We start from the raw sequence: 72,089 nt of genomic DNA, 5'->3' as shown, positions 1-72,089 counted from the left end.
CAAAAATGTTTCAGTTTTTATTAGCTTTTAGGTGGTGCGTGGACTGGAATGCACCAAATGTTTGCGGTGGGTTTTTGTTTGATTTTGTTTGTTTATAATAAAGGAGGGATGCTGTGTGGGGGTCTAGTGTTTTGTCGACGTGAGCGCCGTGACTGTGTCATGACGCTCACGTGCTTATTTAATAAAACGGGTCTCTGCTGGCGCTGCGAGGGCAGAGCAGCAGAGCCCAGGAAGTGGCAACTTGTGTCTGTGTGTGTGTGCTTGTGTACAGGTTGTGGGCCTGCCACATGGTTGTGGCCTTGGGTGCGGCACGGCCCGAGTGCCCTCAGAGCCGCGACCGCTGAAGTCTGGGGGTGACACCCCTGCACTGTGGAGCCTGCGTCCGGTGGCACCGGGCGCCGTAGGGTGCCTCCCTACACGAGACACGCTGGTTGTCCACCGACATGTCTACGCCATCGAGTGATCCCGACGGCATCAGTGGGCTGCCCAGGAGACCGGAGGCAGCCCACAACAGAGCCCATCCACAGGGCGAATGTGTTTACTGGGAATGTGGTGCAGCTGCAGGCACCCAAGAGGAGCAGGCAAAGGACGGAGCCCATCCACAGGGCGAATGTGTTTACTGGGAATGTGGTGCAGTGGCAGGCACCCAAGAGGAGCAGGCAAAGGACGGAGCCCATCCACAGGGCGAATGTGTTTACTGGGAATGTGGTGCAGTGGCAGGCACCCAAGAGGAGCAGGTAAAGGACGGAGCCCATCCACAGGGCAAATGTGTTTACTGGGAATGTGGTGCAGCGGCAGGCACCCAAGAGGAACAAGCAAAGGAAGGAGCCCATGCACAGTATGAGTGTGTTCTCAGAAGTGCACTCTAAGTGCAGACACGCAGACTGGCAGCGGCTGTGGGTGAAGCATCTTTTAATGTTGGCAAGTCATTTACTTCTATCCATCATGCCTGGTAAAGGCAACGGGTATCAATTAGGCGCAATTCCCAATACGCCCCCCTGCTAAATGACATCATTGTAACGCTGCTCATGAAAGGCGGGAATGCTGAGACTGAGCCAATACCCGCAGCAGCGACTGATAAAGTCAAACAGTCTAATGGCTGCTCCTCAAGAGGCAGAGGAAGAAAGGCAGGGCTTGTTAGATGGAGATATGAATTCCGCTGAGGCCCTGAGGCTTCTGAGAGTACTCCATTACTGCTCATTGACCATCACTCCTTCCTTAACTCATGTTCTAGTCCACAGCGTGAGCCTATTGGCTTTCTGACACAGTGCTCCTATACAGCAATCTGCTGCCATGAGTAATGGCATCGGGTTTCATCTGTGAACATCTCCAGATTTAGAGGAAATTGTAAATAACTTCCATGATTATACAGATGGCTTTGTCTCTTCATCTAGTTCTGATTCTGATGCAAAACGTGCGGGCGTTTTAACTCTTTCGTCTCTGCATGAATGTATCTAACACACAGGAAGAGTTATGCCAGGTGCTGGGTCTAGCTGTAGATATAATTCTCGATAATAGTGCAGCAGATAAGAAGCCGAATGATATAGGCCCTCATTACGACCCTGGCGGAAATCGAAAAACGATGGCGGAAATGCAATACCGCCATCGAATAGCGCTCGGTGCGACTATGACCCGTCACCGCAAAGTACGAAGCCATTAGCGACACCGTAGTGAACGCCAACGCTAACTGCACCAAGCACGCGCGCGCGCGCCATGCCAAACCGCAAACACCACCATGGTGCAACGGTACGCCAATTCCGACCCTAGCGGACATGCACCTAACGCCATCAGGCATGGCGTAATGTACCATTCCGCCATGGCGAGAAGTACGGCATCGCGAATCAACCGTAAACGGCCCCACTGAGTGCCTGTACACCGCTCCCTGCCCACAAAGTACAACTCCCCGTAGGTGCAATGAAGCCACAATGCAACCATTGAAATGTACAAGTCACCCATGCATGCCAGCGAACAAAAGAAACACAACAGGGGCCAATGGGAGCTGCAGGGCACAGATGGCACGAATACAGAAGCCATCCCAATGGACATGACCACAGTCCCCCACCAAGAAACGCACGCAAACACAGGCACCTGTGACCAGCAATATTCCGAAAATCACATCATTCCACCAGTCCACCTGGCTGACCGGCATCTGTTACACAAAACCCAATCCCCCGCCCCTGAGCATGACAACATTCAAACTGTCATATTGGCAGCCCCCATCCCTGACCTCACTGGGCTTCGTAGGCAAACGCGGCCAGTACAGTACCACGCAACTAAACCCCGAAGCCGGAACCCGATGCAGATCTCCTCACAATACATCGCCCCCCAAATTGGCATATGCCACATCACTTGCAAAGAAAAACGCTACACGGGCCAAATCCGAATAGAAATTTAATGCACATCAAAATCACCAAGCCCATACAGCCATCAGGCCATGAACTCCAAAACACCAATCACCATTGTGGGCTGCTTCCGCAAGAAATGACCAGCCACCACCTGTGTGTCGCCCTGTTCCCCCATGGTACACAGAGCCACAATCACGTACGAAAAGGCAACATGGAAGCGCACAGAACCGCAGGCCCGTCCCAATGGGGAGGCACTAGTCCAGCTGAAAGGCCGAAATGTTGCTCCGAGCCACCAGTACTGCGTAAGGGCATGTGGCCCATTGGCGATCGTCCCATAAGATCATAATGCTGCTCCACTGATTAACACGAAGCAGCAGGTGTCGGGAGTAAAATCCATCTGCAGGAGTGGCATACAGATGGCAGTGGCAAAAGGGGAGGAGATACCTGTCAACCAAAAGAAAAGAAAAAGAACAGAATGGCCATCAGAACTACATTCCAACTACTCACTTCAATGATCACACGAAATCCACAGCCATATGCATGCTAGCCCAACCAAAAGGATCATCACCACCCCAAAACCACTTGCGACTCATAACCATCTATATCGAGGTGCAAACACCATCACAAACGAGTGTACCTGTGCATGCGTCTGTCAAAACAGATTCCATCAGATGGGAATGTTAACGTGCATGGACACAAGTGTCTGAGGGCGCCTCGAGACAGGGAGGGCTCAACAAGGCCAGATGGACGATGGTCCCACAATGGCAGCCCTGCATCACATAGCGTAGGGGAGGCGGATAGATCCCAAGAAGCCCTGTACATGGCAAACTCTGTATCAAATCACCTGCCCATGCATCCATCCATCATTCCCTCATCCCGGGATCAAAATGCCTGAATAATTACTCACATAACATTAGAAACATCCATTGAGTCCGTGCGTTATGCAGCCTGCTAAATCCACAGTGCCCCAGCCCGTAATTCCAGTGTTGTGAAGTAACATGTTTTTGGGAACGGACGGCCTCATCGCCCACGTAGCTATTGCGCATCCCAAACTATTCATATCAATCATTGCTCCCTCGCCATGGGCCCTGTCTCAAGGACATTGAACAATAGAACGTTACATTTGCAGTCAGACCTGTGGGCATCTCCTCGCCGCTAGCTGGAAACCGAAAGCGCCGCCCCTCGAATTCCTCATTTGCAACATCACGTCGAAAAGGCATCTGTGGCCGTTTGAAATCACTAATTATTCCATCGAGTGCGGCTGTGTGTGAAAATGGCAACTGCCTTCACCCACGAATGGGACGCCCCGCCCGTCGTTGAACCTCGGTGCAGTGATGCATGAGGGTCCACCGTTACTCGAGTACTACGTTCCACTGACCCCTCACAAGTCAGTTCGCGACTGCACAGATAGTATGTGAAACAATGGGACCACAGCAGAATGAACATATCAACCAATCTTACACGGCCATCGGGTACAAATACATGATTGCAATAGCAAGATACAATTCCCCGAATTGCAGCGTTGTGCGCGGGACGTGCTCGGCCAAAGGGGAGAGCAGTTTGCACAGGTGGAATCAATCACCACAGGTGGAGGCCATACAGCCTGAAAACACATAAATTGCACAGCCAGTCTCCTCCCACAACCACACCGAAATGCTACCGGCAGGACTCGCGATGTTGGCCCTGGGGGACCTGATAGCACTGCAAGCGCTCCGACTCCAAGAAGAAGACGAACACCAACTACAACCAGCCGCACGGAGGAGACGCAGGAGGAGGAGGAGGCCAAGGCAGGGCCAGCAAGGGCTGCCAGCACAGCCACTACCACCACGCAGGCAGCCCGCAATCCCACGCCTCCGAGCACATCCGTTCAACCTCACTGATGAGCAGATCCACACCCTCTACTGTCTGGACCGGGACACCATAACCGCCATTGTGGACATGACACAGGCTGACCTTGTCAGCATGATAGATAGCCTAACCGCCATCCCACCCCTACTGAAGGTGGTGTCTGTACTACACTTCCTGGCCACAGGCACCTACCAGCACACAGTCGGACAGTTGCATGGCATTTCTCAGCCACTGTTCTCACGGACACTATTGCAAGTGCTCGATGCCCTCCTGAAGCACGCAGACGACTACATCTCTCTACCACGCTCGGAGCCGGAAATAACCAACACAAAAGTGGGATTCCATGCACTTGCCGGCATACCGGGTTGCATTGGTGCCATCGACTGCACCCATGTTGAATTGGTCGTCCCACATGCCATGGAGGCCCAGTACCGCAACCGAAAACAATTTCATTCCCTGAATGTACAGATGGTGTGTGACTCCAACAGGATCATTACACATTGTTGTGCCCGATTCCCTGGATCAACCCATGATTCGATGGTCTTGAGGAACTCTACAATACCACGCTACATGGAGCGACACGCAGGGAACAGATCCTGGCTACTCGGTGAGTCTCATTACATGCATGATGATGTGGGGTATGTGAATTGGCATTGACCTGCCAGGAAGGGGGGGGGGGTGTGCGTACGTATCAATGGCATTCCACATCATACGTTTCTCGTCCACATACAGGTGATGCTGGATATCCACTGAAGAGATGGCTCCTCACACCAGTCCGGAACCCACGGGACCAGCATGAGGAGGACTACAACCATGCCCACTCACGTACCCGTGTAGTCATTGAACAGGCATTCGGCCTACTGAAGACCCGTTTCCGCTGCCTCAGCAGGTCTGGCGGGGCACTCCTGTACCGCCATGAGAAGGTTGCAAAGATGGTCATGGCATGTGTCATGCTCCACAACATGTGCGTACGTAGAAATGTGCCCATGCCCCCTGACGCAGAACTGCAAGCACCTGATGATGGTCATGATGAGGGTGGGGATGTGGCAGCACCTCATGGAGTCTGCGAGGCACCGGAGGCCCGTGACATTCGTCAGCATCTCATTGATGTATGCTTCTAGCACTCACGCCTGGTGGCTGATACATGGACACGGGACTCGTGGCACTGCGTGTGTCTGGGACATGCACAATATGGACTGTACGCCTATGATGGCCTAGTACACGAAGATCAATGTCCACACTTCTCATTGGTTGATCGTGCACTTTTTATGGCATATGTGATATCATGTTGAACACCCTATCGACCCGCCACCCAAGTGAGCCCAACACACCCCCTCCACCCTCCTACCTCCCCCCCGAACACCAGTGTCCAAAGATGCTCATTGTAAGTGGGCTGTCGCTATTGCATGCCCCCTCTGCGGGTATCAGGGGCACCCCTGCCTGTGGAGCGCAGGTTCCTCCCAGATCTACGTTGGGGGCTGCCCTGGACGGAACTTGCAACGGATGATGTGTCTGCCTGCTCACGTCCATGCATGTCCCTAAGGTTTTGCGAGAGCTCAGTGAGCACACGGCGCACTGCGGCAAGTTCGGCACATACGTCTTTGGACGTCGCATGCAGTTCCCCCCTCAGGCTCTCGGTGCTTCTCTCAATTTGTGCCCTTAGCGTCTCTGTACCTCTCTCCATTTCTGCCCTAAGTGTCTCAGTTGATGTTTCTATGTCTGCCTTAGTGCCCCCACATTCATCGGCATGGTCCTTGAGGAGTGTGGCCAGTTGCTGCTGTTGTTCGATCAACTGGTCGAGGGACTGTTGCCTCTGCTGGGCCATGGCCATTTGCGGGGGTGTCACAGAGGGGCTGTTGTCCTCATGTTGCCTTGCCACAGGGCTTGTGGGGGATGGCCAGTCGTCGTCTGGTGGGTGCCCCTGCGTGGTATCCTCATGTTGTACGGGATGGAACAGACAGGGGGATTGGGACAGGTCATGGATGGATCTGACTTCGGCATCCCCGTTTTCTGTGTCCGAGCATGCTGCCATCAATGGGGTGTCACCTATGGTGCTGCTGCCACCAGAGGCAGTGCCTTCTGTGGCATCCATTGGGGGGACCTGTGGTGGTGGTGTTGTGGGCATGCTGGCTGCTGGGGTGCCTGTTGATGTTCCCTCCTCTGTGCTGCCACCTGATTTGTGCTGCTGCCGTGTCTTGATGCGTGCAGCTGAGGTGGAGGGTCTCTGGCCGTTGGTCTTGGCCCTCTTTGCAGGTGTGCTGGTAGGGGTGTCCTGTAGCTCGTCGTTTGGATCGGACCCTGTGGTGGAGTAAAGGAGGGCGAGGGTTATTGATGGGTCTGTGGGAATTGGAATGGCATTGTATCACATGCATTGTGGTGGTACCTGAGGGTGATTTGGGTCGGGGCCTTGGAGGTGCTTTGATTTGTGTGTGGAGTGAGGGTGCAGTTGTCTGGCAGCCTGCAGTTAGGGTGTGCCTGCTGCACGTGTAGTGCGTGTATTAGGGGTTTTTAATTATTTATGTATTTATTGTGGGTTTTAACGTGCGCTTGCAGGCCGATGTGTGTGGACGTTCTCCTGGACATGTGTTTCTGTTGCACTATGTGGACGCATGGTACTTCACATGGATGGACTGTGTGGATTTGGCATTGTTTTATCTGGCCCACCTACCTGAATCTTCGGATGTCTGCACTCCTTTCTCCATCCCTCCGACTCCCTCTATGCTCTCCATTCCGATGGTGGAGGCACAGATTTCTTCCCAGGGGGTCAACTTGATGGGTGATTCAGGACCTCCCCCGGTGGCTGTGGCAATGTTGCGGTTGGCAGAGAGTATGCTGCGGACGCGTATCCGCAGGTCGTCCCATCGCTTGCGGCATTGCTGTGGGGTGCGGGGTGCGGTCCCCACCGCACTTACCCGCTGTGCCACCAGAGCCCATATGGCCTTCTTGTTTGCAAGTGCCGTTCTGGTCATTTGCGTGGAGAAGACGTCAGCAGCATTCTCCTGGAGGGTCTCTGTTAGCACGGTGAGTTCCTCACGGGAGAAGTGGACCTGCCGCTTGCGGTCGCACGCTTTCTTCGCTGCTTTTCCCATTTTTCTTGGTTTCGCTAGGGTGGTTGACGGGTTGGGGTGTGTTTCAGGGTAGTGATTTTAGTGGTTGTGTGGTTTTAGTGTATTTATAGGTGTACGCCGGGATGTTTCCCGTTCCGGGCCCATGTTTTAACTTCCGTTTCCGTATATTTCCGGCCACCGTACTTTCCGGTAGGCGCACACTGCGGTGACCGCTAAGAGGGGTGGCGGTATTGCACCTAGGGCGCCGTACGGCGGCGGTGTGGGCCGTTTTGGGGTCATTTCCGCCATCGCGGACTTTGCACTTCCGCCATGCCGTGGTGCTCGTGCCCGATGGGTCGGAATGGGCCGCACTTTGCTCCTTCGTGCAATGGCGGAAACGCTATTTACGCTGTGGCGCTCCGGTCAGTCGCTTTCCGCCAGGGTCGTAATGAGGGCCATAGTCTCTATGCCACCTGGAAATGAAGAACCTTTGGGTTCTAAGGATCAGCAGTCGGTGTACCCAGAACTATCGAAGTTCATATCCAGCGAGGAGTATCGATTGTGTCTTTCAACTTTGTTAGTCTAATCAAGATTCACAGGATAGATGGAAAAAGAAAAGGAGGAGGAAACGAGGGAAACAAGGCCATCCCAGTGCTCCTATTCACAAGCCTAAGTCTAATGAGGAAGGAACGCTGCTGCTTTAGCCATTTGCTCGTCTGATTATCTAGAATGTGGACCCACCTCCAATAGTTATGAACTGGCTACACCTCATGAAATGAATGGCCGTATAACATCTGCACTCCTGATGCTTGGGTACTGTGAAGGAATCGTAAAGCAAGACACAGACAACAGACTTATATTTCAAACTGAAGCACTTTATTAAATCAAATGTCAAGATGGTTGAAGGTTTATCTGAGTCAAATAGTTCCACATGTAAGTCTGTCTGTGTCCACGGCCTATCCTTGCCCTCACCATGTACACTGACAATGTGCAGGGATGTTAATAACCACAGAAGCAAAGTTCAATGCAAAGTTTGCTGCTTCTGCTAGCGCTCAGCCTTCACCCCCTCCGCCCCCAAGTATGATATAGTCGCACAAAACGTCTCAAGATCACCTCTCTCGAGCTCAAAGCGACATAGTTCAAGATAATCCTCTGGGTTCCTTTCCACTAGTCTCATGCAACACAATTCCAAAAACAGGGTTTGGGGGGGTCTTGAGACCTCACTCTCAAGACAAACCAAACAAGCTTTTCAGTCTCAGCCCCCCTTCCCCACGACTTCAACTTTACCGTTTGTACTTATTGTGGTTTGTTTTATCAGATGGTTTCCCCAATATACTGGGCCTTCAGTATTCAGGGTTCATTGCTCTAGGCGCAGTTGTCAGACCACACGGTCCACCCATTACAGGTCATGCAACTATCATCCCTGGGCTGGGCTATTCAGCCCCTTGCCGATTCCTTGGCAGTCGCTCCTGTGTGCCAAGGCTTTCCTGCGTGTTTGTTCCTGGCCCACATGCTGTTCCTTGGCATATATTCAGTGCACTAAAGTGGTTCTTGTCTTTTACTCCTGTGCAACAAAGTCTTTCTGCTTAATGTTTTTAGGTGGACCTACTGGCCTAGAATACAAACTCACACTCGTTTTGGCTTCCCCTTTTGTTCGCCTCTGAGGTTGTACTTCAATGTTCTTAATGTGCGTCACATGTAAGTTGTTTAATGGTTTGTATGTGCTTTGAAGATTAATTGCTCTCAATTCAATAGTTACTTGTGTTGCTTAGGGTTTAAGTTTCATTCTGGAAAGAAAACACTCTTGTGTACTTGAAATGCACTCTTGTACTTGAAGTTCAAATATATGTTTGAAATGCACTCTTGTGAGTTGAATATAAGTTTGCTTTCTCTTCGGTATCCAAAATGCACTTTTGTGCTTTAAATATAAGTTGACTTTCAAATCAGAATTAAAGATACATAGACCTGCACTTGCCTGCAGTCCGTTTCCAAGCTCCCCAGTGTCTGCGTGCTCTTCCGACACTCACCAGTGGTCTGCGCCTTTTCCCGGTGGCTCCTGCTGTTTCCGCTCTGCTTCAGCAAATGGGAAACACCATAGTCGCAAGCCCTACTTGCCTGCCAGATACGCCTTGCTCAGGTTCTCCTTCTGATTTGCTGTGGACGCAGACGGCATCCTCTGTGATCCTGGTCTGCCGGCATCCTGGTTTGGCGTCCCGTTCCTCCACGGCGGCTCCCACAAAGAGAGGGTCCCCTGCTGCTAATTAGTGAATCTGGGTCTGGTCCATGGACGAATTTACTGATTCAGAGTCCGTGGATGCCTCTGGACCAATCAGAGAGCAGCGTGATGTTTGCAGACATCATACGCGCCCGCTGATTGGTCAATTAAAAACTTGAGGTGCGTGAAAACTTTTGGAAACAGACGCCATGTTGGATTCTGCACTGCACCCGTAGTCCGCGGACATTGCGGTCAAAACTTGTTAAAAAATACAACATTGCACTTGTCAAACAAATTAAACTATCTCTGGGCAGTTGCGGGTTGATGAGGCTGCGATGGGATATGGCCATAAAAAGCCAACAATCGGGAGTTTTTTCATCGCCGAAGTCCGCAAACATCTCCCATGTTCGGGGACATTCATGCATATTTCAGTATTACATGGTCAGTAAAAAATAGTTTTTGCATGGCTTATAACTTTGGTGCTACTCAATGAAACTGCATGAAATTATTTTGCAACATCATTTTAGATCTGTCCCTGAATGGTGCTGCAATGTTTGGTGCTGTTTCGCCTAGAGGGGTCCCAACATATTTGTAAGGCTTACATATTTGGTGCCGTTTGATGAATCAACACAAATGTTTGCAAAAAGATTTTAGGTCCAGATTTGAATGTTTTTGCAAAGTTTAGTGGGAATTTATCAAGAGGGGGCAAAATTAGAGAGGGTCTCAACATTTTTAGATGCCTTATAACTTTGTTGCCATCTGAAAAATCTGCACAAAGGTTTTCAGAAAGATTATAGACCCGCCCTTGAATTTTTGTGCAAAGTCTGAATGGATTTTGTCAAGTGGGGGCCAAGTTATATGACTATTTTTTGTACGTACTTTTTGACACTTTTCAAAAAATAAAACATGGACGGAATTGCAGCAAACCCGTGCAAGGAGCATTGGCAAGGACCTGAAAGCAATGGTTCTGCAAATGTGTCTGTCTTACTTTTTGAAAAGTCTCAATATAGGTAGAAAAAAGTGTGATCTAGGTTTGGTGACTGAGGTACTGCCTGTGGCCGTGGGCTCTGGGCAGATTGTCCGGGTCATGAGCCAGACAATCTCGCTCCTGGCCATGACCACGAGGGACCAGCAACAGGGTTAAAGTGGACATGGCCTCCAGGGACCAGCTATGTGGCAAAGATTTTCGAAATCAGGATAAGTTTCAATGGGAAAAAATATTCTGCTCGTGCTACAGCCCAAAGTGCTGGACAGGATTGCAGCAAATATTTGCGAGGAGCCTCAGCAAGGACCTCACAGCATGGTTCTGCAAATCTCTCCGGTGTTCTATTTTTTTCTAAAGTGTCAAAATGTAAGTACATTAAATTGTGATATAACTTTGCTGCCTGGGCAGTGGGCCTGGCCCTCAGCAAGGACAAATGTCTACTCCGATTTGCTTATTTGGGTCTGTGGCTGAAGCCCATGCCCCATGGATTGTGGAGACTGGCCATGGCTGCAAGCCATAAACGCTGGCCACTGATCACATTATGAGAGTATAGTAGACACTAAGCTAGGATGCAGGTGCAGTGGATAACGGGGGTGGTTTGGTGGGGCTGGGGTCATGGTTGACCCTCATGCTCTAGGCAATTCAACCGTGGTTTGCATCCCCAGCATGCGCTGATGATAACGACACACATCAGAATAAGTTGCAAAATATATGCTTCTTAAAGGAGGTTTACAGTTCCTTGATAAATGTTAAAAGAGGAAGTTTTAATAACTTATATACAGTGATGCAACATCATGACACATGTTCATTCATAATGAACCTTTGACATTCAAAGGAAGAACTTTGTTAAAAAAAAAAAAAAAGGGATGTTAGGGTTAAGTTACACTAATAAAAACCTATGAAATTCAGTTAAAAATCATTGTTAAAGGGACGTTATGGTTACAAGTTCAACCGAAAACCCTCAGAAATTTGCCAGTTATGGTAGAGTAAGCAATCATGACCCGCGCCACCAACATACACTGCTAAGACTAACACCCAGGACATCAAAGATGACATCACAAATGTCATTGATCACATCACTGATGACATCACATGTGAAATACATTTTGATGAAAAGTAGCTACAAGGGGTTGTGTTTATAATGTTGCTAACAAGATGTCAGGGGTGATCGGGAGACCTATCATGTACTACTTAATGTATTAAATAATGTCATCTAAAAAAAACATTATATTGGAGCATTATTGTTAATACAGGAACGTAATCGTACAGAAACATAGGCAATGGCTGCAGCATGAACCATAGAAGTGCAATATTTGTAATCTTGCAATTTTGGATAATAAAATAATGAATGCTACCTTAGAATTTTAGTGATGTTAAACATGGAATAAATAGCTAATAATTCAAGACGTACTACATGCTCGTGTTAGTACAAACAATACATATGGAGACCCACAATGCATACAAATCAGAGGCACATACAGGGAAACTAAAGTAAGGAGGAAAGAAAGAACATCACCAGAAAATGACAATAACATTAAAGTTCAAACTCATGTACACAAATGAATTGTGTGTTTGATGCCTGCTCATTTCCACATGTATGTGCACCATGAGCTGAGACCAAACCCTAAGGAAAGTACTTTAAAAACATGCGACAAGGTTAACGTCTAGATATATAGCACCTTTTGAATTTTAATATTCTGACTGTCAGTGAACAAAACCGCCTGGCTTAGATATGTCAGGGAACAAAAGCACGTAGCCCAGGTATGTGATGTCATCTTTGATGTCCGGGGTGTTAGTCTTAGCAGTGCACGGTGGTGGCACGAGTTATGGTTGCTTAGCCTACCATAACTGGCAAATATCTGGGGGTTTTCAGTTTTTTTGACTGGATATTATGTTTTTATTATTGCAACTTACCCTTAACGCCCCTTTAACAAAGTTTCTTCACTGAAAATCTCTCTCATATTATTACATGGCCACGGTAGTGGTAGTTAAGTTATGGTAGTTATGGTTAAGTTGCTGTTTCCATAGGTAGAGCACTTTTTGGGCAGCTTATAACTTTGCTCCCCCTGGATGAATCATCACCAAACTTTGCAAAAAATGTATATGGCCCACTCTGAATTCTTTTGCAATGTATGGTGAGGATTCGTCCAGGGGGGGAAAAGTTGTAGGGGGGTCCCAAAACTTTTTTTTTTCCCATAGACTGAATGGGAAAAGACTTTGCGCACGGCTACAGCCCGAACCGCTGGACGGATTTACACCAAATTTGCAGCAGGAGTGGCGGCATGGTCCCGAAAGCGTGCTTTTGCAAATTTGGTGTAAATCCGTCCAGTAGTTTTTTAAAAAATGACCAAAATGTAAGGCAAAGAAATTAGTGATATCTGTGTTCGCTTTGCGGACGGACATCCCTGTTCACTCCGCGGACAGCACCCCGATTGGCCCATGGCCTTGCGTCATGTCCGCGGACATGCGACGTGTTCGCTGATTGGGCGGCGAGGGGCGTGGAGCGCGTCAGATTTTCTGTGGCGCCCGCCATCTTGCATTCGTACAGCGCGGTGAAACGTGGATAAAAAATTGTATTTCGTGCCGTTTGTTGGTGTGTAAGAGTGTTTGGGGGGTGGGGGAGTATGATATAGGTTCAATGTTTTGTTTTTTTATGTGCTAGATGTTTTTGTTCCGTTCGATTTGTCCGCGGAGAACACGGCTGTTCTGACATTTTGTAAATAAACTAAATGGTGGGGTGTTTAGAGGACAGAGTATGTGTCATTATTGTTCACAAGGAAGGTAAAAATGAGCTATGAACACTCGCGGTGTACTTAATTGTTCGTAAGTACACAAACTGGGGGTGTCCGTATTGTAATCTGTCTAGTTGAATGTGTTCTAAGAACGCTTGCGGTGTCCCGAAATGGTTGCAATAACACAAAATGGGGGTGTTCTGAGAACGTTGTTTGTATTGTTCGTTGTCAGGGTGAAAGTGTTTTAAGACAACTCCTTTTGTCCGCTAATAGTACAATTTCCTATGGGCGTCAACCGACTTTGTTTCCAATAAAGAAACGATAAATCCGGTTGGTGTGCGCCGACATTATGTGATAATCCTATGACTGGCGCTATTGACCTGGCTGACTTGCTTTTGCGACACTAAATCATATCTCCCGCCCCTAAGCCTGATATTATCAAAGCATTCATATTCCCCGCCTGTGACATTACAGGGTGCGTCATCAGAACCCGGAAGACAGCACATATTATGTCACAACACAGCGCGCCACAATTCGGAATATGAGACAGTGATTTAAAAGCAAACAGCAAGATTGTAAATTTTGTAAAGTACATTTATTTGACATCAAATGTTTAGAGAATATTCAGCAATTTGCATTTGTCTTTGTTGTCGATCCGCAAAAGTTCATGTTGAGGCACGCAATGTTCCTTTGCAGTACAGAGGGTGTTAGATCAGCTTACAACTCAGTGCGCCACAATTCGGAATATGAAACTGTGGTTTAAAAGTAAACAGCAGGATTGTACATTTGGTAAAGTACATTTATTTCACATGACATGTTTAGTGAATATTCAGCGATTTGCTTTTGTCTCTGCTGTCGATCAGCAAAAGTTTATTTGGAGCCACGCGTTGTTCCTTTGCGGTAGATAGGCTGTTGGTTTATGATAAAAGCAGTAAATGGTCGCTCTGATAATCGGAAGGTTGCTCCAACAACGAGCCATTAGACCACCTTATTGGTTGGTATGTTGTTTGTAGCCGCTAGTACTGCGTAAGGGCATATTGGTCCTTGGCGATTGTCCCATAAAATGGTGAGGGTCATGAAGTTGCATATTTGGACCTGCACCTGACAGTTGAAGACCCCATCCGTTGGAGACTGTAAATCGTAACATAGGCAAAATGGGGCCACATACCTGTTTTAAAAAACATAAATTAGTCTCACCAGCCGATCTTCATTAAAAATCATCATTTTATTTATTAGGGCGTGAAACTATTTGCTATCGAAGATAGTGCAACGGAGTATGTTAATAATAAAATAATAATATTTTCCCATTCATATAGCGCCAAGAACCGTGAGGTTTCTAAGCAGTGCTTATTATTACCCACGGTGTGTGGTGCTCATTTATCGACCATGGAAGGATGAAAGGCTGAGTTTGGCCTTGTCGGGATTTGAACTTGCGTTAGCAAGCTGTGCACGGATGTCAAAGCGAGCGTTGTACTCGCTGTGCCACTTGACAGGCTAAAGTGAAGTGGCACAGCGAGTCGAGCGCTTGACCGCCTATAGACCGGTTAAATTATTTCTATTAACCCACCCTGTGTTGTCTGCCTTTTTCAGAGCCCTCTAAATGACAGGGGATCAATTCGGCGGTGATAGTGTGCGGTCGAAAACATTATGCCACTTTCAACGAACAAGTTCAACTTGAGCGGTCTTTAATGCTGCGCTATTGTAATTATATTTGGTATAAAATAATCTAAAGGGTTACTTACAGTACAATTGCAATTTCCATTGTCTACGAGTGGTACAGTCCCAAAATACGACTCTGTGTGTGCCAACGATCTTTCGCATAGTGATATAATATATAAAAGTGGTTTCGTTTCAGAAATTTCATCTTTATCTTCTCTTACGTTTTAGCAACACTCCTTCAAGAGAAGTCTTTCATCACAATCTCTGTCTGTCAAGGTCAAAACACAATAGAACCTTATAGTCCGCTTCGGAAGCAGCTGACCTTCACTGTGAACGAGCATAAATTCTTACTTTGCAACATTCTGTGTAAAGCCATCTGTAGAAGTTGGTTTTTGCACGCCATGTTTGTATATTGTTTGTGTGATATTAAAAAAAAGTTTGTTTAAGGGACGTTATGGTTCTAAGTACAGCTGAAAGACCCCTGAAAATCGCAAGTTATGGTAAGCTATGAAAAATAACTCGCGCCACCACCGTGCACTGCTAAGACTAACACCCAGGACATCAAAGATGACATCGCAAATGTCATTTATGAAATCACTGATGACATCACATGTGTATGTACTTTTTATGGAATTTGTGTACTAGGGATTTTTATTATAATGTTGCGAAAAAAGTGTCAAGGATATTGCAATAAATATCATACAGTTATTAGTGCTTTGAACGATGCATTGATATAAATAGCATTGTATTATGGGATTCTATCTAGTATACTGAGCTACTAATGGAGAAACATAGCATTGTGTGCAGAGTACAAGATGAAAGTATAATATTTGTAATGTTAATATGTTGAATAATGAAATGATAATTGTCCTGAAATGTTCGAAAATTCACAAAATGGGAGTGTTCTGAGGACGTTATTCGTATTGTGTGATTGCTTAGCTGTATGCAATGAGGGAATGGTACAGAGAGTAAAGTGGACGCCGTCCGCGGACACCGCGACTGTTCGTTGACACGGCGTGCTACATCCGGGTTTTTCCAGGAAATCCAACATGGAAAGAAGACTGTACGGATCAGCCAATCAGATGTCGAGGTTGTGGATTTGTGTTGAAAAAGACTGTGTGTGGTGAAGATGGCAGAAGTGGAGAAAGTCAGGGTGTTGGTGCTCGGAGATATGTTTGTGCATGGTTTACAGCAGTATGCTGAATGCAGGCATGTTGCAAAGAACTTTGATGTGAAAGGAGTGGAGGTGGTGTGGAGCACTGTGCCTGATTGCAATGTACAGGGAATTGTACAAGTTTGTGAGGATATGGCCACGATGAACAGTCCGCATGTGGTAGTTTTGCACTATGGTGCTTTCCATTTGGGCAACGTCAGTGGCCTTACTTTGTTGGCTGATTTGGAACGCTTGGTTCAAGCCGTAATGAAGATCCTTCCAAATGTGAAAGTAATTTTTTCTGGATTACTACCTAGGGCAATATGGGACAATAGTTCAGTTTTTTGTCCTCAGCAAAACAATGCTAGGTGAGTCATCAACCGAGGCATGTGTGCCTTCATGCTTAGAGCTGGTATGTTCTTCTGTAACAATGAGAATATTGATGCCAGTAATGCTGTTAATTTTAAAGAAGATGGCATCTCTTTATCTTTTACGGGAAATGCCTTTCTATTTTGGAATGTAAGGGTTGCTTTGGAGAAGGTTATGTGAAGATTTTAGGAGTAAAGTAAGAAAAAAAAACAAGAAGAAAATACAAAATAACAGGTGTCTGTCAAGCATCTGTAAAAAAAAAAGGGGGCAATGGGGCCCACTATTTAAATTTACATTCACCACGCTCAGATTTTCGATGTGTCCGCGGACATGGCGGACATGGCGGTAGTCCACGGACATGAAAATCACTACGAGGGGGTTAGTATGTTCTATGTTACATGTATATGAAGTCAGGGATATTATGGTTCAGTGAAAAAAGTTTGTTAAAGGGACGTTATGGTTAAGTTGCGCTACTAAAAACCTATGAAATTCAGTGAAAAAACTTTGTTAAAGGGACGCTATGGTTGAAAGTAAAACCGAAAAACCCCTGAAATTTGGCAGTTATGGTAACATAAGCAACCATAACTCGCGTCACCGCGCACTGCTAACACTAACACCCAGGACATCAAAGATGACATCACAAATGTCATTGATGACATCACTGATGACATCACATGGCTGGCTCTCCCTTTTTATCCTTTACTGACATATCGAAGCCACATAGTTTTCTTCAGTAACAGTCAGGAAGTAAAAATTGAAAAGGTACTATATTTGTAGACTTAGGGTCCAGTCACATCATATGAAACATGTACATAGCGGAAGACACAGGCTTGAAAGAGAGGAATCCTTTCTGTGCATGAAGATAATCATTAGGGTTATCAGCACTTTCTCATAGTTTTATTTTTATTACTCTACCTTCCCTCTATATGCCCATATTTGTATACATTATACTCACTCTCCATAGAGTGAATGGGAACAAAATTTTGCTCGCGCCTACAGCCCAAACCGCTGGACGGATTTCCACCAAATTTGGACCAGGAGCAGCGGCTTGGTCCCAAAAGCGTGCTTTTGCAAATTTGGTGAAAATCCGTCCAGTAGTTTTTTTTAAAATGACCAAAAAGTAGGTCAAAAAAAATTTGTGATATCTGTGTTCGGTTTGCGGACACACTTCCCTGTTCGCTCCGCGGACAGGACGGTGATTGGGCAAGTGTCCTGATAGTCTTTCACATGACATCCGGTGTCTTGATTCCTTTTACCTGCTTTCTGTGGGACAGTTATTTGTTTCCATTATATGTTGCCATGAAACAATTGTGTATAGGTGCTTAATAAATGCCATATCATATCATACCATATCATGGGAGAGGGTTTCTACTTTGCTTTTAGATATTTACCCATGGGTATCGTACCCACACTTTGTGAAACTCACTTTGCTGTGCGCGTTGACATTTAAGCTCCTACCACCTCGTTCATTGTCTCATTGATCGTGGGCTGTTGAGTAACATTTCTCGCTGGGAATCTATATATTGTAATCCATTCAGTATCTGTCCACCCTCCTCATGTTAGCCTGCATAGCCACTTGTAGAGCATGGGTGACTGCTTACCAGCTTCTCAGCGCTAATCTCTCACAAGAACACAGCAGCATCTCTCTGCTTAATAGGTACGACAAGAGCACACTCTTCAAAGATCCTCTAAAGGTTCTGTGATCCTCAGAGTATGGATCCTCTGATGCCTGCTCAGATGTGAAGAGTCTCTGAAACTTTTCTGGCACTCTGTGCACTTGTAGGGCTTCTCCCCAGTATGTATTAAGAGATGCTTTCTCAGATCGGATAACTGAGTGAATTTTTTCTTGCACTCTGTGCAAGTGTAGGGCTTCTCCCCGGTATGGGCTCTCTGATGTGTGCTCAAATTAGAGGGTTGTGAGAAGCTTTTCTTGCACTCTGTGCACTGGTAGGGCTTTTCCCCAGTATGGATCCTGTGATGGCAAATCAGAGCTGAAGAGTGACTGAATCTTTTCTGGCACTCTGTGCACTTGAAAGGCTTCTCATCAGTATGGATCACAAGATGGTTTTTCAGAGATGAGGCCTGGCTGAAGCTTTTCTTGCACTCGTTGCACTTGTACGGCTTCTCCCCAGTATGGATCAGGAGATGCTTTGTCAGAGTTGAGGAGTGACTGAAACATTTCTTGCAATCCGTGCACTTATAGGGCTTCACCCCAGTATGGACCCTCTGATGGCTTATCAATTGTGCAGCATGTCTGAAGATCTTCTTGCACTCTGTGCATGTGTAGGGTTTCTCCCCAGTATGGATTCTCTGATGGGCTATCAGACTTGAGGAGTGCCTGAAGCTTTTACTGCACTCTGTACACCTGTAGGGCTTCTCCCCAGTATGGATTCTATGATGGGTTATCAGAGCTGAGGAGCAACTGAAGCTTTTTCTGCACTCTGTGCACATGTAGGGCTTCTCCCCAGTATGGACCCTCTGATGGGTTATCAGAGCTGAGGAGCAGGTGAAGCTTCTTATGCATTCTGTACATGTATACGGCTTCTGTCCAGTATGAATCATCTGATTGCTTCTCATAGTTGAAGCTGGATTGAACCTTTCCTTGCACTGTGTGAAACTGTATGGCATATCACCCGTATGGACCCTCTGATGGGTTATCAAATTTGAGGAATCATATCCCTTCTCCAACTCCTGGGTAAGTCTCTGGTGCTTGTGAGACCTCATGTGTGTGATTAGGCTGGACCTGTGAGTGAAGCACATCCCACAAACACTGCAGGCAGCTGCCTTCTCCTTTGTCTGAATCGTCATTGATGCGCCGGGTGTCTGGCTCTCCTGAAAGGATGTCACTTTCTTTACAGTTTCAGTGGAACAACGTTTCCAATTGTCTGTAGCATTTCTCCTATTCCTCTGTAAATCCCATAATCTTGTGTTAATTGCCAGAGTCTTGGTTTTGGGAGTGGATCCATTCTCTGCTGAAAAAAGAAAAGGTTTCAGTTATTATTTTATGTCCTCGTACCGCCTGTATGATGTTGGTCCTACTGCATTTATTTATTTATTATTTGTATCGCGCCAAACACCAGGGCCAGAGGCACTGAGGCACTCACAAATGCAAACAAATATGCACACAAAGAAGACAAAACACATCTGTGAATGAGTATGCCGTTCCCCACTAACACAGTGGGAGATGATGAGCGAGTCTTTTTGTCTCTCTGCCCCTCAAAATAAGCAGAGTGCTTGAGAGAATTTCCAAATAACTTGAGAAAAAGTATAAATATATGTGGAGGAGTTTCTTGGAGATGTATGGCAATTAATGTCACTGTGCACTTCCTTCATGTGTGCATTTCTTTCGTGGTGTGTACAATGCTACCCACCTCTTCCTCTGTTCACTCACCCTCTTAGTTTACCTTCCACCCATCATTTCCCCCATTCTGGAAGAGAAAGGTTTAAGCTAACTTTGTGATGATTTGGACTGTTAAACCATTTGTTATGTTTACCTAATTTCAAATTTAATGATATCATGTATTCTACATAAGTGATTACTAAAATATGTAATGTATAATATATTTCATGTGCAATGCTTACTATTCATCAGATGTTTTTAAGGAAAATGGATTGAAAACAATAGGAATTAAAACTATGATCTTGAAACGTGAGCCTTCAAACATACAGCAATAAAAGCAAGTAATATGTACTTTCTGGGTATTGAGACAGAGTCTGGGTCACTGGGGAGTGAACCTTTCTGGTAGCTTTGCTATGGTGTTTAATCGTCTCACCGACATGGGTCCCAATGGTGCTGGGGTGTTCATATCCCACTTCTGACACCACTTCTATGAAGTCAGACATAGGAGACAGACAAGAGGACACGGCTCAATGAGAATCTTTATTGACATTAAAGAAAACCTCCTCCAAAGCCTAGTTCTATGAAGGAGTCCCTAAACTAAAAAAACAACAAACAAGTGTTCATCAGGATGTCTCACAAATAAAACAATCCTCCATCCAAATATATTCTAACCTGCTAGCTAACCTGCCACTTATTAGCAAAACAAAAGAGAATTTAAACTTAGTTTATGATAGGGTTTCTTCCCCTGGTAGCAATTTAGTGGAGGCTGGTTTCTGACCCGATCACCGAGTTCTTACAATCTTCTCCACTTCCGGATTGCATGGCAAAGAAACAAAATAAATGTCTCTACGCTTTCGTTTAGGTCAAGACAATGGCCCTCATTACAGTTTTGCTGGTATCCTGTCAGAATTACTGGTGTGATACCGGTAAAACTGCCTTGCAGTTTGCGCCGCCTGATATCCTGGCATTACTGGGATATTACGGGAGGCAGAGATGGGTAAGTTCCAATTCCATGCATTCCCATAAGACTCCATGGGATGGGATTGCCGGAATCACTGGCACCGGTACTATCAGTGCCAGTAATTCCGGCAATTATTTGCCAGCAGGGGCCTGTATTTTGAGTTCGTCCCTTGAAGGCAAGTGAAGGGGTTCAGGTCATACACCAAGCCCTCCATATTAAAGGGTCCCTGTACGTAGTTACCTTGTTCAACCCTCATGTAACTAATAAACATTGAGGACGTAGGAGTAACACGCGGTGGGATGGATTTGTTATTTGGGCATTCCTTGTTCACGATGTGCGGGTCACCTCTAGTAGGATTCTGTTGGCCCTGTCTTCTAGGGAGGGTATTGCATAGTGGGCCCACCACCCTAGTCCCAAAGGGGGTTCCTTCCACTTGGGGGTAAGGTACTGATTCCTTGGACTCATCGTGGAAGCCATTTGACATGATAAACAAAAGATGATATTGACAATGGACCTAGAATGAAAGAATCCCTGACAGTAGCTCCAACCATACAGCCACCATCTCAGCCATTGTTACCTGTTGCCCGCAGCCCGTAGTGAGGCCTCCAGGAACTCTTTCCCCGATAACACGAGTGGGCACACGCCCTCCCTTTCATCTCTCTCTTAGACACTGTAATTTACGAGGGGAGGTACCAGTTATGGGACAGTATTTCAGGTGCTAGCAGACAGAGCAGACTGGGTCCCTGGTGATTGTACTGTGGTCTGTAGAGGAAGGAGGAGCACAGAGTGGAAAGCAGCTTCAGTTATACCTGGGCTCTATAATTAACTTATTCCTGGCAAAGCAATAGCAGACAGGGCAAGCTGGTAAGCAGAACTCTGACAGTATTGTGCATCAACTTGAGCTCAAGCGTAGCACTGTCTCTCCTGCGCACGCCTGCCTTCCCTACTTTCTTCTCCTCTCTTCGGATGTTAGCTCATTTCCTCATAAGCAGTGCCTTGTAACGGCAGTTTGTCCTATCCACTCCAAATACGCTGCAGCGTGGGTACAAGTAGGACACTATCTGCCATTTCACAAGGTTGGTTTATTGGTGAATTTGACTTACAGGAGACCATATAGCCTAGGATATGTGGGTAGTGAGGGGGTGTGTGTAAAACTATGGGCACTCCTTGAGCTGTCGGGCGATCCTTCCACTTGACACAAGATGGTGAAAAGGAGCTTGGTCACCCATATATGTTCTAATCATCTGACAGAGAAAATCCATACTGCCCCGTATGCCTTGGAAAGTTCCCTCTCCCAAAGTACCACCAATAGTTCATTGGAAAAGGGATACTGTAAAGGGGAAAGAAACTCCAGCATAGAAAAGGGCTGTGGCAAAAGGTTAAAAAAACATCAAGAAACCGCAAAGTAAGGAAATCCATACCTAACTGGACATATACCTGCAGGAATTTTTGGGAAAATTGGAAGAAAAAATACAAAAGGTGGAAAAACCATTGGGGACTAAATGATCGACCCTACAAGAAACTCAGTCAACACCAGGTGCTGCAAAGAAAATTGGAACAATAGCTCGGAAAGTGAGTGGGTCGACCTCACCCTCAATAACTATCAACATTCAAACAGATGGTATGGGTAGTATACATTCACCTCCAAGTACCTTACCCAAGCAACAGGATAAGTGGGATAAAGAACTTAAAAACAATTTGCCCTCCCTAAACCTAATAGGGAACCAGGAGAAAGAACATGCAAACTCAAGTCATGCACATCTGGCAAGATCTCTGCTGCCAAGCGAGTCACCACAGAGGCCAACTGGAAGCTTCACGGCCACTAATAATGAGATATGGACTGGCACATCTGGCAAGGTCTCCACTGCCAAGTGAGTCATCACAGAGACCAACTGGATGCCTCAGGGCCACTGATAATGAGATATGGATTTGCACATCTGGCAAGATCTCCGCTGCCAAGCGAGTCACCACAGAGGCCAACTGGATGCTTCACGGCCACGGATAATGAGATATGGACTGGCACATCTGGCAAGATCTCCACTGCCAAGTGAGTCACCACAGAGGCCAACTGGATGCTTCACGGCCACGGATAATGAGATATGGACTGGCACATCTGGCAAGATCTCCACTGCCAAGTGAGTCACCACAGAGACCAATTGGAAGCTTCACGGCCACTGATAATGAGATATGGACTGGCACATCTGGCAAGATCTCCGCTGCCAAGCGAGTCACCACAGAGGCCAACTGGAAGCTTCACGGCCACTGATAATGAGATATGGACTGTCACATCTGGCAAGGTCTCCACTGTCAAGTGAGTCACCACAGAGGCCAACTGGAAGCTTCACGGCCACTGATAATGAGATATGGACTGGCACATCTGGCAAGGTCTCCACTGCCAAGTGAGTCACCACAGAGACCAACTGGAATCTTCACGGCCACTGATAATGAGATATGGACTGGCACATCTGGCAAGGTCTCCGCTGCCAAGCGAGTCACCACAGAGGCCAACTGGATGCTTCACGGCCACTGATAATGAGATATGGACTGGCACATCTGGCAAGGTCTCCAATACCAAGTGAGTCACCACAGAGACCAACTGGATGCTTCACTGCCGGTGATAATGAGATATGGATTGGCACATCTGGCAAGAGCTCCGCTGCCAAGTGAGTCACCACAGCGACCAACTGGATGCTTCATGGCCACTGATAATGAGATATGGATTTGCACATCTGGCAGGGTCTCCAATACCAAGTGAGTCACCACAGCGACCAACTGGAATCTTCACGGCCACTGATAATGAGATATGGACTGGCACATCTGGCAAGGTCTCCGCTGCCAAGCGAGTCACCACAGAGGCCAACTGGATGCTTCACGGCCACTGATAATGAGATATGGACTGGCATATCTTGCAAGAGATCGGCTGCCAAGTGAGTCACCACAGAGGCCAACTGGAAGCTTCACAGCCACTGATAATGAGATATGGACTGGCACATCTGGCAAGAGCTCCAATGCCAAGTGAGTCATCACAGAGAACAACTGGATGCCTCACAACCTGTGATAATTAGATATGGATTGGCACATCTGGCAAGATCTCCACTGCCAAGTGAGTCCCCAGAGACCAACTGGAAGCTTCACGGCCACGGATAATGAGATATGGACTGGCACATCTGGCAAGAGCTCCAATGCCAAGTGAGTCATCACAGAGAACAACTGGATGCCTCACAGCCTATGATAATTAGATATGGATTGGCACATCTGGCAAGAGCTCTGCTGCCAAGTGAGTCCCCAGAGACCAACTGGATGCTTCACAGCCTGTGATAATGACATATGGATTGGCACATCTGGCAATAGCTCTGCTGCCAGGTGAGTCCTCAGAGACCAACTGGATGTTTCACAGCCTGTGATAATGATATGAATTGGCACATCTGGCAAGATCTCTGCTGCCAAGTGAGCCACCACAGAGACCAACTGGATGCTTCACGACAAGTGCTAATGATATATGGATTGGCACATCTGGCAAGATCCCCCCTGCCAAGCCATTCACCACAGAAAACAACTGCATGCTTCATGGCAGGTGATAATGAGATCTGGATTGGCAAATCTGGCAAGAGCTCCGCTGCCAAGTGAGTCACCACAGAGACCAACTGGATGCTTCATGGCCACTGATAATGAGATATGGACTGGCACATCTGGCAAGGTCTCCGCTGCCAAGCGAGTCACCACAGAGGCCAACTGGAAGCTTCACGGCCACTGATAATGAGATATGGACTGGCACATCTGGCAAGATCTCCACTGCCAAGTGAGTCACCACAGAGACCAACTGGATGCTTCACGGCCACTGATAATGAGATATGGATTGGCACATCTGGCAAGATCTCCACTGCCAAGTGAGTCACCACAGAGACCAACTGGATGCTTCACGGCCACTGATAATGAGATATGGACTGGCATATCTTGCAAGAGATTGGCTGCCAAGTGAGTCACCACAGAGGCCAACTGGAAGCGTCACAGCCACTGATAATGAGATATGGATGGCACATCTGGCAAGAGCTCCAATGCCAAGTGAGTCATCACAGAGAACAACTGGATGCCTCACAGCCTGTGATAATTAGATATGGATTGGCACATCTGGCAAGATCTCCACTGCCAAGTGAGTCCCCAGAGACCAACTGGAAGCTTCACGGCCACGGATAATGAGATATGGACTGGCACATCTGGCAAGAGCTCCAATGCCAAGTGAGTCATCACAGAGAACAACTGGATGCCTCACAGCCTATGATAATTAGATATGGATTGGCACATCTGGCAAGAGCTCTGCTGCCAAGTGAGTCCCCAGAGACCAACTGGATGCTTCACAGCCTGTGATAATGACATATGGATTGGCACATCTGGCAATAGCTCTGCTGCCAGGTGAGTCCTCAGAGACCAACTGGATGTTTCACAGCCTGTGATAATGATATGAATTGGCACATCTGGCAAGATCTCTGCTGCCAAGTGAGCCACCACAGAGACCAACTGGATGCTTCACGACAAGTGCTAATGATATATGGATTGGCACATCTGGCAAGATCCCCCCTGCCAAGCGATTCACCACAGAAAACAACTGCATGCTTCATGGCAGGTGATAATGAGATCTGGATTGGCACATCTGGCAAGAGCTCCGCTGCCAAGTGAGTCACCACAGAGACCAACTGGATGCTTCATGGCCACTGATAATGAGATATGGACTGGCACATCTGGCAAGGTCTCCGCTGCCAAGCGAGTCACCACAGAGGCCAACTGGAAGCTTCACGGCCACTGATAATGAGATATGGACTGGCACATCTGGCAAGATCTCCACTGCCAAGTGAGTCACCACAGACACCAACTGGATGCTTCACGGCCACTGATAATGAGATATGGATTGGCACATCTGGCAAGATCTCCACTGCCAAGTGAGTCACCACAGAGACCAACTGGATGCTTCACGGCCACTGATAATGAGATATGGACTGGCATATCTTGCAAGAGATCGGCTGCCAAGTGAGTCACCACAGAGGCCAACTGGAAGCTTCACAGCCACTGATAATGAGATATGGACTGGCACATCTGGCAAGAGCTCCAATGCCAAGTGAGTCATCACAGAGAACAACTGGATGCCTCACAGCCTGTGATAATTAGATATGGATTGGCACATCTGGCAAGATCTCCACTGCCAAGTGAGTCCCCAGAGACCAACTGGAAGCTTCACGGCCACGGATAATGAGATATGGACTGGCACATCTGGCAAGAGCTCCAATGCCAAGTGAGTCATCACAGAGAACAACTGGATGCCTCACAGCCTATGATAATTAGATATGGATTGGCACATCTGGCAAGAGCTCTGCTGCCAAGTGAGTCCCCAGAGACCAACTGGATGCTTCACAGCCTGTGATAATGACATATGGATTGGCACATCTGGCAATAGCTCTGCTGCCAGGTGAGTCCTCAGAGACCAACTGGATGTTTCACAGCCTGTGATAATGATATGAATTGGCACATCTGGCAAAATCTCTGCTGCCAAGTGAGTCACCACAGAGACCAACTGGATGCTTCACGACCAGTGCTAATGATATATGGATTGGCACATCTGGCAAGATCCCCGCTGCCAAGCGATTCACCACAGAAAACAACTGCATGCTTCACGGCAGGTGATAATGAGATCTGGATTGGCACATCTGGCAAGAGCTCCGCTGCCAAGTGAGTCACCACAGAGACCAACTGGATGCTTCACGGCCTGTGATAATGAGATATGGATTGGCACATCTGGCAAGAGCTCCGCTGCCAAGTGAGTCACCACAGCGACCAACTGGATGCTTCATGGCCACTGATAATGAGATATGGATTTGCACATCTGGCAAGGTCTCCAATACCAAGTGAGTCACCACAGAGGCCAACTGGATGCTTCATGGCCTGTGATAATGAGATATGGACTGGCACATCTGGCAAGATCTCCGCTGCCAAGTGAGTCCCCAGAGACCAATTGGATGCTTCACGGCCTGTGATAATGAGATATGGACTGGCACATCTGGCAAGGTCTCCGCTCCCAAGTGAGTCACCACAGAGACCAACTGGATGCTTCACGGCCTGTGATAATGAGAAACAGACTGGCACATCTGGCAAGATCTCCGCTGCCAAGTGAGTCACCACAGAGGCCAACTAGATGTTTAACGCCCTCTGATAAGGAGATATGGACTGAATAGCATAATCGAGCTAAGGTTATATCTCCTCGGTAACAGTGTAAAAGTGTATAGATAATATAGGACATATGCAGAGACCATTCATCAATTTTAATACTTTGATATGGTTAAGCAATTTGCACAGATGATTAACGCTTTTAGATAGTCTGACTCGGAGGATGCAATGCACTGTAGTAAGTGACATGTAACGTTTTTCTTCTCCTTCTACTATTTGACATTGTTTGCATCATATGTGTCTAAGTTGTTCCTAGTTTTCTCTTTGTTTTTATGTATGTTTTCATGGTTTTATGGAAATGATATTCGGAATAAAGATAATTGATTATGTGATTTTCCAAATGCCCCTTAGGGGTCATCTGAGCAAGATACAGATAATGCCCAGTTCACTCCAGTCCATGGTCTTTGGCCACCTGGGGATTTGAGGAACTTGGCTAAGGATGTTCCAGATATCTGGGAGAAGTCTCATTGTTTCAAGCCATGGGCCCAGTTGTTGGCATATGGCTGCTGACAAATCATATGCCACCCTGTCCCTGGGCAGGCTGTAACTTGGACTGGGTGACTGATCGTGATGTATGGGAGGTGAGTCCTGGTGGACGTTCAGCCCACTGCCTGTCTACACCCAGGAATAGCACCTGACCTGTCCACCAGACCCCCAGGAATAACCCCTGACCTGTGGATAGGATCAGGCACAGACTGGTCATTGTGGTCTCCTCAGATTCCTTAGTTACTATGTCTTAGAGGACATGTAATATTAGTGGGAACCAGGATATACTACACCACGTCAAGGTTCAGTGCTGCTTCAAGACACTCATCAATGATAGACCCCTCTAGCTGTGCATGCATCTGGAGGAGGGAGGAGAGCAAGGACGCCAACTGTACCCAAAAACTCTGGAAGACCGCTATGCGGAAGTGATGTGCTGCCCTGAAAGGGAATCTAAGCAGTAACGCTTAGCAAGCATGTGCAGAGACGCCAGCATTGCCACCTGGCATATGTCCAGAACAGGGACACCCCTCTGCAGGGCAGAGTTGCCTGTCACTCCTCTGGTAGAATGAGCTCAAAGACCCTCAGGCACCTCCTTACCATCCAGATATTATGATTACAAAATGCAAAGAATGATCCAATTTGGCAACATCTGCTTAGTCACAGCCCTGCCAGCACGTGTCCCAACTTAACGCCCAGAAAGCTGCCATCTTGCCTGGCATCCCTTGTCCGAGAGAGGTAGAAGCTAAGAGCCCACATCAGATCCAGCCAATGGAATCATTCCACTGCCTTGAAAGGATAGGGCAGAGGAGAAAAGACAGGAAGATGGATCTTTTGAGAGAGATTAAAATATGATACCATTTTAGGAAGAACAGGGCTATTTCACCATCAACAACATCTCTTTGGAGAAAACCAATTAGGGAGGCTTAACCGGCAATGGCAGAAGCACACTCGCGGAAGTGATCACGACCAGGAAAATAGTAAAGGGGAGCACCCTAAGACAAAAAGAATCAAGGGGCTCAAACAGAACTCCCATAAGAAATGTCAAAACCAAATTCAAATTCCACACAGAACTAGAAACGGCATGGAGGAAATTGGTTACACAGACCCTGCAAGAACTGCATAACTGTGTGGATTGTGGATCCCTGTTCCAGGGAACTTTTAAAAACCATAATAGCAGCACGGTATCCCTTCTCTGTGCCAATTCTCAGGCAGAAAGGCAGAAAAATAAATCCAAAAAAGGGAATAAAGGTCAGGATAAGGGGGTCCAGATCCTTCTCATACCCAGAATGAAGCTGAAAATGTACACCTCCTGCAGGTCTCCGAGCTGATAGGAGTATAAAGGATGGTGTCTAGTCAAATAGTCGACAGACAAATGGTCGACACAATTTGGTCAACAGGACAAATGATCGAATTTGTTTTTAAAGTTATATATATATTTTTTAGGTTTTCGTTTAGGGAAAAAAAGGGGTTTTTAGCAAGAAAAAGGGGGTTAGGGGGGACCCCCAAAAAAAAAAAATGTGAAAAACAAAAAAAAAATATTCAATCATTTGACCTGTCGACCTTTTGGTGTCGACCATTTGTCCTGTCGACCTGTCAACCATTTAGATTCGACCAGTTGACCTACAACCATCAAGGACATCATCCGACAAGTTCCACTCCTTGTATTTTAGCCTGTTATTAGCCAGTGTGAGGGCTCAGGAATGTGAGGCGGACAACTTTGTGAAGGTTTTTTAAAAGAGGTAATTTCATTAACTCAAAAGATTGGATAACACCTCACTATCCTTACCCTGATGAGGATTTCCCTGCCTATGAATATAAACTAAAAGAAACACTCTAACAAAAGGTCTTTGTCCATCACACTTGAACATACAACAACGCCATAAAGTCACATAGGGCAGATCAAATATAAAATATATAAGAGATAGATTCACAATCGGAGAACTGTCTCTCCTTTCAATCTGGGCGAATTCCCCTTCTCCAGATTCAAACAGGATTCCGTTCACCAGTTCCAGAAAGATAAGGAAATCTTGTAATAAAGTTCCAACTCAGTTCCTTTGCTCCACTTGACAACTACAGTTCCAACTTTTTTATTTTTATTTAATTGTAATGTCTTTTAGTATAAAACTACACATTACATAAAATACAAACAACAATAAAAAAATAAAACATAAAATAGTGTGTAACAATCATTAATGCACTTCCATAAAATCCACAAAAGAAAAATATGTATCCACGGTCAAGAAACTAGAACATATCATCACATTTCGTCACCATATCCTATATAAGGCCAGCTGAAGAGACTTACTCGATGTGTTACGACTGCGCCTCCAGAACGAATAAGTCTTTTTTGTGTCCACTCTATGCACAAATTCTGCTAGAAACCGCATGTAAACATGTCCCCTTTTGGAACATTCCTTTAGAACCTGCCACAATGCCTCTCATTCTTGGTGATCCCTGTTTTACGACACAAAACCGCCTGAACTGGAAGATGGTTTAATCGCAGCAAGAGGAGGAAGCGACGTAGATGCTTAGAGGGCCATACCATTGTATAAGGCTGTTTAAAAAAAAAAGATTATAAGGATTCTGATACAAAGGCGTAACTCTTCAATGTGGCTAAGTGCCGAAAGTTAGCACCCCAATCCCACAGCTCAATGTTCTTAATTAGCTCTTTTTATTCTCATAGAGGTCTTCTTTACCTGCAAGTGACCAGTCCAGCTGTTCAAGCAACTGTTTAGCGCTCATTTCATACTCAGGCTCTCTTGCTCTCTTCAGGAGATCAGAACCCACATCACGCAAGAAGGCTGTACCCGGGTTTGTCACCATCTGTACATACAGTAGTGCATGTTTTTTCAAAACCATTGAGGATAGAGACAGAAGGTCAAGCTCTAATCTAATAGCGGCCATTGGTATGCAAGGGGATTGACCCAGTATCTTATGCCAATATCCAAGATCGATAATGGTGAGGGTTTCGAGCCCATAGATGATGCCCGGTACCAAACGTTGTAAATAAAGGCGTCTCGCTCCCTCAATAGAGAAACCACCCATTCTGTGCATAACGCGGTAGAACAGTGACGTTAGTTGAGTAGCCTTCCCTATCTGGTCATTAAAACCCCCTTTAAAGCCTCTCTTGGACTCCAATTCAACACCAAGATATTTATACTCTGCCATGTGTTCAATTGCAGTGTCCTCAATGATCAAATTTGCACAAGTCACCTTTTTGGACGAAAACGTCATCAGTTTAGTTTTATTTCCATGTATGATCAGAAAGTTCTCCCTCGCATACTTCAGCAGCTCGTCTTGTTCCTGAGAAAGTGTGGGCTAGCAGGACTGGATTGTCAGCATATGCTATCATATGGGAATGTGTTGCATGAATTTTGGGGGGATAGACTCTTCTTTCGCAAGGACATGAGATAGATCACTCAGGTATAGGTTGAAGAGCAAGGGGGCCAAGATGCAACCCTGTTTTACTTCGTTGTCAATTGTAACAGGAGCGGACAAGGCCTCCTCGCCCCCCAATCTAACCCTGGCTGTATTGTCAATAAGAAAAAGTTGCAATAAGTACAGTAGCAAAGGGAAGTGGGGGGTAGCCGTAGCTCTTAAGTTTGGCCCAGAGTCTACCCATATCCACTGTGTCTTAGGCTGATTTAAAGTCGACAAAGAAAGCATACAAACCAGGAGAATCTTTCACGCTCGCTCTCCCCATCAAGTAATCCAACAGTCTGAGGTTCCGAGTGGTAGAGAGTCCTATGTGAAAGCCACACAGGAACTGCAGTTCTCTAAGCAGGAAAGACGAGAAGACTCCTGATGGTGTTCTCCCAAGTAGATCCCGGGAACCCCTTATTCAAGCAGCCACAAAAAGACTGGCCCTCTCTTATCCCAACCCTGAAGGCAAACAAGCAGGGAAAGATCACCTCGGTCAAGGGACCCAGGGTTATGCTCAGGAGAATGCTCAATGCTGAGGAGGAAGGAGAGGCGAGTGATATCTCTGAGGCCTTTATAGGCTAAAACACATCTGCCTCACCTCCTCCATCTAAATATCTTCTACCAAAAGCCAACAAACCCTCTGTATATAACCAATCCCGTAGGATCCCAATTTCCAGAAACTACCTATTCCAGAATCCTTGCTTTTCTAATTCCTACTTAAATAATTCCAACCGTTCTTCTCCACGTCCCTCTGATTATTGTTTCCCACACTCCCAACAGGCTCAGATGGAACACTATTGTTCCCATAACCCTCCTCGTTTATTTCACGATTCTGGCTATTCCAGTTTACCCCACAAACCCTACCAATCCTGTCCCTCTGATTGTCACTCTCTGAACTCCCTGTCGAAAGTGATCACCAATTACAATTCCCACTATCCCCTATGTTCTGTTCTCCATCCCGGTCCTTCTCGTCCATTTCACAAACCTCACCCATTTTGTCCTTTTTCGGTCTACCAACAGACCCCCTTCTGATAATCACATCACTTCACCATCATATCCCATAGGACAACCCGACCCTTTCCCGACATGAATACAGGTTTTACGGACTAATAATAATCATTTCTTTCTTGACATGTACCAACACGAAGGTCAGCCAAAGTCAGGCAAGTAACCTAAATCACACACATCTGACTGCCCTTCCTTTTCCCCACAGGGACATAAGGTGGGGCCAGAGAGCAAAGTACGAGCACAGCAGATAGCCCAACAAGATGGCTAATCAGGCGCAGCAGTTCAAGAGAAGGAGAAAGGCGTCAGGAAACGAGAGGGTGATGAGGAGAGAAGTGATCTTACCTTTTTCGTCCCAGACCTGTGGAACCTTTGTAGAAGAGAGCCTAAGACCGCGAACAATAGCACAAGTGTCTTGCAGCAGATGTCAACGGTGCATGGGGCAAGCCTATGCCGATGAGCAGGAGGGAAGGAAGCTCCCGCGACCGTGGTACCGGCATTGACTCCAATGAAGAAGAAAAGCCAAGCGGTTCATCACAGCCGGTGAGTCGAAAGGGAAAACGATAAGAACCGGGCTGTGTTGAGTGAGACTAGCAAAGTGGCAAGTTCTACGAACTGTGAAAGAACTGTAACTAGTGTCAAATGGAAACCAGTTGCAGAGGGAAACTTCCACCACGTGGGTGCTAACTAAAGAGACTCTAGTCGAGCCTCATATGATAGAAACTACAGATACCAGCAGGCCTTCGGAGAGCCAGCGGAAGAGGTCAAAGTGGTCATACGGATGGTCAAGCAAAATCCCCATACAATCCAAAGACTTTGATCAAAAAACTAAGTGAAAGCAAGGGAAGTGAATCCGCAAATACAAGCAAATGTGAAGTTGGTAAGGGTCCGACCCCGACCGAGGGAGATTCAGGGGTGAAGCCATCACCCAAGTGCTGGCAGTCAAGAGGGGTCCGACCCCGACCGAGGGAGATTCAGGGGTGAAGCTATCACCCAAGTGCTGGCAGTCAAGAGGGGTCTGACCCCGACCGAGGGAGATCCAGGGGTGAAGCCATCACCCAAGTGCTGGCAGTCAAGAGGGGTCTGACCCCGACCGAGGGAGATTCAGGGGTGAAGCCATCACCCAAGTGCTGGCAGTCAAGAGGGGTCCGACCCCGACCGAGGGAGATTCAGGAGCGAAGCCATCACCCAAGTGCTGGCAGTCAAGAGGGGTCCGACCCCGACCGAGGGAGATTCAGGGGTGAAGCTATCACCCAAGTGCTGGCAGTCAAGAGGGGTCTGACCCCGACCGAGGGAGATCCAGGGGTGAAGCCATCACCCAAGTGCTGGCAGTCAAGAGGGGTCTGACCCCGACCGAGGGAGATTCAGGGGTGAAGCCATCACCCAAGTGCTGGCAGTCAAGAGGGGTCTGAGCCTGACCGAGGGAGATCCAGGGGTGAAGCCATCACCCAAGTGCTGGCAGTCAAGAGGGGTCTGAGCCCGACCGAGGGAGATCCAGGAGTGAAGCCATCACCCAAGTGCTGGCAATCAAGAGGGGTCTGAGCCCGACCGAGTGAGCTCCAGGAGTGAAGCTATCACCCAAAAGTTAATTGAGAAAAGAGCTGTCATATAATTTGTGGAATGAGATTTGTAGGAAGGGTCAGCGCCCAGAAGAGGGTGACCCGGGGGTGAACTATTATCACCCTAATGAACTTTCATTTGGTTAAAGGAATTTTTGTTTTGTTATTTGAACACGTAAGGTCCTCAAAGGCAAGAGACTTTCAAGCAAAACGAGACTTGGCCATCGACGGACCGAGAGCTGAAAGCTGAACTGTCATCTTGTGCTACAAAAGTTTGAGAATGTGTCCTGAGAGCTGCCATTAGAACTGTCTCATGCTGCAGAGTCCAGAGACCGTACTGTGCTCCAAGCCTTGTACTGGAGAAGCCAGAGACTACAGTGCTCCACAATCCCATCTTGCCCCGTGCTCAAAATGTGGCGAAGGGAGACCCAGGCTACTGCATCCTGACATATTATTTGGGAACAATTCTTTCTTTTCTTGAGAATTATCCCACACCCCTTTTTTGTATTAGGTGTAAGGTTTGGCAATAGGTTTCTTAGTACAGGCCTTTTTATTTGACACACCACAAGAACTGAGTTATTTTCATTTGATGGTCGTAGCTTGCTCCAATCTTAGATTTAGGCTTAGATTAGGTGTTTTTCCAACCTGCACACAGCATTGATTGTTCAATAAACATCCTTGAACTGTGATCACTTGTGTCTGTTTTACTGGTTGCCACCATCAGTTCCTCACAAATCCAACATGGATAACAAACGGTAATTGCACGGGGCAGAGGGAGAGCACTTTTTAAACACTGGGATCAATATAGAAGAGCTCCAAGACACCGGTATCCTACCCTCCAGGAGGACCTTGTCAAATAAGAGTTTCAGTAGCCCCGCCCAAAGCGTAGGGTCCTGTTTGAAGACTATGCCAGCTGAGCCGTCAGGCCCTGGAGCGTTACACACTTTTATTCTGCTTATCCCCCATGTTATGTCCCCCTCTCATGTTCCTGAGCATGAGGAGGAGCTGTGACGGAGCAATCCGTGTTGCCCCTCGCGTAACCCTCTCCAAGATGATGCAACCAAGTGACCTCATTTATGGGTTTGATAACTTTATGGGCTCTGTTTACTTTGCCACCTTCAAGCAATTGCCATAGACATCTGGAGCTCCCCAATGCAAGTGATTTGATCATAGGTTGTGATTGGACACGCACTACTGTTAGGTGCCATTGATGCAAGCATTTCCTATACACATTTCTTGCTTGCTACGTCGCTTTCCTTAAATCAGGTCCGCACAGGGAGCTGTTTAAGTCTGCGGAGCTGCCTTCTAAACAGTCGTTTCCTATCACGCATTTCCCTGTCATAACTAACACTTCTATCATCAATGTATGCATTAGGGAAACTACTGTTGAAGCATGATGTTGTGAGAAAGTAGTAATCCAGGCTTCTATCTCCTCTATGCGAGTTGTTACGACAGTAAGCACCTGTAGTGGTTTTAGCCTGTTGTATGTTAGCATATGTTCACCTAATTCGATTGCCCGCGTGGTTGCTTGAGACATCACCCGTATATTTACTGTGAACATCTAAATCGCAGGCAATCTATAGGGACCGCAATCAGTGTCCGCTCCAGTCATTGCACTGGGAGCGCATTTCCACAACACCTGGCACTACCTTTGAAGATACAAAGAAGTCATCTAAAGTTGACTTCTTCGAGCTCAGTCTCCATGTGTAGTCCCCAGGCAAGTCCACAACCGCACGACCATTTAACATGTTCAGGTCCCAGTTTGAGTTAAAGGGCATCCCATTCAAACCAGCTTGATTTGAGGTGGACTGTTTCATGCGACTCTGGCCACCTAAATTGCCCCATCCCTTCAAATCTTCAAGACAAATGCAATGTGCGTTACAATCACCACACATGACTACCACGTCAGTGCCATCACCCGTAGCCCATGAAGGGGATCGATCATGCAACGCTTCTTGTATGTGTTCCGAGTCGTTCCCACCAGGCAGGTCATTGAGGTTCACCATCAGGATTGGACCCTTATACAAGGTTCAATATATGAGGACTTCAATGGCTAAGACATAATCAGCGTCAATAGTTCAACTCTACAAGACCTTCATTTGTTAGAGACTCTCCCAATAAGCCCCCGTGGGGACCTCCCCCTCACACCTCTGCCGGCCTTGACCTGGCAGATAACATGCCCATCGAGGCACGCACCACTTACAAGCCAAGTCTCTTGTATCAAAAACACTGCGTTTCGGAATAGCAAACTGACAGACCCATTTGGGGTATTGAGATGTGCAAAGCCTGGTGTGTTCCAGGAGATAATGGTCGGGTTTCGGTTCTGGCGGGACAGTGCAACCGGAGGTGCATTCGCCAGCCATTTCAAAGTGATTTGGATGTCTTTCAGCTGCATTGGAGCGCTAAGCTCTAAAGAGCATCCACCCTTATCCTTGTCTACGCGTAACCACGGAAGTGCAATATCCTCCTCGTCCGCTCCACTGTTGCACAAAAGATTTCTGAAGTTCCGCAGCAGAATCACAGTGCCTGGGTTCTTACAGTGAATCAGTGACATATTGGGATTGTGGCATTTCTATGGTTGACGAGACCCAAAGTCGCCCGGCTCTAGAACACAGAGTTGTGGGGTGTGTTTTAAGATGGACAGAAATGCTGAACGACTCAACCTAGATGACCTGCTCCCCTGGTTCCTACTTTTTATAGTGATTTTATCATCAGATAAGGTGTTTTCTTCCATGTTGGCCTTTCCCATCTGACCTTGGGCTACGGGTGCCACCGAATTCGCCGTCACCGCAGGTCTGAGGGGAGAGGTGAGCCTCATTTATACACGATGCATTATTCAATTGGGAGGACTGGTCGTCCACTTTAAGACCGTCCATGAGCCTCTCGTCCCGCTTCACAGTGGTCAGACAACTGATCAGGTGGCCTGATTCCTTTAATAGGCGCTTCTTATTTCAGGCTCAGTTAGACCCATTAGTTGGGCTAGCAACTGGGGCCTTTTTTGGCCTCCTCTGCTGGTCTTAATGCACAAGTCTGGGCCAGTTTGGCCGGGCCTCTCTGCTTGCAAGAGTAAAATAGGTCCTCGTCAGAGCCTGACTTGTCCACAGCCTCAACATTTTGTCAGTCTTGCATGTGTCTGGAATTTCAATTAATTTGGCGTTACCACTTCCTGCCAGGCCTCTGTTTATGCCATTTGTTTGCATTTCCACATCATTTGTAGTTATTAAATGACTGTGGCCATTCGTGATCGATTGAACAGTTTGAAAAGTCCAGCCGCAGAGCTTTAGTAAACTTTCCGTCACAGACTGCAGGGAAGCCATAGAGGGTCGAGTGTCCGCCTGAACCCCCTGATTTTCTGATAATACATTGTTCGCTTTCGGGGGCCAGGAATGCAAGAGCAGATTAGGAGATGCCGATAGATGGTTAGAGTCTTTTACAGAACAAAAACTGGAATTGGAACAAATTACTTGGGCTTCTGTAACTGTGGTGAGTCCATTTCCATCATGATGTGCTTCAACAGGGGCCGCCATACTCTGCTGGAACGAGTCACTTCGGTTTAATAAAGCATTGCTATCTGTGCCTTCAAGAGATAACAGGCCCCGGCTCAGATTATTAACCGATTGATTATTTCTAGTTTGATTTCCGTCATTTGAGGCAAGCAGACCGGTGGCAAAGCTGTTGGCTCCTCAGGTTGATACAAATATGTTATTTTCCCTTTATGACTTCATGCTTTGGTCGACCTGCGGCCCATCTGTCCTGTTGCAGAGACGAATGCATTAACAATAGGATCAGAAACCAGAGGAGCGTTATTATTGTCTGGCCCATGTTTTAGATAATATCTGGGGGGCTTCTGTTTTTGCTTCGCTGGCATATCTACTGTCAGGGCAGGAAATAAAAAACAGGCTTATATTTGTAAAAAAAACATGGACCTCATCACTGGCTCACTGAGGAGCTGACAGCACTCTGCAAGCACTCTTGCCAATGTGCACGCGCCAGAGACGGGTCTTTCCGTGAGGTAACCAATGAATTGAATGAGCTCCGTTGTATGAGCCAATCAACAAGCAAGATTGTAGATACAGCTTGGTATGAAGGTAATGCTGCCAATATAGAATGAGGTGTTAATAGAGAGCAGTTCACGGACAGTCAGAACAGGACAGCCGACAGCACTCTGCAAGCACTTTGCCAATATGTGTGCTCTTGCCAACACAGTTCTGTTTGTTTCAACTTGAACTCTAACAAAATTATTTCCCAAGGTTTTCCTCTTTCCCCCTGTGACAAAAGAGGTCCAGGAAACTTCTCCTAAACCAATAATACTTCCATAGGTCAAAACACTTGTTTTGACAATTGTAGATAATTCTGCAGCAGTGTACAACACACTTGCTTCAGCACTGCTAATTTGTCAGTAACAGTTCAACAATACATTGTTGTGGTTCTATCACTTCCACTTTAAAATCTTTAACCACACCACAGTATTTCAGCATCTTCCACCTGGTCCACTCACCCGCCAGGCCTTCTACTACACTGTTTTCTGTCTTGGTGTACTCTCCTGCCAGGACAGAATTCACCCACTAACTACAAGTACGTCTGTGGTAAAGGTTAGCTTCTTCAATGAGTTTGTAATGTCTCTTGCTTCACAAAATCAACATAAGTATTTCTTCTGAGAAAACAAGAAAAACACTGCTGCTGTTTATGACATGGTGATTTCCGCACACAATGCAGGTTATGCTCCATGTTAGGCAGAATCCTGTGCAGTTCCCTTAGGGAGCACTACAGAAGATTAAGACTACAGGTATGAGCAATAAATCCCCTTTGGTATCAGTCTGTACCACAAAGATTTAATTGGTAGCTGTGACTGAGCAGTCAGACTTATCTCAAGAGGGAGATGAGCAGTATTCATGGTTTACACAATAGGACTACAGTACTAGGGTACACGGAAACACTGACCAAAGCTTTGTATTAAAAAGAATATATATATTTATTTTATACACTTCTAGTTAAACACATTAATCACAGTTGATAAAGCAAGTTAAAATCAGTCAAAAAAAGTATACACAACTCCCTAGATAAATTGTAGACAAGCTTGAGCAAGAGTGAAAACTGAGCAAAATGGCACAGTGAAAACCAAACACAAATGGCACTCTAGCAATTTCTCACAAGGGAGGGAAAGCACAAGTTATACAGGAATATCTTCTTACACACCCCAGCAACATTTCCCATAAGTTTGTGAACAAGTTTAGGCAAGGCAGTACTTTAAGTTATATAAGGTTTAAATGAAAACCGAGCAAAATGGCACTTCACAAGTTTTAAAAATGGGAAGAAAAAGGTGGTTATAAGAAGTAGGTGCACCAACACAGTTCTAGTTGAGAAGCAATCTAGAGAAGGCAGTTCTAACAAATTTAGCCAGAGTCAATAGGCCTGTGCCAGAGTCAGTGGTACAGGGCAAAGGGCCCAGGAGCAAATTGTTCTTGTAGCTGCAGTTATGTCTTTGGTTAACGATTCGAAAAGGTGGATGCAGGAGGTGAAAGACAATGTTAGATGATGGAGGCGGCCAACCCAACAGGTAGGTAAAGGATTTAAAACACCTTTAACACTACCACGTGAAAAGGGCGGCCCGGCGGAACAATGTACCTTGAAATGTAGAAGAGACTCCTGCGGTGGCGGTTGTTCCTGGCAGTTCCTGCAGTTCAGGTGATCCAGCAGAAGAAGAGGGACTCTCGTCGTGGAGGAAGGATCGTGTTACTGCACTGCCCAGGGATGAAACCAGCCGCGGTGCTGCCAAACGAATAAAAGGTACGCTCCTTCAAATCGCGGTCCGGGTGGACGGGTGCCTGGCTATCCGGTCTCCGAGTACAGGGTACTGGCGATTCGACCAAGGCAGGTCCAGGAAGGTGATTGGAAAACTGGTTGGTCCCACCAGCTCAAGGGAAGAAGGCTCTTGCAGATGAAGATCTTCTCTCGTCGTGTGGAGAAAAGTGATGAGACGCTGCAGCAGGGCTTCACCGGTGGTTCAGTCGTTGCAGATGTCTTTGGCTTCTCTCCTCTTCGGCTTCTTAGTTCTAGTGGCAACCTCTTGCTCTTCCAGTCCTCAGGACCCTGCTTTTATGCAAAAAGATCCCCATTCATACAGCCTAGCTGTCACTCACACAGTGGAGTGGTCTTCTTGGCGGGAGACCCTCCAGCCTATCAGGACAGAGTGCTACATGGGTTGCTGAGGCAACCCTGTCCAGGGGTCCTACTCCCCCTCCCACACAATGGATCCACCCCATTGGCGCCGAAATGAGGGCTTCTTGGAAGAAGCCCGCCAAAAAGACGAACAAAGGATCCCTGACCTGGGTTAGGAGTTTTGAGAAAGACACGAGAAAGAATTTATATTAAAGTTCTGGCAAATAAAACCTACCGGAGTAAAGTTAATATTAAAATAAACCGGCGGTATGTTAAAGGCTGTCAGTAAATGTGGTAGCCTCGAACAATGGGAAAATCCCATAGGGAAATATTTGCGGTTGAATATTTTTGGTAGTAACCACTGCCACCAGCCAGAACCTTTTGAGAGAGGGACTGTACGGAACCCTCTCGAAAATGAACATACGGGAAAAACTATTAACCCTTGCCAGTACTTCCATAGTAAGATGGGTTGTACTGGTTTTGTTCATAAAGATTGACTAGTAAAGTCAATGGGGACTTTACATGCCCTGGGAGACAGTAGTCAGTCCCAGGGTATGGAGTCCATGTTTGGGGGTCGCTATGATACCCCTGTGTCACTGCACGGAGGGTGCTGTGTAACACATGTGAATAAAGATGGTTCCTATGGGGGAGAGAAAATCCCATAGGCATTAAACACAAAAATAGCCTAGAACACACATAGCAGAAATGCCTAAGAGTGGGAAAAAGAGTCTCACTCTTAGCAGGAGAAAAAAATAAACCCTTCAAATCCAGCAAAGCTGCTGGGGGCCTCTATAGGTGAGGGACATTAGCCATGGAATGAGAATTCTGCCCAACACTCCACTCCTTCTGAGTACTTCCTATCAGAAGGGCAGCCCTCCTGCAACTCGTGTTCTCACTTCCACATTAAGCACCTGCTGACAACGGTTCTCTCCCACTCTTACAACTCTTTGGATTTGGCGATGGTTGTTCTCTTCAGTTAGCTTTGGTACACTTCTCTTCTGGCTTGGGTAATAGTTGATTGTTTGATTCATTGCCTTCTTGTGCTGCTGGCTTTTAATCTGTCCCACACCTCTGCGATCACACCCAGCTGGTCTGAAAGTAAAGTTAACATTCTGCCACTTCCTTCTGACACCATGATGTTTTATGTCAGCTCAGTATTCCAACTGGTAAGCGGGCCGTTACGGAGTACTCTGGGGTCACAATCACTTAGTGAACTCACTGTGTCTGGCGTGCATAGCCGTTTATCTGGCTACCTCCAGGTCCTTCACATCTGCTTACCTCCGCGGCCCAGCAAATCCTCTGCTTCTTAGCGCACAGCTGCTTCTGCCAATTGAAACCAGAGCTTTCCTGGCTTTCCCAGCCCTCCGGTGCTCATCTGCCACCTGAGCTCGGCTGATAACAGGAAAAACTTTCAAATGGTGAACTTTCCGCTGCGCAACCTCTGCCGCTGCGACTCTCAAGGGGAAAGCTGCCAATCCCACCGCTTCCCACTGCGCAACCTCTGCAATCATGGTCTTGAACAGAAGAGACCCTCTCAGCACCAGCATCCGTTCAGCTCACAATAGTGTTCCCAACGTCTCTCCTCCTCTCTAACTTCAGCTTCTGCTGGCACGTGGGTGTTCCACAACCACTCCAAATCCTGCTGCTACTTTCCTTCTCCTTCTCTTTGGCCGGCACCTGAGGGGGACTTGTATGCCTCCCAGTCTCCCTCAGGTGTGGGTCATTGACACTAAGAGGCTGCACTTTGAAGTCTCTTTCCTCTACAGCCCTCTTCCTCGTCGCAGTACATTGGGAATTGTGGGAATTGGAGTCCATAGAGTAAAGATCAATGTTTCTAATGAAATCATCAATATCTAGTTCATTTCTCTCCTTATTTATATTCCTGAAAGGAGTATTGTAAGAGTCAAATGAAGGATTTGGTTTTACCAAGGAATTATCATGTTCCGAGTTTAAGTTGGTAATATTTACAGATTCAGCTTTAATATTCCTCTGGGAGTTTGTTTTTCTTTCACCCTTATGAATGTTCGTGATCTCAAAGGGGCTATTCTCCTTTACGGGGCGTAAGTGGTTATTATTGTTTCACCTACTTTGATAACTTGGGAGGTTATCAGCTCTCTCCGACAGCAAGCCTTTACATATTCCAGTATCACCGACATTCCCTTCCCTGAGGAAGATAAATACTGCGTCTCACCCAACAGAGTCCTCCTGCTCCCCTCGTGCCCTTCTCCTCCCAGGTGATCCTCCCGGCTAATACCACCCCCAGGGACAGGATCAGGAAGCGTCTGCCTTTCCCTGGCCACCGGGGAGGAGACTTTAGGTCGGGTCTCTGTGAGGACTCTGCCGGATTCATCACATTAAGCATAAAGATTTAGGCTGCTGAGGGTCGAATGGGGAGCATGCCCCTATGACTGGGAGAGCATTTCCACTCTCAGCAGAAGGGGCCGGGGAGGGCCGATGGACATGTCCAGCAACTTAGAGTGCATCGTCCTCCGGGCCCAGTCCAGAGCGATCAGAATCAACGTGGAGCGAACAGGTGCAGTATCCTGAGAACCAGTAAAACGTCAGGGAACAGTGGGAACGCATAAAGGAGGTCAAAGTTCCACTTGACAGTGCGTCACTCAGAGCTGCCAGTCGAGGAAATTCCTTGGAGCAGAACAACTTGCACTTCCTGTTCACACAGGAAGTGAAGAGCACTTGAGGGGTTCCCCAGAGGGAGAACCCCTGCAGCGGGAGAATGCCTCCTCCAGGACATCCTGACAGAGCTCACACTCTTAGGAAGCCGAAGTCTGTCTGCTCAAGGCATACGCCGTAGTGTTTTCTCTTGTTGGAAGATGGGCAGTTGTCAGAGAGACACTGTTCTCCAGATCCCAGAACTACAATCACATTATTTCTCTGCATCAACTGAGGCAACAAGCCCACAGCTCCCTGTTTGGTGATGTAGTGCATGGCCACTGTTGTCCTTCAGGGTCAGCACAGTGTTGCCCTTCAGAGGGTAGAAAGGCAACCAAGGCCAGCCTGGCAGCTCCGAGCTCTAGCAGGTTGATGTGCTCTGAGACAACCATCACTCAAGGCCAGGATTGGTTGAACAACGCACCTGGGAGATGTTCGCTACTCGGTCCTCCGTTGGAAAGATTCTGCCCAGGCATGTGTGCAAGACCACTCCGATAAATCGGAGGGACTGGGACTGTGAAACATGAGACATCTTGAAGTTTACGGAAAACCCCAAGAAGTGCCATGGGCTGCATGAGTGGAATCAATATGCAGACTTCTGATCTGGGGAGTGTCCGCGGATGAGCCAGTCATCCATGTAGGGAAAGCCAGGAAGGACTTTCCTCCTGAGACGAGCCGCTACCACTGTCAGCAGGTTGGTGAAAAACCTGTGCGCCAAGGAAAGGATGGCAACACTGGTAGTGATGTTGGCCTAGAATGAACCTCAGGTACTTCCTGTACTTTGGAAGAATAGGCATGTGGAAGAATGCACCCTGAAGGTCCAGCGATACAAATAGTACCGCAGCTCGACGGCTTGGAGGATGCGAGCTAGAGTCACCATCTTGAATTCGTCCTTTCCTCGGTACGAATTCAGAAGCCTCGGATCCAGTATCAGATGCAAGTCACCGTCCTTCTTCAGAACTAGAAAATAAGTGGAATACCAACCCTTTCCTCATTCTGAGCGTGTCACCAGTTAAACCCTGCTCTTTGAAAGACGCTGATGGACTTCATCCAAGAGGATGGGGTCTGAGGCAGGGGGGCTGTGGTAATACCAGCTCGGGCATTTTTTCTCGATCAGCATACTCTGGGCCTGCCTGTAGGGGCAGTGAACCACCGGCAGGCCTGACGTGCTTGTAGTTCAGGCCTCCACCGGCAGATTAATCACTGAAGCACCGGCACCGTTAACAATGATGCCGATGCATTAGTGGTTCCCAACCCATGGAGTCCTGTTGGATCCATGGGAAAGGGAACTTACCGTTATTCCGCCAACCCTAAATCCAGGTGATACTGGGATATCGGGGGCAGAGACGGTAATGCAGCTTTCCTGGTATCTCACCAGAATTACTGGCGGGATACCGGGAAAGCTGTAATGACCCCCTATGTGTTACTGTAATGTGTCAGACAGTCTCCCTATGGTATGTACTAGGACGAAGAAGAAACCGAGAACGCTACAGTCAAGCATGAAGAGTGTTCTACCAGCTGTTGTCAATCAAACTGACGTCACGCTGGGGCAGTTCCATTTACTTAAGCTAAACAGTAAAGAAGGACAGGGAGAGCTAAGAGGCCGCCAGAAAGCCAATGAGTTTGTAACAGGCAGATCGAAAGCAGCATTGAAGCAGCAGTGTGAATTGTTGAGAAGAAGCTGTGGGATGCGAGGAACGCTCCTTGTCAGTTGTCTGAAGCTGAGAGTCAGTGTGGTCAAGGCGTGACCTGTCGTGTGTGAACTGTGCGGTCCAAGAACTACGCTGAAACTGCCAACACTAGCCTACTGCAGAGCCACATAGGTGATTGCATGGGAAGTACAAGGAACTGTGGTGGCTGCGTGACCTGTAATGGGTGCACCGTCTGGTCCGAAACCTGCACCCAGACTGCCAACAGTAGCAGCCTGCGAAGTCAAGCATCCCGGAGAAGAGCAGAAAGAAAGAGAGAGAACAAACCCACAACCCCTGTTTAAACTAGTGAAGAGCTCCCTGAGAGAAGGTAACAGGAACAGTAATAAGTCCAGGAGGGGACCGGGAAAACCTGAGAAATTGAAACAAGGAGACAAGAGAGAAATAGATCATTTTGTGAGGCAAATCCCTGGCCAATTCCATAAGACTGTGGTATTGAAGCGTCAAGAAGGACTCGGGGAACCTCTTCCTAATCCCAGTGTGGGCAGCTTGAAGAATATTGTTAAACTGTTAAAGCATCAAGGAGGGTTCAGGAATCGCTCCCACGTCCCAGTGGGGGAAAGTTGAAGTTCAGTGTTCAAGTAGAGATGACAAAATGTCAGTGAAAAGAAATGAAGGAGTTGATGAAGAATCTACAATTGAAGTGACTCAAGTAAGGAAAGCCTGCTAAAAACTGGACGTAAACTAGGAGACAGAGTCATTCTCCTAGTCCAGTGATGTTTCTAGAACTGTACAGACTTCTACTCAGGACATGGGAGCCATTCTCCTAGTCCAGTGATGTTTCTAGAACTGTAGTGACTCCTACCCAGGAGAAGGAGTCATTCTCCTAGTCCAGTGATATTTCTAAAACTGTAGTGACTCCTACACAGGAGATGGGAGTCATTCTCCTAGTCCAGTGATATTTCTACAACTGTACAGACATCTACCCAGGAGAAGGAGTCATTATCCTAGTCCAGTGATATTTCTAGAACTGTAGTGACTCCTACACAGGACATGGGAGCCATTCCTCTAGTCCAGCGATATTTCTAGAACTGTACAGACTTCTACTCAGGACATGGCAGTCATTCTCCTAGTCCAGTGATATTTCTGCAACTGTACAGACATCTACCCAGGAATTGGGGGCCATTCTCCTAGTCCAGTGATATTTCTAGAACTGTAGAGAGTTCTAGCCAGGAGAAGGAGCCATTCTCCTAGTCCAGTGATATTTCTAGAACTGTAGAGACTTCTACCCAGGACATGGGAGCCATTCCTCTAGCCCAGTGATATTTCTAGAACTGTAGAGACTTATACCCAGGAGAAGGAGTCATTCTCCTAGTCCAGTTATATTTCGAGAACTGTAGATACTTCTACCAAGGAGAAGGAGCCATTTTACTAGTCCAGTGGTATTTATAGAACTGTAGATACTTCTACCCAGGACATGGGAGCCATTCTCCTAGTCCAGTGATATTTCTAAAACTGTAGAGACTTCTACCCAGGAGAAGGAGTCATTCTCCTAGTCCAGTTATATTTCGAGAACTGTAGATACTTCTACCCAGGAGAAGGAGCCATTCTACTAGTCCAGTGATATTTATAGAACTGTAGAGACTTCTACCCAGGACATGGGAGTCATTCTCCTAGTCCAGTGATATTTCTAGAACTGTAGAGACTTCTACCCAGGACATGGGAGCCATTCCTCTAGTCTAGCGATATTTCTAGAACTGTAGCGACTTCTATCCAGGACATGGAAGACATTCTTCTAGTCCAGCGATATTTCTAGAACTGTAGAGACTTCTACCCAGGAGAAGGAGTCAATAGAACTGTAGAGACTTCTACTCAGGACATGGGAGTCATTCTCCTAGTCCAGTGATGTTTCTAGAACTGTAGTGACTCCTACACAGGAGATGGGAGTCATTCTCCTAGTCCAGTGATATTTCTAGAACTGTAGAGATTTCTACCCAGGAATTGGGGGCCATTCTCATAGTCCAGTGATATTTCTAGAACTGTAGAGACTTCTAGCCAGGAGAAGGAGCCATTCTCCTAGTCCAGTGATATTTCTCGAACTGTAGAGACTTCTACCCAGGACATGGGAGCCATTCCTCTAGTCCAGTGATATTTCTAGAACTGTAGAGACTTCTACCCAGGACATGGGAGTCATTCTCCTAGTCCAGTTATATTTCGAGAATTGTAGATACTTCTACCAAGGAGAAGGAGCCATTCTACTAGTCCAGTGATATTTATAGAACTGTAGAGACTTCTACCCAGGACATGGGAGCCATTCTCCCAGTCCAGTGATATTTCTAGAACTGTGGAGACTTCTACCCAGGACATGGCAGTCATTCTCCTAGTTCAGTGATATTTCTAGAACTGTGTGCAAACCTCAACTTTGAAGAGACTTCTATCCAGGACATGGGAGTCATTCTCCTGAGCTGGGATAAGACCTCTTTTCCTCAGTTTAATAAATTGGAGAAACAGGAACCGAAGAGGCCAGTTAAGCAGAGGCCACCATCCTTTGGAAGTTGTATTCGAGAGCATCAAGTCAACCTGCCACCGACCCGGAAGCAGAGAAGGTCTCCATACGACCGACGGCCATGGTTAGTGGACCCCAAAGAAACCTATTGGGACAACATGTCAAGGGACCACAGGGAAAGGTTGTTGCTACTGGCCATGGCTAAAGGCCATGGCTAGTGTGTCCAAAAGAAACCTAGTGGTGTGGTCCCAGCGACCATTGTTTGAGGTCGTTGTTAATTGCTTTGTATTGCTTTTTTCGTAAATTAAGTCTGTAAATGGAATTGTGTTTTCTTTTGACTTAAATATCTTTTTCTAAAGGTTGTATTTGTATTTAAATATGCAATGAGTAGTGTTAAGGCCTATTCATCCTATTCCTTTAGGCCATAAGACACAGATGAATAAGTGTCAGCCAGTCTCCAGATTTCCCTGCAGTGCTATCTTAAGTAGGACTCTGGGCTTTTAGTTTCCTTAATGATGTTATTATTGTCACTTGGACGAGTGGTTGTTATACGAGGTGCAGTAGTGCTTGGATGTGTGCTTGCAGCATGCAGTGCACTGACTGTAAACCTACTCATAGCAAGATAACAGAGACATTGCAGTTGCTCACCTAAAGCCGACTCTGACATACTTTGCATCTCTTCTCAGTTCTGCCGATGGCTGATTGATGCCATAACTGCCTTAGATGGTGGAATAACTTCGGACTTCACAGTTCCTGGGAAAGAAAGGAAGGAAAATGCCTTACCAAGTGCTTAAGTAAAAACCCACCGACCGTTCTTACGGCTTTCGCAGTTTTGTTTGGATTGATTGCAGTCAGTGCTAATTACCATGAACACCAGTGGTAATCTGGGGGGGGGGGGTGTCATATTACACAAATACTGCATGTACTGCGCTAACAGGGGACATTCCCAGAATTACAGCTGGTGGTATTCTAGTGACTCACCATGTATTATTAGGTTTTCCCTTTGCCCACTTTCATCCTCATCTTCAGGGTGGAGATGACAGTTCTTGCACTGATTACTTACAGGTAATCTTCATTACTCCTAGTTCTACTCTTCCTCGTCCCAGTACTTACCTATGAGGGGCCCCGCTATCCTAGGAACTCCTTGTTAGGGAGAATTCTCATTTCTGCGCTAATTCCCTTCAACCTTAGAGACACCCAGCTCTTTTGCAGGACTTTAGGACTATTACATTTCAAGCATGGAGTGAGTGCGCCCTTTTTATCACTCTCTCATGTGTTTTGACCTGATTTGGATTCTGCATTTCCATTGTTTTTGGAGTCTGACAAACTCCATAGGCATCTACTTTTTGTATGATGACACATAGCACCTTCAGTGCAGTATCACAGAGATTTCTCCTAAGGTTTAAATACCTTTTCTTTGGTGAACTACTGTTCGCAAGAAAAGTAAAGTGAAATTGACTTTACTTACCTTTTCTCTTTGTAGGTCCAGCACACCTCATCTTATATGGAGTGCTGGGGGGTTACCTAGTAGTCCCTTATCCTACATGCTCATGTAACATTTGTATGTTACCCTCACTACATTAAATGGCTGATGGCAGTTGTTTAATTTTCCTACCATTGTGCTTTTCTACCGGAGGCTGAACCTTCAGCTGCAGTAAAGCACCAATGGGTGACCATTTTGTCAAAATGGCCCCTGACTTCTTTTTTAGCCATTTTCTGTTTGTGAGGTCTTTTTTTGGGTTTTACTAGGTGCGTCGAAATAGATTCAAGCCCTTTGTTTGACTTGCCTTTGGCGGCCTTCGGCCCTGAAACCTACCTCTGGCTCCAGTGTGTCTGTAAGGACAGAATGTGAGGGAGGGTCCCAAAACTCCCCTGTCCTTCGTCTCTAGATATGTCTGAATACAACTAGTCCTGATTGGCTGGCTGTGCTGTGTGATTGACAGCCTAGGCTGTGCATGAATGGGAGAAAACTGCTTAAAAGGCGAGGGTTTTTGGGACTAGAGGCAGAGTCGACCACTGGAAGAAACACCCGACGAAGAAACCAAGGACAAAGCTTTCTGCATCCTCCTGGACCTTTGAATTGCCCAGTGAAGCCCTGCTGCTGTGCTGAAACTCCTTTTTCAATTCGACAGAGAAGCTCCGGAAGCGACAACTTCTCTCCTTGGCTACTGGGACCAACTAACCCTGAGACTAACTCCACTGGACCATCTTCCCTGACTGGCTGTACTTCTCTTTTGCTGTAAGAACCGAATGCCAGGGGTCGAATAATCCGTAGTCGAGTGAAACGTCTGATGCGGTAACGAAACCGGCTAGAAGCTCCAGTAATCTTCTAAGGACCCTCCAGAAGCAGGACAACCAGATCCTGAGTCCCCTCACCAAAGTGCAGGACGCAAGGAGTGAAGGAAGTCAAACCGGTATCCGAGATCCGTAACAGTGCTGTTTGCTAAGTGTTGAAACCGCAAAGTGCCGCTGAACAGGAAAGAGCTCGTAGCTGCAGACGACCTACACCGCAGGAGCCCTCCAGACGTCCTCCCTCTTGTCCCCATGACTGAGGCTCAACAACAGGGGTCTGCACTGCTGCAGCAGGACAGAATCCAGCTGGACCACTCTTCTTCAAACCAGAGGTACTACTGTTTAGGTTTGGGTTACTTACCTCATTACCTTTTTAGCTGTGCTTTTCTCAGTTGGGAAATGCAGTGGCTTTCCTTTAGAGTTGATTCCAACTCTCTTTCCACAGGCTTAACAGCTTGTGACCCTACACGTGATTTTCTTACAAACTCTCTAACTTTGTGCAAGACTTTGATTCTAAGAAGTGCCTCAGCTCCATAGACTGTTTCAAATTGACTTTGGCTGTCCTTGCTCCCTGAAGACTCTTCTAGCCCATTGACTTTGATATTGTTTGTCCCTCATAGGTGGTAACTCGTTGTAGACTCTTACTGCTCGGAAAGGCTTGTCTAGATTTCATTGGAAGATTTAGTTGTCCTGACATCTACTGAGAACCTGTTTAACCTTTTTGCTTCCCTAAACCTTTCCTTTCTGCAACTTACTGTCCTTGTGATTGAAGTCACCTCAGGGTGTAGGAATTGTATAAGAAGCATATAAAAAGGATTATCCACTAACTTGTTCTGATTCTGAAAAGTAATTTTAATTTAATCTATACATGGAACCACAGGGAACTCTCCGAAATGACCCCAAAATAGCCACCTATGAGAACGTTGATGACAGCAGCTGCATGTTAAGGTCAGTGACCCCCGGGCATTGCTTGCCTCTGCAAATGCCTGCCCACTATCCAAACATGGATGTCGAACGGTTACCTTAAACTGAGCCCGAACAAGACGGAATTGTTCCTCATCGGTCCCCCCACCAAACAACAACTTGTGCAACAATAGTTGGATGACACGTGTCTGCAAGGAATCACCCCTCCGCTGTCCAACTCAGCCACGGCTCTGGGCTTCATTGTTGACAGTAGCCTTTCCTTGAAAGGCAAATGGGCAAAACAGCACAAACCGCACGGCTACCGATGCATACAATCCAAAAAACAAACCCTTTGCTTCCCCAAACAAATTCGGCAGGGTGGTCCAAGCCCTCATTATCTTGCACATCGAGGGGGGAAATGCTCCGATTACTGGGCTTCCAGCTGCACACCTAGCCTCCTTCAAAGAAGCACACCACGCTGCACCCGCCTCATTGCAGGTGCCCACAAATATGACCTCATCTCTCCAACACTGCACAAGCTTCACTAGCTCCACCTCCCTGCCAGGATCATATTCAACATTGCATGCATACCCTACAAAGCGTCTCAAACAGAAGACCAACATACTTAGTGGTTAAACTCCATACCTCTGGAGGCTCTCGCATTTCAAGTAGTAAAAGTATGAAAAGGTTGGAGTCAAAACTAGCTTGCGAAGAGCAGACTCGCAAGCAGTCCCTCTCCTACCACAGGCCGACCATCTGGAACTCACTCCCAGTACAGGCCTGAAATGCCCCGACCATCCTCCAGTTCCACAAAACACTAAAATGTGGCTCTTTGAACAATAGCTGCCAGAGGAATAAATCCTGCGCTACTCTATGAAATGCCACCCCCAATTCTGGCCCAATCCTGGCCCTATCCTGGCCCAGTCCTGGCCCAGTCCTGGCCCTAATCCTGGACCAATCCTGGCCCCAATACTGGCCCAATCCTGCCCCCAATCCTGGCCCCAATCTTGGCACCAATCCTGGCCTCAATCCTGACCCAATCCTGGCCCAATCCTGGCCCCAATCCTGGCCCAATCCTGGCCCCAATACTGGCCCAATCATGGCCCAGTCCTGGCCCCAATCCTGGCCCCAATCCTGGCCCAATCTTGGCCCCAATACTGGCCCCAAACCTGGCCCCAATCCTGGCCTCAATCCTAGCCCAAACCTAGCCCAATTCTGGCTCCAATCCTGGCCCCAATCCTGGCCCCAATCCTGGCCCCAATCTTGGCCCCAATCCTGCTGCAAATCTCTCTGCTGCTCTTGAGCTGGGTTTGTGCAATAAGCACTAAAATAAAATAACCACATGCTCATGGGGTTGTGCTGTATATGCCAGTTTTGCCTTTTAACATGTTACTTTGCAGCCAGTTCCTTAAACAGAGCTATACCCCCGTCGGTGGCTCCAGCAACCTCTTCCCAACCCTATCTGATGTTCCATGCACCACCCCCAGGCTCGCCCACCCCATCTCATGCTGGCCTACACTGTCTTAGAGAAGGCATACACACACAGGCAAGCACATAAGCACACATATCAACGTATGCACACCTGTACACATAAACATGTAGGTGCTCATATTCAGACAAACACAACTCTTGCATGCGTACAACATTTCTTTTTTAAAATATCCCTTATCTGGAAGCAGCCCCTGACCCCAGAGTTGCCCTCAGCAGAAAGCAGGGGGTGGACTGTGGACCTAATGGACACTTCTGTTCCTGAGTCTCTCCTCCATCACTTCCCACAGGAAGGCAAGAGCAGAGAGCCCAAATACACCCCCTCCTGGGTCGATATCCCTGCTAATGCATGCAGGAAGAAAGCCCTCCTAGCGCCGCGAGGGAAGGTGTGCAGCGCCTCGTCCGGTCATGCATGCCCTGAAATGGAGTGCTGTGCCTGACGCAACCTGCACATGCAAGAAGCCATATTTGGTGTATGTGTGCAGACACACACATGCAAAATAAGCAGAATTATGAGGAGAGAAATGAGTGCAGATGCGGGAGGGGTCGAGCAGAATAATAAGGGACACGGTGGGGAACCGGCACGGATGAGCAGCAGGCGAAGGTGCACACAGCTGGAAAGGGTGCCCTACCCCAGGAGGCAGCAGGGGCAAGGGAAGTACTGTGACGAGGAAGAGCAGGGATGAAGGCAGCACTCCCTACCTCCTTCACTGGCCTCCCCCTGGCAGGAGCTCGAGGCAGGATCCTGTGCTGCAGGGCCTGGGAATGAGGGGGGTCTCGGAAACTGGGCAAACCCCGGGGAAAAGGGAAAAGAAAGAAAATGGGGAAACACTGGAAGAGGCTGAAAATGGGGAATAACCGCCGGAAAGTTTAGGGGACAGGAAATGGGGGATCATTCTCCGCACATGCACAGCTCATCTGACCCCTCCCCCCACCCGGTTTCCAGGCAACAGTTGCACTGTAGGTAAGGAATTACCTCCAAGTCCATCTTCCTCGTCCCAGTACTTATAGTTCAGTTTCAGCCTCATTTGGCAATAACTTTCTTTATCCTATGACATTGTCTGCCCTGGTTTATAGTGACTTGTTCGACGGTCATAGTGTCGAAATACAAAAGTTTCGACACAAAAGGATCGAATTTTCTTTTTTCGAATGCATTTTTTTGTGGTTTTTTTTGGGGGGGGATTGCCCCAAACCCTCGTTTTTTGTGAAAAACCACACATTTTACTATACAAACTCAAAAAAACATGTACATAAAAAAAATGCATTCAAAATGTTTTTTCTTCAATCCTTTTGTTTCAAAACATTTGTATTTCGAAACTATGTTTCGAAACTTTGACGGGACACCCAGGTGGTGTTACACTGAGCTGTCTCTTTAAGAGACACAGGTCGAGTCACGTGGTCCGGCCACGTGACGCGTGACGTTGGGAGGAAGGAGTGCCTGCGGGCAGTTAGAAAGTGTATCCGAATAAAAGAAGACGTGTCTCCTACTCTCGGTGTGCCTGTCTTTATTACGGAGGCCCTGCCGGGCCTAACAACTGGCGACGAGGCGTCTTCCAGGGCCGCCGAGTCCTCCTCCTCCTCCTCCTCCTCGCCGCCCACGGTGCCATCCGAGCTCCGCAGTGCACGTCGGGTGCCGACAGGCTCAACCTGCGAGCACTCGCCTCCTCCTCCACTCCGGCTCCTACGATACGCCGATCCCGGCCCACCAGCAACCCACCCCTCCGAGGTTCCCACGACACGCAGGAAGGGCGCGTGCGCGGTCCACACAAAAAAAAAAAAAAAAAAAAAAAAAAACTTGTTTTATATATATTAAAAACGAACTCCCCACGCATGCTACAGAGACAAGCCTGACCCCAGGCCCAGCTCCACGGGGGCTCCAGCGTCAAACCTGATCCCAGGCCCAACCCAGCAGCAGGCCCAAGCCCAGGCACCCACCAGCACGCCTGACCCAGGCCCGGCCACCCACAGCCAGAGACCGACGTCGAGGGTACGTCCACCCGCCCGCCAAACCATACAGGCTCCGGAGACCACCACCAGGACCCCGGTGAAAGGTGGGTGTCACCCTGCGCTGCCCGCTAGCCCTCAGCACCTGCCACCAGGGCAACAGTCCCCCTCAGGGACAGACACACGCAAGTGAACGGCACCGCTCACCGCTACTATGAGCGCACCCCAAGATCAGCAGGCCCCGGGTCCCCCCGCCCCAGCGGGGAACACAGCAACCACAGCATGGCGCATGCCACCCCCCTTCTCCATGATGCCACAGGCGGACAAAGGCCCAAGGTGGGTCGAGTGGCTGGAAGATTTCAACACCTTCATTGACGCCGCGGGTGAAGGGAAATCCCCAAGACTACGCAGCATGTTTCTGAACCTCGCAGGGAATGACATTAAAATACTTCTGAAAACCATCCCGCAGGCAGAGCAAGCAGACTTCCCAGCCCTTATTGCAGCACTGAACAAAAGACTGGTGATTGAACCCAACAGGGATTATGAAAGATACATTTTCAATCAGTGCAAACAGAGGGCAGATGAAACGGTCGACGAGTTTATCACCCGCCTACGAATAAAAGGTGCGAACTGCCAGTTCCACGCATTCTCCCTAGATGAAGCCATTAGATTGCCAGTGATTGAAGGGTGCGTATCTCAAACGCTAAAGAAGCAACTCTTAAAATCCCCCGTCACGATTGATGAAGTCAGCCAGATGGCAAGGATCCTTGAGAGAGTCGAAAAGCAAGTGACGCAAATAACTGGCACCACCCCCTCCAAGCATGATAACAACGAGGTGATCGCGGCCATGCAGGCCAATAATGCCAGGACAACAGAGAGAGGACCCAACCTCACCTACTCAACTGTTCCGAGAATGCAACGCCAGTGTTACCGTTGTGGAATGCCGTATCCCCATGCAGGGACATGCCCCGCATTGTCCCAGAAATGCGGCAACTGCGGGAGAGAGGGACACTTCCAATCGGTCTGCAGAGAGGGCAAACCGTTCCCAACCCAAAGACCGCCGGTCGCCCCACAGTTCAAAATACCTTACAGGAATCCCCAAAGCCAAGGCTATCCTTCGCGCCCGTTTCAACAAAACCCGAGAAGGTATGTCAGAGTAGTTGAAGACGTCTACCCTTCGGAAGAACCCCAAGGCGACGGACAGTATGAACAGATATCCCGCATTAGAGATGAATACGACGGGCCCCCAGCGCCCATATCTCACTATGAGGTGGACCAACACCAACAGCACCCCGAAGAGGAAGAGTATCAGTTTGATCACTATCGACAAGATGAATACGTTAACCTCATCATGGATGAAGGACAAGCACGCGAGGCACCCAAGATACCAATGGAAATAGGAGGCCACCAATTCTGTTTCCTGGTTGACTCAGGAGCAACGGTCAACATAATGGGAGAAAAGGAGTTCCACCAGATTCCCAAGAAACCCACCTTAGTGCCGTCTGAGTCCAAGATATATCAATGGGGCGCCGACACTCCACTACAATCAATTGGTTTCTTCGCCCGCCACCTCGTTCACGGCAACCATGCCACGATGACAAGCATACACGTAATTCGCAGCCCAACGAAAGGAAGGTGCCTCCTCAGCTACAGGACGGCCTCCTCCCTGGGACTCATAGACATACACGTCCGAGATGGGGACATGATCCACTCATCAGAACCAACTCAAGTAGCGAAAGAGAGCGTGGCAAATATCCAAGCGGAACCCAGAGAGATGGACGTGATATCAAAAGACGCCATCGTGAAGGAATTCCCCCTCATCTGCAAGGGCCTAGGAAAATTGAAAGGACCCTCAGTTAAACTGCACATTGATCCCGCAGTTCGCCCAGTTCCCCAGCACCCGAGGAGAGTCGGGTTCCACCTCCAAGCCGCCGTGTCAGCTGAACTCCAACAGCTCCTAGAAAATGACATAATTGAACCAGCAGTGGGCCCGACCCCGTGGGTCTCCCCACTAGTCATAGTGCCAAAAGAAGGGGGACAGCTCAGACTCTGCGTCGACATGCGCGTCGCCAACACCGCAATCCAGCGTGAGCGACACCCCGGCCCCCGAATCGAGGACATGATCGTCCAGATAAACAAGTCCACCCTTTTCTCAAAACTAGACCTTAACCAGGGTTACCACCAACTGGTACTTCATCCAGAATCTAGAGGCATAACAACATTCGCCACACACGATGGTTTATTCCGGTACAAGCGCCTCAACTTTGGCATTTCATCTGCCGCGGAGATTTTCCACGAAACCATCAGGCAAATCATTCGCCCAATCAGAGGAGCACTTAACTACAGCGACGACATCCTGGTATTTGGCAAGTCAAAGGAGGAAGCTCTCCGCGCCACCTGCAAAGCCATTCAAGACGCTGGACTCACACTCACACTCAATGTCGACAAATGTCGATTCAGTAAGACCAAGCTGAAGTTCTTTGGCCACATATTCTCCGCAGATGGAATGACACCAGATCCCGACAAGGTGGCGACAATCTTCGGCTTACAAGAACCAAGGCAAATAGCGGACGTGCGATCGTTTCTGGGGATGGCAGGTTACTGCGCGAGATACATACCCCATTATGCCACAATCACGGAACCGCTCAGGAAACTCCTTCAAAAAGAGATGCTCTTCGCCTGGACGGCTGATTGCCAAGATGCGTTCGACTCCATCAAGCAACACCTAGCAGAAGCCAGGAAACTTGCCTACTTCGACCCCACCTGGCACACTGAAATCGTGGTCGATGCAAGTCCAGTCGGGCTGGGTGCCATCCTCGCCCAAACAAACGGTACAGACACCCACCCGAGACATGTGGTGGCCTACGCCAGCAGAGCCCTCTCGAAACCTGAGTCCGCATATTCGCAGGCAGAAAAGGAAAGCCTAGCAGCAGTCTGGGCATGCGAACATTTCCACAACTTTGTCATAGGAAAAAAGTTTACTCTAATAACGGACCATCAAGCCCTCCTATCACTGTTCGGCAACCCTCGAACGAAGATGCCGCCACGAATTGAACGGTGGGGTATCCGCCTGCAAGAATATGACTATCACATCATTCATCGTCCGGGGGGGGGACACAACCCAGCGGACTACTTGTCGAGACACCCCACAGGAAAAGCCACACAGCGAAAGGGAGATGTAGAATACATCAGCTATGTCACCACAAACGCACTTCCCCCGGCAATTTCACTCTAGACAGTCGCTGAGGCGTCAGCTGCTGACCCATCCATAGCTTTGGCTATCAACCTCACAGACCACAACAGATGGAAGTCATACAGGAAACTTCTAACGGAACATCCGGACGCGAATCGAGATGAACTGGAAAGGTTGGCAAAAGTTCATACCGAACTAGCCGTCAAGGACAAGTCCATACTCCTTCGAGGGTGCAGAATAATAATCCCAGCAGCCCTACGATCGGACATCATAAAAACAGCCCATGAAGGCCATCGCGGGGCAGACAACACCAAACGGCAACTTCGGTGCCATGTATGGTTCCCATTTCTTGACGCTCTAGTAGATCGATGGGTACGAAACTGCATGGCATGTCAATGCACAGCTAGGGCCGAAGCCCCCGCACCACTACAGTCACTGCAGATCCCCGATCACCCATGGGAAAGAGTGGCAATAGACTTTTATGGGCCCCTCGAGTCCGGCGAATACCTACTACTGTTCATTGACGAGCACTCTCGCTTCCCAATTGTGAAAAAGTCACCGTCAACAGCCTTCGCCCACATAGCAGCTGTCTTCGACGAGGTCGTGAGTGAGTGGGGCATACCAGAAGTTATCAAGTCGGATAACGACCCGCCGTTCTGCGGTCACGACTTCGCAACTTTCGCCAAGCATCTGGGCTTCAGACACCAGAAGATAACACCAAGGTGGCCACAAGCCAACGGGATGGCCGAAAGATTCATGTCATCGATCAAGAAGACCTTACAAAGAGCCAGACTAGAAAATGGTGACCCTCACCAGGCTCTGTGCAGAATGCTTCGGGACTATCGAAACACGCCGCACGAGGCCACAAACAGGACGCCGGCTGAGATGATGGTAAAATACCAAGTTCGCACTCGCATCATAAGACACCCCAACAACAAGCCGGAAGCAGATCCGGAAGTCCTAACGCGAGATGCGGAACGGAAGGAACGGGCCCGCATCCGAACAGATGAAAAAAGAGGGGCTCGCCCGAAAGAGATCCAGGTGGGAGACGAAGTACTGGTCCAACAGACGATGATCAGAAAGACTGACCCAAGGTTCTCCCCACAGCCGCTTCTCGTGACGGCCACCAAAGGAACCATGGTAACAGCTGAAAACGAAGAACGGGAAATAACTCGGAACTGCTCACAGTTCAAACTCACCACCGGTCAGGGCCAGCAGGAGCGAGATCCCCCAGATCCGGAACCAATACCAACGGACCCGAGAGACTCGCTGTGGTCACCACCGAGATTTTTGGCTCGCCCAGGAGTGAGGAGAGTGCAAGAGCTAGAGGATGATCCAGGAGAAGCCGCCAACGGTCGACCCCATCGGGTCGTGAAGAAACCGATGCGCCTAGTTGAAGAATGTTAATGTTGTTGTTGTAAGGACATTTGTCCGGGGGTGATGTTACACTGAGCTGTCTCTTTAAGAGACACAGGTCGAGTCACGTGGTCCGGCCACGTGACGCGTGACGTTGGGAGGAAGGAGTGCCTGCGGGCAGTTAGAAAGTGTATCCGAATAAAAGAAGACGTGTCTCCTACTCTCGGTGTGCCTGTCTTTATTACGGAGGCCCCGCCGGGCCTAACAGGTGGTATCATATCCCTGTTCACTAATACGCTCTGGTAAACGCATCTCTTGTCTTCTGGACAGGCACCGATCCGCTCGCTGCTGGGCTGCGAAGGCAGTACTTGTGCATTTGTGAGTACATAGCTCCCAACTCACCCTCTTTTGGCAGGTGTCACCCGCCTTGCAAGCAGCTGAATCACCTGCCAAGTCCCTCATACGCCCATTCAATTCTATGAGCTCTCACCGCCAAAAAGAAAATCCAGTGTTTTCACCCGCCTTGGTAACACAAAATGTTGGGAGCTATGTGAATACCCTCCCCTACATGTGATCAAGGGCACCAAAATCATTGGCATTGAGTACTCGTGGGCTCGCTGAATGGCACTGTGGAGCTTTTTTTTTTTACAGGCACAGCGTGTTGGATAAAGCCCTAATTCTCAACCTTTTTTGTCACCAAGGTGGGTGAAAACACCCAAATTCTTTTGGGATGCGGTGAAAGCCCATTGAAGTGAATGGGTGTATAGGGGGCTTGGCAAGTGAGGCAGCTGATTGTAAGGAGGGTGATGTTTTTGTTACAAATTAATCTCGTATTATATTTATAAACTAAAGCATACTGGGCTTCATTACGAGTTTGGGGGTAGCCATTCCGTCATTACCGGCATGGCTACCTCCAAACTCTTGTCTGGGTCGCGAAAAAAGGGAATTACCTGGCCATTCCGACTTTTGCGGGCCCGGTAATTCGCATTTTCGGGACCCGGATCCGGTACATCCCCATTCCCATTTGAGCCCCCATAGGGCTCAATGGGAATGGGGAGGATGCTGACAACGGACCCGTTAATGACGGGTCCGTTGTTAGCATCCTGGTCTGCTCGCGGGTGCCGGTATGCACGTCTGGCCAGACCAGATGTGCATACCGTCACCCGCGAGCAAACTCGTAATGTGGCGGCCCGGTATGAACGGTGCCAGTACCTTACCGGCACCATTCATACCGCGGCCGCCAGGGTCGTAATGAAGCCCATTGTCTCACATACCACCTACCACATTATGTTTCCTTACTACATGCAATGTAATTACTTTATGCCTGTACTCCTGTTAGGGAGAATTCTCTTCTATGGCTAATTTCCCTTACCTATAGAGTCCCCCAGCGGCTTTGCTGGATTTGAGGGGTTTCTTTTTTTCTCCTGCTAAGAGTGAGACCCTTTTTTCCCACTCTTAGGCAGATTGCTAGTGTGTGTTTTAGGCTATCTTGTGTGCTTATGTCTATGCGGTTTTTCTCACCCCCATAGGAATCATCTTTTTCATGTGTGGTACACAGCACACTCCGTGCCGTACCACAGGAGTGTTTTGCGACCCTCAAACATAGACTCCATACCCTGGGACTGACTACTGTCTCCCAGGGCATGTAAAGTCCCCATTGACTTTACCAGTCAAATCTTATGAACAAAACCAGTACAACCCATCTTACTATGGAGGTACTGGGAAGGGTTAATAGTTTTCCCGTAGTGTTCATTTTCAAGGGGGTACCGTACAGTCCCTCTCTCAAAGGTTTCTGGCTGGTGGCAGTGGTTACTATTGAAAATATTCGACCACAAATCATTTCTTATGGGATTTTCCCATTGTTCGAGGCTACCACTTTAACTGACAGCCTCTAACATACCGCCGGTTTATTTTAATATGAACTTTACTCCGGTAGTTTTTTATTGCCAGAACTTTGATTTAATTTCTTTCTCGTGTCTTTCTCTGTAGTCCTAACCCAGGTCGGGGATCCTTTGTTCGTCCTTTTGGCAGGCTTCTGCACAGAAGCCCTCCTTTCGGCGCCACTGAGTCTGGGGTAGACAGGATGTGTGGGAGGGGGAATAGGCACCCTGGACAGGGTTGCCTACACAACCCAAATCGCACTCTGCCCTGATAGGCTGGGGGGTTCTCCTGCCAGGAGAGCCACCCCACTGTGTGAGTGACAGCTAGGCTGTATGAATGGGGGTCTTGCTGCATAAAAGTAGGTTCCTGAGGACTGGAGGACAAGACGTCGCCACTGGAACTAAGAAGCCAAAGATGAGAGAAGCCAAAGACATCTGCAATGACTGAACTAACGGTGAAGCCCTGCTGCAGATCCTCACCACTTTTCTCCAACGACTCAAGAAGATCTTCACCTGCAAGAGTCTTCTTCCATTGAGCTGGTGGGGCCAACCAGTTCCCCAATCGAGTTCCAGGACCTGCCTTGCTTGAATCGGCAGTGCCAAGCACTAGGAGACCGGATAGCCAGGCACCCATCCACCCGGACCGCGATTTAAAGGAGCGTAACTTTAATTTTGTTTGGCAGCACCGTGGCTGGTTTCATCCCTGGGTAGTGCAGTAACTCAAACCTTCCTCCACGACGAGAGCCTTGAAGGAAAGCGATGACAAGGTAAGTTTGAAGTGAATACTTTAATTCCACGGAGCTCCCCGGAGCCCCAACACAGCGCTGACTATTTTAAACTCTCTCACTAACCGTTCCCCGTTGGTCACGCGGCTCTCACAGCATAGAATCCAGAGAGCATGCAATACCAGGTCGAGGACAACATTCCAAGACTGAACTCTACACATCTTCCCCCTTATGCAGAAATATAGGTATGAACTATGAATAGGAAAACATAAATCATTTAAACTACATTACCCACTTAAGCCAAAATAATAATAACATAGAAAGAAACTACAGCAGAAAAATAAATCTTAAATTTTGAGCATATAAATCTTGACTTTCATTTCATTTTAATATTAAGTTTCAGTTTCATAATCCCTCATCCACACAGGCTTTGACCTATGCCTATGTGAACCTTCTTCATTTACTCTTACACCAGTATCATTATTTTTCACATCCACAACTCCTCCTTTCACTTCCTCATCAACAACTCTTCCTTTCACCTCTTCTTCCTCTTTCTTATTATTGTCCACACTCACTTGTCTTCCCTTCCATTTCTCCTCCAATGTATTCTCTTTCTCATTTCCCGCTCTTGCCAACCTTCCCTTTGACCAAACTTCTCCTCCCTCCAAGACAACCACATTGCTCTTAACTGCACTTATCTTCTTCGGTCCTAGGAACTTACTTTCCACACATTTGTTCACAAACCTGGGATTTTTAACATACACCATCTCCCCGACCTTCCATTCCTGTTCTTTCACCCTCATCCTGTCATCAAACAGTTCTTTGTTCTTTTCCTGACTCAATTTAATTAATCTCATTATGCGATCCCGATCCACACTGACTACCTTGGCCATACCTAGCCATCCTGGACAAAGCCTTGTACCAGGTTCCCTGCCTTTCATAGACACACATGGAGATACACCAGTTACAGAGTGTGGTGTAGTGACATAAATCCATGTTAACATCCTCAACACCTTCCTCCATGGTTGTCCCGACTTCATAGCCAATTGTAAGCCCCCTTTTATGTACCTGTTGATTCTTTCAACCAGACCATTCGCTTTGGGATTATACAGTGCGGTCCTCGTGTGTTTTATGCTATAACCCGCAAGAAATGTTCTCATTGCCACGCACACAAATTGTACTCCATTATCAGACACAATTTCCTCAGGAACACCTTCCTTAAGAAAGACCTTTTCCAAGAAACCAATCAATTCCTTAGTCGTGACTTCTTTCACCACTTCCCATTCAAACCTTTTGGAATGGAAGTCTACTACCACAAATAGAAATTTAAGTCCTTCTCCCAGGCCTGCCACAGGGCCCATAATGTCCACTGCCAACTTGTTCCAAGGTTGATCTGGTATCACATTAGGTATTAATGGGGCCACTCTTACCACTCTGCATTTGTCACTTGTTTGACAATTCCAGCAATCTTTAACATACCTTTCAGCACTTTTGTAAATTCCCGGCCACCAATAGTTCTGCCTCAACTTCCTTTTCATGGCAGCTTCCCCCGGATGACCCTGATGTGCCAATCTCACCAACACTGACCTAATAGGCTGAGGGGGAACAATATACCTACCCCTCCTCAACCTGCCTTCACACAAATTCAATTCATCTCTTATCTCCCACCAGGTATTGAATTTGCTATCCAAATCTCTTTTAGCTGGCCACACTTCCACTGTCCAACCCTTTACAAGTTTCAGGTCCTCAACAGAATCTTCTTCTTGTGTCCACTCTTCTATACTAACTGCACTCTGTATTTCAGCCATTACTGACTCCTCTTCTACTTCTCTTTCTTCTACTCCATTACCGTCCATTGGCAGCCTGGACAGGCATTCCGCCACTCCATTCCTCTTTCCAGGCAAGTAGCTCACATCAAAGTTAAAATTTTGGAGTCCTAAACCCCACCTGCTTATTCTTGGAGAACCCAAAGCCCACCTTCCACTTTCGAAGAGCTGCACCATGGGTTTGTGGTCTGACCTGACCACGAATCTTCTCCCCCACAAGAAATACTTAAAATGATTCACAGCCCAGAACATGGCCAATGTTTCCCTTTCGATGACGGAATATTTGCATTCTGCGCCTCTCAGCGTCCTAGACGCAAATGCAATAACTCTCTCTGTATTGTCCCTGTCATACTGCACCAATGTTGCACCCAACCCCAACATACTCGCATCAACCACCAACACACTTCTATCCTTAGAATCAAATCTTCCTATGGATGGTGCTGCACTCACTGCTTGCTTAATGCACTCATAAGCCACGTCACATTCTGTTGACCATTCGAATCTCGCACCCTTCTTGAGCAACATTCTAAGAGGAGTTGACACCTTGGCAAAATCCTTCACGAATCTATGATAATATTCGGCCAATCCTAAAAATGATTTGACTTGTTCCTTATCTTTTGGTACCGGAGCATCCTTCTATGCTTCCACTAAATTCCTCTTAGGTCTCACTCCTTGCTCGTCAATTTCATGTCCCAGGTACTCCACTCTGCTCACTGCAATCTTACATTTACTCCTTTTTACCGTTAACCCTGCCTCACCCAATCTGTTCAACAACTGTTTCAACACTTCATCATGTTCCCTAGTGGAACTAGCATATATCAGAACATCATCTTGGAACACAATAATGTTTTTTACTCCATCCAGTACTGTCTCCATCACCCTTTGGAATACAGCCGCCGCTGAGGCGAGTCCAAACGGCATCCTGCAATACTTATATGTTCCAAATACTGTAATAAATGCTGTCAAATGTTGACAATCCTCCTTCAATGGAATCTGATGTTATGCCCGAGAAAGGTCAATGAATGAAAATATTTTGGCGTTGTTTAGCACAGATAATTTGTCACCAATTATTGGCAGGGGATGTCTATCTACCAAGATGCTTCTGTTCAGATCTCGCAGGTCTACACATAGTCTAATGTCTCCACTTGCCTTTGCGGCTACCACCACCGGGGACAACCATTCTGAGCTTTCACTCTTTTCTATTATTCCCTTTTGAAGCAACGACTTTATCTCCACTTTCAGTTTCTCACTCAATTCATGAGGCACTGGCCTCACCTTATGCACTTTTGGGCTTGCGCCTGCCTTCAGCTGAATTTGGTGCTCAAATCCTTTCAACATTCCCAATTCATCTTTGAATACCATAGGATACTCCTTCTCCCACTTGTCCTTCAATTCAGCCACATCAATAGGTCTCTCTGCATTCGCTTAGATTCTGATTCCTAATTTCCATTGTTCGCCCCACCCCAGGAGTGATGACCCTTCTTGTGTCACATATATTTCCGATTCACAGCTTCTCCCTTTATATTTTATGGAGGCCAGGAACATCCCTACTACATCAATTTTCACGTTCCCATATGCATAAGGCTCAATATTGTGTTCTTTCAATATTTTCACGTCTCCCTGCATGCAACTCAGAAATGTTGCCTTCGACATCAAAGTCCACGGTGAACAACTGTCCACCTTCATTGTCACTACTCTCCGGTTAATCATGAATACATCTGTGGGTGCACCTCCTTTGCTTGAGACCTCTGAAACTTCTAGCACATGCTTTGTCTGGCTGCACAGTTCCATTACTTGTTCCTCTGCTTGTTCTGGTACTCTTCCTCCTCCTTCAATGTTCTGCACCACACCTGATTCCCGACACACCCTCGCGAAATGGCCCTTCTTCTTGCATTTCAAACACGAGATATTCCTGGCGGGACAAAACATACTTGTGGAAATGTGGCGGCTACTCCCACATTTGGAACACCTTATTTCTTTGTTCGGGACGCTCTTGCGGAATCCCTTCACTGCAGCTACTTCTCCTTCTCGCTTGTCTCCCTTCATAGTTGACATATATTTATGGGTTTGTTCCATACTCCTTGCCGTATCAATGGCTGATTTCAGTGATGCATCCTTTGACAATAGTCTCTCCTGTATTTTCACATTATTCGTGCATCGGACCAATTGGTCTCTTATAAGAGAGTCTGTGAGCAGCCCAAATGCACATGTATGGCTCAACGCCCTTAGTGCCGCAATAAAGTTCTCCACCGGTTCCTGTGGATCTTGAACCCTTTGGAAGAACTTGTGCCTCTCAAACGTTATGTTTTTCTTAGCTTCAAAATGGATCTCCAACTTTCTTTCTGCCATCGAATATTGATCGATTTCCCCTTGGCCTTGCTGCATAAGATCAGGCAAGCCATCATTAACACTTCTGCCTTCAGTTCCTAAGTTATGGAGTAAAATTGCTTCTTTTCTCGCCGCTGCAAACTTATCACCCCCTATGGCAATCAGGTAAGTATCAAACAACTTTTTCCACCTGTCCCATCTTATTTGCGGAGTACCGGGTTCTGACAGGAACGGGGGTGGTGGTGACATGCTCGCCGCCGCCATCTTTGTGTTGTATAAGCCAATTTATTCAACCAATATGCTCTGTATGCACTGTTGCACCCCAGGCGTATTTCTTATTACACCTTATTTATTCTTAACAGTCCTCCTCTAATCTCTGCCAGTCTTCCTCTTATTCTGGCCTTTTGGCTCCTCCCTTCACACTGTCCAAATCTTCAAAAGTAAGTTCAACAGTCACTTACTTAATAATAACCTTCAAACAGGTTCTCTCCTTTGGGTGGCACCTCACCCTTCTAAATACATTTCTTTGGGATCCTCTAGGTGGCACTGTATCAATTTCTTTTTTCCTTTGAATGTGCCTTCCTTTATGGTGGTGCTCACTTTGTTCAATAATTGTCCTCTGGGATCCTCTAGATGGCACTGTATTTGAAATGTGCCTCCTCCCCTTCTGGTTGTGCTCACTCCCTGTCCCCAGTCCCCTCTCCCCCTTAATTCTTCCTCCTCACCTTTATGTCCACAGGGGTCTGGGGTGGGCGGCACCAACCTGGCTTCACTCAGTGAGGTGGGGAGAGTGAAGAGCTCCTGCTCCACACTCCTCCTCCGCCGCGGAGACCGTCTCTCTGCAGCTCCAACTCCAACAGCTGCTGAGACAGTCCCCCTGCGGCCGCCGCAGAGACCGTCTCCCTGCAACTCCGAAACTCCGCTGCTGAGACAGTCCCCCTGCGGCCCCCACACCTCTCTTCCTGCCGAGCTGCGCGGCCCTCTTCGGTCGTTGGGGTCGGCACCGTGGATGTCCCGACACACTGCTCTGCTTCACTGGGACACCCCGCTGGCTCCGTGGTGAGCTCCGTTCCTCGTCGCCATATGAAGGAAAGCGATGACAAGGTAAGTTTGAAGTGAATACTTTAATTCCACAGAGCTCCCCGGAGCCCCAACACAGCGCTGACTATTTTAAACTCTCTCACTAACCGTTCCCCGTTGGTCACGCGGCTCTCACAGAATAGAATCCAGAGAGCGCGCAATACCAGCTCGAGGACAACATTCCAAGACAGAACTCTACAAGCCTCTCTTCCTCTACTGAATTTTCGAACTGCAGGAACTGCCAGGAACTACCACCACCGCAGGAGCCTCTTCTACTTTAAGATAAATTGTTCCGCCAGGCCTTTTTCTTGGGTACTGCTAAGGGTGTTTTAAATCCTTTACCTACCTACTGGGTTGGCCGCCCCTATCATCTAACCTTGTCTTTCACCTTCTGCAACTGCCTTTTCGAATCGTTTAACAAAGACTTGACTGCAGCTACAAGAACATTTTGCACCTGGGCCCTTTGCCCTGTACCACTGACTCTGGCACAGGCCTATTGACTCTGGCTAAATCTGTTACAACTGCCTTCTCTAGATTGCTTCTCACCTAGAAATGTTTTGGTGCACCTAACTCTTATAACCACATTTTCCTTCCCTCTTTTTAAACTTGTGAAGTGCCATTTTGCTCGGTTCTCACCTCAGTATTATACATGCTAAAGTACTGCCTTGCCTAACTGGTTCACAATCTTCTTGGGAAGTGTTGCTGGTGTGTTTAAGAGTATATTCTTGTATATCTTGGCCTTTCCCTTCCTTTTGAGAAATTGATAGAGTGCCATTTCTGATTGGTTTTCACTGTGCCGTTTTGCTCAGTTTTCACTCTTGCTCAAACTGGCCTACAATTTAAATAGGGAGTTGTGTATACTTTTCTTGACTGATTTAACTTGCTTTTATAATAGTGATTTGTGTGTGAAGATCAGAGTGTGTAAAATAAATATATATTCTCTTTTTGATACAAAGCTTTGGTCAGTGTTTCCTTGTTCCATAGTATTGTAGTCCTAATGTGTAAACCCTGAATACTGCTCTTCTCCCTCTTGAGATAAGTCTGACTGCTCAGCCACAGCTACCAACTAAATCTTTGTGGTACAGACTGATACCAAAGGGTATTTATTGCATATACCTGTAGTCTTAATCTTCTGTAGTGCTCCCTAAGGGAACTACACAGGATTCTGCCTAACACTGGTGTACAGCGGTGAGGATAAAAGTATTGGAATTACATTTTAGAGTGCTGCTAGTACCTTGGTTCATTTAACCACAAGGCTTAACAATCACTAAAAGTTAATTGTAAAGAAATTCAAAGATGGGAAGCCATAGCCAGGAGACCCTCCTTGTAAATGCTGCTGATTATTTAAAGGATCTGTGTAGACAGAAAATAATTCCTGTCAAGGCAAGAACTCAGAAATTATTGAAAGATTGTTAGAACACCAAAGACTGGAGAGTAGAGCTGTAGCGCCTACCCTTCCAGCAAATGAAACAAACATTGAGGATGATAATGTTGATTATTGTATTGTTGAAGCAAGATGAGGAAGTGGAGGATAACAATGTCAACCCCTCTGGCCCTCTGCCTGCTCAAAGGCCTCAACCTATGGCTACTGGACAATTGTCAGGTCCCACATTAAGTCCTGAATTTATCACTCTAGAAAAAAATGAGACTTGAACTTGAATTCAAAAGAATTAGCGCCCAAACTGAACAGAGACATCAATAACTAAGGCTCAACGAAATAGAGCTCAACCATGAGCAAGAGATGAAGAAATTCCCTTTGGAAAATGCTTCTCTCCCCGAATCCTCTAGATCCTCCAGTCCAAAAAGACCCCGGATGCTTCAAGAGATTGTGGGTATGTATGAACCTAGGTTGGATGTGTTAGATTGGTTAGCTATGTTTGAGTACAATCATGGGCTCCAGGACATCACATCACAGCTGATCCCCTGGTTGTTCTCTAGGCTCCCCCCTGTTGCATCCGATGTGGTAATGGAGTTGGGGGAGGTGGATAGGATGGATTATGAATGTGTGAAGCTAGCTTTGATAGCTATATTTGGGAAGACCCCTTCCCAGTACCTTAAGAGGTTTAGGACCCTCAAAAAGCATGATAGTACCCATTGGGCTACTTGGGTGAATGGGTGTTTGAAAAACTTAGAGATATGGATTAAGGGTTACAGAGTGAACACTTATGAAAGAATGAGAAATCTTGTAATGTTGAAGTCTATCTATGATGCCTGCTCTCCTGAGCTCAGACAGCACTTGGCTGATTCAAAAGAACTGGATTCAAAGAAACTAGCTAAGGCTGCTGACTTGTGGGTTGCCAACAGGGCTACTCACAAGGATTCTGGGGTCACTCAGAAAAAGGTTGAGGGAAAGCAGCCAAAGAAAGACAACAAAGAGAATTCAAATAATTCCAATTCCAAAGAGGGCCACAGACACAATTCTAAGGGTAAGCCCCAAGAGAAACCTAATCAGGCTAGTGTACCTTCTGGTCCTAGACCAAAAGGAGGTCAGAACAAACCACCATTCATAAAGACATTTGGGAAATGTTATGTTTGTGGTTCAACTAATCATGTGAAAGGGGATCCCATATGTAAGGGTAAACCTTCAGGGATCCACACTGTCTCCTTAGCCTTCACTCCAGATGAGGAAGTACCAATGACCAGTGGAAAACTTTCAACTACTTGCTGAAGACCCCATCCGAGTCTCAGCTAGTGTATCTTTAGTATCCTTGGGATTGTGGGAACAACAGAATTTCGATGTATAATTCTATCCCTAATAATACTAAAGAGTATTATAAGGACAGTGTCCTAGTCAATAGACAGGAGACCCCTGCCATTAGGGACACTGAGCCCAGCATAACTGTGGTGGATGAATCTTTTTTCAAAGTAGAGGATGTTGCTAAGGCACCCAAATACCTCACCAAGTTAGCTGGAGGGCCTGTGCAGATGCTTCCCCAGTTACCAGCTCTCATCCAGTGCAATAACATGACTGTCAGAATACCTGTTAGTATCCACTCTGAAGTACCTGGAAGGTCCAGCGGGAGGCAAGTGCAAGGTAAGTGCAGACAAGTGCTGGGAAGGGGGGCTGTAGGGATACAGACACAGTCCCACAGTGCAGGGGTTGCCAGGGAGGCAGTGTAAGGGGAGATTGGCTGGGCCAGAGACCGAGATCGGTGAGAGTGGCCCAGTTGCAGATTCAGTGCAGTTTCAGTCAGGAATTTAGCAGGGGAGAGGGGGAGAGAAAGCAGAAGCAAAGAGGAAGGTTTTGAGGTGCTTCCAGAACCGGAGATGGTTCTCATCAAGTTTCAGGGAGGCAGGAAGGCTTTTCCAGAGGGAGGCCCCTGCCGCAGAGAGAGCTCTACCCGCAACTTGTTGCTTGGAGAAGCAGCTGATCCTGAGGGAGTTGGAGTCTGATGAGCGAAGAGCTCGAGAAGGAAGATATTTTGGAAGAGAGAGTTGAAGGAATTTTAGCTACAGGCCCCAAAAGGCCTTGTGGACAATGCAGAGGGATTTGAACTTAATCCTCGCAGTCCTGTTCTGGATGAGTTGCAGAGGGCGGAGAGTAGAGGCAGGCAGATTTAGATAGAGGCTGTTACAGTAGTCCAGCTTAGAGAGAACCAGGGCTCTGGAGACAGTGAGCTTCTGGGGGAAGGAGAGGAAAGGAAGAATACCTCTGAGGAGGTACAGCTGGTAGTGTGACTTCTTAGAGACATCAAATATGTGAGGAGAGAAGGAGAGTGTGGAGTCGAAGATGACCCCCAAGGTTTTTTGCCTTGCAGGTAGGAGCAGGAAGAGGGCCAAGAGAGGCTGGCCAGAGAGCTGCAGGGAAGGAGGGAGTGGATGTGCCTATGAGTAGAATCTCAGTCTTACTGGCATTAAGGCAGAGGTCATTGGCGGCACACCATTCCTGGATAGCAGACAGACAGTCAGAGATGAGGGAAGGAGAGGAGGAGGCCGAGGGTAGCCTGAAAATGAGCTGGGTATCATCCGCATAGCACTGAAAGTTGGGGCAGAGAGCAGTGATGCGGTGGGCAAGGAGTGCCAGGTATTAGTTGAAAAGCCAGGGAGAGGTTAGATCCATGGGGGACACCTCAGGTACAGAAAAAGATTTCAGAGAGGAAGGACCCCAGTTGGACCTGGGAGGGTCGATTGGAGAGGAAAGAGGTCAGCCACGCCAGAGCCTGACCAGTGATACCCAGGTTATCACGGAGACGGTTGAGCAGGATGGTCTGGTTGACAGTATCAAAGGCAGAAGAGAGATCAAGCAAAATGAGAACACAAGGAATTTTAGAATCAAGGTTCGAGAGCAGGTCCTCACGGATGTTCAGGAGAGCAGTTCTCGTGCTTCTGGCAGTTCTGAAGCCAGACTGATGGTCATGAAGACAACCAACAGATTCAGCATGGAGATTAAGCTGGGAGATGGCCAGTTTCTCCAGGAGCTTTCCCAGGAAGGGAGTGTGGAGATTGGGCGATAGTTAGCCGCGCAGGAGGGGTCAGAAGAGGGTTTCTTAAGAAGAGGGTGCACAAGGGAGTGCTTAAGGGGGGGTGGGAAGACTCCAGAGGCAAAGGAGTGATTGCAAAAGTCAGCCAGGGCAGGAGCCAGGGAGTCGATGTGGTCCTTGATAGTTTTGGAGCAACAGGGGTGAACCTGTTTTGACAAGACTTTCATAGATCGGACTTGTTTGGAAACCTCGTCATCAGATAAAAGGGGAAAGGCAGAGAAGGAGGGAGGAGGGGTGGCTGCAGAAGGGCCAGAGGAAGAGCAGGGAATAGAGGGAGGGAGGTAATAGGAGGAGAGTGAGGACAGGATGTCCTGAGTTTTTGAAATGAAGTGAGAAGCCAGCGCCGTACATAGGGCCTCGGAGGGGACAGGAGAGGTTGAGACTGCAGCAGGGTTGGCCAGTTCCTTGCAGATTTTAAAGAGTTCAGCCGAGTTGTTAGATGCCGCAGAGATGCGGCCTTGGATAAGGGATCTCTTCTTGGTGAGAATGGAGAGCCGGTATTGCCTTTGGAGCAGACGGCAGGCCCGTTTGTCAGAGGATGAACATGAAGCACGCCATTTCCTCTCTGCCACCCTGCACTTGCATTTTAGGGTGACGAGATCCGAGTCATACCAGGAGTTACATTTGGCTTTGGGCTTCAGGCGGATTCTCATGACAGGGGCAAGGATATCAAGAGTATCAGATATAGCAGAGTGGAGAGTGGAGAGGGCTGTGTCAGGGTGGGAGTCAGCCGAACGGGGAGGAGTGGATGAGAAGGTGGCGGCGAAAGCCTCAACTGACACACGCTTCATGGGTCGGATGACCGAGAAGGAGGGTGGCAGTGATGAAGGTGGCTTTGCCTGGGGGGTAGAGAGGGTGAGGTGGGAGGATAGGAGAAAGTGATCACTCCAGTAGAGAGGAGTGGAGAGAGGGACAGAGAGGAGAAGGTCAGAAGAGATCAGAGCATCAAGAGAGTGCCCTGCAGAATGAGTCAGCCCAAACGGGAGAATAGAGAGTGAGAGAGAGTCGCAGAGGTCGCAAAAGTGTCCAGAGGGGAGGCAGGAGGCATCTAGGTGGAAGGTGGCCCCAACAGGGCAGACTTCAGTAGGGGACAAAGAGAATGTCCAACTCGGGAAGGTCTTTGCCACCAGGCAGCTTCTCAGCTTGAAGGGCAAGAGCCTGGGAAGTATAGGTTATACTGGGAAGATGGCCTCTTCTATAGTGAGCCGACTGAGTCAACCCCTGGAGACTACAAAAGACTTGTAGTGCCCCAAGAGAACAGATTCCAATTCTTGCAACTAACCCATGAGATACCTTTGGCTGGTCACTTGAGCTTCAAGAAGACCAAGGAAAGGCTCTCTCTCTACTTTTATTGGCCTAAAAAGGGGGCGGAAGTAGATAAGTATTGCAAGAGTTGCCACACCTGCCAAACCTCTGGTAAGAGTGGCTCCAAGAACGTGGCACCTTTAGTGCCTCTCCCAGTGGTGGGAGTACCATTTGAGAGGGTGGGAATCAACATTGTCGGTCCTCTTGACTCTCCAACCTCTTCAGGCAACAGGTTCATCCTTGTTGTAGTAGAACATGCTACTAGGTACCCTTAAGCAATTCCTATGAGCGCTGTTACAGCTCCGGCTGTGGCTAAGGCCCTCCTTGGTATTTTTACCAGGGTTGGGTTTCCTAAGGAAGAAATCTCTGACAGGGGGTCAAATTTTATGTCCCACTACATGAAAGCCATGTGGAAAACCTGCAGAGTTACTTACAAGTTCTCAACCGCATACCACCCTCAGACAAATGGACTGGTTGAAAGGTTCAACAGAACCATGAAGAGCATGATAGGTGCTTTAGAGGACCCCCTTAAAAGAAAGTGGGACCTTCTACTGCCATGCCTTCTCTTTGCTTATAGAGAAGTCCCTCAGGAGGGAGTAGGTTATTCTCCCTTTGAACTTCTCTATGGTCATCCAGTCAGAGGTCCATTGGCCCTGATCAAGGAGGGGTTGGAGAGTGTTCCTTCCCCCAAGCCAGTCAAAGTGAGTGACTATGTGATAGGTCTCCGCAGGAGAATGTCACAAATGATGACAGAAGCAAATGATAACTTGAAAGCTGGACAAGCATTGGCCAAGCACTGGCATGACCAAAAGGCTAACATGGTTGAGTTTACTCTGGACCAGCTAGTTCTTGTTATGGTTCCAACAAGGCAGAGGACCTTGCAAGACAAATGGATGGGACCCTTCAAAGTTGTGGGTAAACTTGGAGAGGTCAACTATCTGGTGGACTTGGGCAACCCCAAGGA

At 47.5% G+C, this 72,089-nt stretch overlaps 1 protein-coding gene across 2 annotated transcripts; it reads right to left on the bottom strand.

The window, feature by feature from the left end:
* Positions 1 to 17,730: 17,730 nt before the first annotated feature.
* On the bottom strand, positions 17,731 to 51,831 carry LOC138468424 (zinc finger protein 271-like). Of its 2 annotated transcripts, none has more exons than XM_069608978.1 (3): positions 51,710 to 51,831; positions 46,973 to 47,077; positions 17,731 to 19,325 (listed from the first exon to the last, which is right to left on the bottom strand). In XM_069608978.1, the coding sequence occupies exons 2-3, from the start codon at positions 46,998 to 47,000 to the stop codon at positions 18,031 to 18,033; spliced, it is 1,323 nt and encodes a 440-aa protein (XP_069465079.1). In that variant the 5' UTR covers positions 47,001 to 47,077; positions 51,710 to 51,831; the 3' UTR covers positions 17,731 to 18,030. The 2 variants fall into 2 exon arrangements, with proteins under 2 accessions (XP_069465079.1, XP_069465080.1); XM_069608979.1 differs by having other exon boundaries at positions 17,731 to 19,322.
* Positions 51,832 to 72,089: the final 20,258 nt, after the last annotated feature.

The sequence above is a fragment of the Ambystoma mexicanum genome, chromosome 4q, assembly GCF_040938575.1.
Source record: "Ambystoma mexicanum isolate Mex_15411 chromosome 4q, UKY_AmexF1_1, whole genome shotgun sequence".
NCBI lineage: Eukaryota > Metazoa > Chordata > Amphibia > Caudata > Ambystomatidae > Ambystoma > Ambystoma mexicanum.
The sequence above is the reverse complement of the archived record's forward strand: the minus strand, read 5'-3'. Positions and strand labels throughout refer to the sequence as shown.

Bases quoted from the DNA above. Each gene is read 5' to 3' on its own strand.
- LOC138468424 (XM_069608978.1), bottom strand. From the start codon at position 47,000: ATGCAAAGTATGTCAGAGTCGGCTTTAG. The intron at 19,326-46,972 runs GTGAGCAACTGC...TTCTTTTTTCAG, and splicing joins TATGTCAGAGTCGGCTTTAG to CAGAGAATGGATCCACTCCC.